Genomic DNA, 72,089 nt, shown 5'->3' with positions numbered 1-72,089 from the left:
CAGAAGTTTGCGTTAGTTACAGATTACTACAGACTGTTCTGTTTTTGACAGATTCTGTTTTTCGTGTGTTGTTTGCTTATTTTAATGAATCTATGGCTAGTAAAAGAGTTTATAAACCATAGAGAAGTTGGAATACAGTAGGTTTAGCACCAATATAAATAAAGAATGAGTTCATTACAGTACCTTGAAGTGGAGTTTTGTTTTCTTTCGCTAACGGTGCTCACAAGATTTTTCTGTTAAGTTTTGTGTTGTGAAGTTTTCAAGTTTTGGGTAAAGATTTGATGGATTATGGAACAAGGAGTGGAAAGAGCCTAAGCTTGGGGATTCCCATGGCACCTCAATGTAAAATACAAGGAAACAAAAAATCCTAAGCTTGGGGATTCCCCGGAAGGCATCCCCTCTTTTGTCTTCATTCATCGGTAAGTTTACTTGGAGCTATATTTTTATTCACCACATGATATGTGTTTTGCTTGGAGCGTCTTGTATGATTTGAGTCTTTGATTTTTAGTTTACCATGACCATCCTTTCTGTACACACCTTTTGAGAGAGACACACATGAATTAGAATTTATTAGAATACTCTATGTGCTTCACTTATATCTTTTGAGCTATATAGTTTTTGCTCAAGTGCTTCACTTATATCTTTTAGAGCACGGTGGTGATTTTATTTTATGTAAATAATTGATCTCTCATGCTTCACTTATATTTTTGAGAGTCCTTAAGAACAACATGGCAATTTGCTTTTAGGCATAATAAAAACTTCCATATAAGTGCATTGAATACTAAGAGAAGTTTGATACTTGATGATTGTTTTGAGATATGGAGATGGTGATATTAGAGTCATGCTAGTTGAGTAGTTGTGAATTTGAGAAATACTTGTGTTGAATTTTGTGATTCCCGTAGCATGCACGTATGGTGAACCGTTATGTGATGAAGTCGGAGTATGATTTTTTTATTGATTTCCTTCCTTATGAGTGGCGGTCTAGGACGAGCGATGGTCTTTTCCTACCAATCTATCCCCCTAGCAGCATGCACGTAGTAATTTGTTTCGATAGCTAATAGATTTTTGCAATAAGTATGTGAGTTCTTTATGACTAATGTTGATTCCAAGGATTATACGCACCCTCACCCTTCCACAATTGCTAGCCTCTCTAGTACCGCGCAACTTTCGCCGGTACCATAAACCCACCATATACCTTCCTCAAAATAGCCACCATAGCTACCTATTATGGCATTTCCATAGCCATTCCGAGATATACTGCCATGCAACTTTCCCCCGTTCCGTCTGTTATGACATGCTTCATCATTGTCATATTTCTTTGCATGATCATGTAGTTGACATCATATTTGTGGCAAAGCCGCCGTTCATAATTTTTTCATACATGTCACTCTTGATTCATTGCATATCCCGATACACCGCCGGAGGCATTCACATAGAGTCATATCTTGTTCTAAGTATTGAGTTGTAATTCTTGAGTTGTAAGTAAAAAGAAGTGTGATGATCATCATTATTAGAGCATTGTCCCAGTGAGGAAAGGATGATGGAGACTATGATTCCCCCACAAGTCGCGATGACACTCCGGACGAAAAAAAATAAAAAAAGAGGCCAAAAAGAAAAAAAGAAGAAGGCCCAAATAAAAAATAAAAAATGAAATGAGAGAAAAAGAGAGGAGGGACAATGTTACTATCCTTTTTCCACACTTGTGCTTCAAAGTAGCATCATGATCTTCATGATAGAGAGTCTCTTATGTTGTCACTTTCATAAACTAGTGGGAATTTTACATTATAGAACTTGGCTTGTATATTCCAATGATGGGCTTCCTCAAATTGCCCTAGGTCTTCGTGAGCAAGCAAGTTGGATGCACACCCACTTAGTTTCTTTTGTTGAGCTTTCATACACTTATAACTCTAGTGCATCCGTTGCATGGCAATCCCTACTCACTCACATTGATATCTATTAATGGGCATCTCCATAACCCATTGATACGTCTAGTTGATGTGAGACTATCTTCTCCTTTTTTTGTCTTCTCCACAACCACCATTCTATTCCATCACAGTGCTATATCCATGGCTCACGCTCATATATTGCGTGAAGATTGAAAAAGTTTGAGAACATCAAAAGTATGAAACAATTGCTTGGCTTGTCATCGGGGTTGTGCATGACTTAATATTTTGTGTGATGAAGATAGAGCATAGCCAGACTATATGATTTAGTAGGGATAACTTTCTTTGGCCATGTTATTTTGAGAAGACATGATTGCTTAGTTAGTATACTTGAAGTATTATTATTGCTATGTCAATATTAAACTTTTATCTTGAATCTTTCGGATCTGAACATTCATGCCACAATAAAGAAAAAATACATTAATAAATATGTTAGGAAGCATTCCACATGAAAAATTCTATTTTTATCATTTACCTACTCAAGGACGAGCAGGAATTAAGCTTGGGGATGTTGATACGTCTCCAACGTATCTATAATTTTTATTGTTCCATGCTATTACATTATCTATTTTGGATGTTAATGGGCTTATTTTTACACTTTTATATTATTTTTGGGACTAACCTATTAACCGGAGGCCCAGCCCAAATTGCTGTTTTTTTGCCTATTTTAGAGTTTCGCCGAAAAGGAATATCAAACGAAGTCCAAATGGAATGAAACCTTCGGGAACATGATTTTTGGAAAAAACGTGATCCAGAGGACTTGGAGTGGATGTCAAGAAATCAACGAGGCGGCCACGAGGCAGGGGGCGCGCCTACCCCCCTGGGCGCGCCCTCCAACCTCGTGGGCCCCTCGTTGCTCCACCGACCTACTTCTTCCTCCTATATATATCCATATACACCGCAAATGTCTAGGAGCACCACAAAAACCTAATTCCACCTCCGCAACCTTTTGTACCCAAGAGATCCCATCTTGGGGCCTTTTCCGGAGCTCCGCCGGAGGGGGCATTGATCACGGAGGGCCTCTACATCAACTCCATGGCCTCTCCGATGATGTGTGAGTAGTTTACTTCGGACCTTCGGGTCCATAGCTAGTAGCTAGATGGCTTCTTCTCTCTCTTTGGATCTCACTACAAAGTTCTCCTCGATTCTCTTGGAGATCTATTCGATGTAATCTTATTTTGCGGTGTGTTTGTCGAGATCCGATGAATTGTGGGTTTATGATCAAGTTTATCTATGAACAATATTTGAATCTTCTCTGAATTCCTTTATGTTTGATTGGTTTATCTTTGCAAGTCTCTTTGAATTATCAGTTTGTCTTGGCCTACTAGATTGATCTTTCTTGCAATGGGAGAAGTGCTTAGCTTTGGGTTCAATCTTGCGGTGATCGATCCCAGTGACAGAAGGGAACCGACACGTATTGTATTGTTGCCATCGAGGATAAAAAGATGGGGTTTACATCATATTGCATGAGTTTATCCCTCTACATCATGTCATCTTGCTTAAGGCGTTACTCTGTTCTTATGAACTTAATACTCTAGATGCATGCTGGATAGCAGTCGATGTGTGGAGTAATAGTAGTAGATGTAGGCAGGAGTCGGTCTACTTGTCACGGACGTGATGCATATATACATGTTCATACCTAGATATTCTCATAATTATTCTCTTTTCTATCAATTGTTCGACAGTAATTTGTTCACCCGCCGTAATACTTATGCTATCTTGAGAGAAGCCACTAGTGAAACCTATGGCCCCCGGGTCTATTTTCCATCATACAAGTTTCCAATCTACTTTATTTTGCTATATTTTACTTTCAATCTATATCATAAAAATACCAAAAATATTTATCTTATTATTATCATCTCTATCAGATCTCACTCTTGCAAGTGGCCGTGAAGGGATTGACAACCCCTTTATCGCGTTGGTTGCGAGGTTCTTATTTGTGTGTGTAGGTACGAGGTGACTCGCGCGTGGTCTCCTACTGGATTGATACCTTGGTTCTCAAAACTGAGGGAAATACTTACGTTGCTTTACTGCACCACCCACCACCACCACCTCTAGTTGACAACTTATCCCGTTTTCTGAGGTTGAATCCGCTGGTGTTCTCTAGTAGCACCGAGCCGATAGTTGCTCATGACTGGCTCCGCATGATTGGAAGGGTGCTGACCACTGTAGGTTGCATAGATGCTGAGAAGGTGTGCTTTGCCACACATCAACTGGATGGACCCGCAGCCTCATTGCAGGAGAATTACACAACCACTTTCCCCATAGCCAATGTCACTTGGGATCAATTCCAGCAAGCATTCCGCACTGCACATGTCTCAACCGGAGCTATGAGCATGAAGAAGCATGAGTTTCGCAACTTACGCCAGGGAAACCGTATTGTGGGGCACTACATGGATGAGTTTAGTAAGTTAGCTCGCTATGCCCCAAATGATGTGGCCACAGATGCCGCGAAGCGGGAGAAGTTTATGGAAGGGCTAAATGATGAGCTGAGTATGCAGTTGATGGTGGCAACATTCACTAACTACCAGGAGTTGGTAGACAGGGTTGTTATGATTGAAGGCAAGCAACAGCAAATAGAGAGCTGCAAAAGGAAGTATGGGAAGGGGAAGTACAACTCTAGAGCTCAGCAGAAGCCTCGTTTTACCCCAAACTCAGGAGGACATACCCATCATAACCATGGAGGCCACACTCACAATGGGGGAAGTTTGCATAACCACAATGGGGCTAAGAATGGAAATGGGAAGGGAGGAAACAACAATCAGAACCATTCCAACCCAGCAACACCCGCTAAGAAGGATCTAAGTCATGTCACCTTTTACAAGTGCAGGAAGACTGACCACTATGCCAATGAGTGTTCTGAGTTGAAGAATGGTAATGGGAATGGAAGTTCTAGGAAGAAGCCCAACCCTTTCACCAGAGGAAAGGTGAACCACGTTAACATGGAGGAAGTTGAAGAGCAGCCGGATGCAGTTATCAGTAGGTTTTTGATTAAGTCATTTACTGCTACTGTTCTTTTTGATACTGGTGCATCACATTCATACATATCGAGGGTATTTGTGGATAAGTTTAAGTTGCCCACCAAAGCCCTTAAGACACCTATGTTAGTAAGCTATCATGGAGCGGAGTATATGGCAAGCAGAGGATGTTTTCAGATGCCATTGACCATAGGTAGGCATGTTTTCCCCTCAGACCTAATCATTTTGGATTCATAAGGATTGGATGCGATACTAGGCATCGATTGGCTACCGATGTATGGAGGAAATATTGATTGTTCTAGTAAGACAATTCTCCTCACCACCCAGAGGGTAAACGGATCAAGTATGTGTCTAGGCATGCGCCAAGGAAGACTCAAGTAAATTCACTCTCGGGAGTTGTTTAGGAAGAAGTGCCTGTTCTGAAGGATTACCCAGATGTATTTCTAGAGGAATTGCCAGGCATGCCACCAGATCGAGATATAGAATTTTTGATAGAGCTGTTGCCAGGCACCGGACCAATATCGAAGAGACCGTATCGGATGCCCGCAAATGATCTGGATGAAATTAAGAAGCAGATTAAGCAGTTATTGGAGAAAGGTTATATTCGACCCAGTTCATCACCATGGGGAGCCCCAGTGCTCTTAGTTGAGAAGGAGGATGGATATTTGAGAATGGTTGTTGATTATCGGGCATTGAACGAAGTGATGATCAAGAACAAGTACCCACTACCGATGATCAAAGATTTTTTTGACCAGCTACAGGGAGCCGAACTATTCTCCAAGATCGATCTTCGATCAGGATACCACCAGTTGAAGATCCAAGAACAGGATATACCTAAGACAGCTTTTACCACAAGGTATGGGCTATATGAGTACATGATCATGTCTTTTGGATTCACTAACACCCCTGCCTATTTTATGAGTATGATGAATAAGGTGTTCATGGAGTTCTTGGATAATTTTGTTGTAGTGTTCATTGATGACAGATTGGTGTACTTGGAGAATGAAGAGGAACACAAGGAACATTTGCTATTAGTTCTCGAGAAACTCAGGGAACATCAGCTATATGCCAAGTTTAGCAAGTGTGAATTTTGGTTGAAGGAAGTTGGATTTCTTGGACATGTTATATCAGGAGAAGGTATAGCAGTCGACCCTACCAAGGTTCAGTTTGTCACTGAGTGGCTGGCACCCACCTCAATTGGAGAGATCCGCAGTTTTCTGGGCGACTCACATGATACTATAGGAGGTTCATTGAGAATTTTTCCAAGATTGCGAAACCCATGACAGAGTTATTGAAGAAGGACACCAAGTTCAAATGGACCGAGGAATTTGAGGCCAGTTTTCAGGAGTTGAGGAAACATTTGGTTACAGCTGCAGTGTTGATTCCTCCGGATATACCCAAGTATTTCCAAGTGTATTGCGACACTTCTCGCTTGGGACTTGGAGGTGTACTTATGCAAGACGGAAGAGTTGTTTCATATGCCTCACGTCAGCTTCGACCTCATGAGTTGAATTATGCCACACATGATTTGGAGTTAGCCGTTGTGATGTATACACGGATCACAAGAGTTTGAAGTATATTTTCACACAGAAGGAGTTGAATCTCAGGCAGAGGAGACGGTTGGAGATCATAAAGGATTGCGATATGAAGCTACATTATCATCCAGGATATTGCCGAGTATGTCAAAGAGTTAAGGCAGAACACCAGAAGCCAGCAGGATTACTTCAGCCTATGCTGATACCCGAATGGAAGTGGGATAAGCTTGGCATGGATTTCATCACCGGATTACCCAGGACCCGATCAGGATATGATTCTAGCTGGGTAGTAGTTGATCGCTTGACCAAAGTGGCTCACTTTATCCCCGTGAAAACCACTTATACGAGCACGAAGTTGGCCAAGATATCTATGACCAGGATCATATGTCTGCATGGAGTTCTGAGGACCATCGTATCAGATAGAGGAACACAGTTTACCTCGAAGTTTTGGAATCAGTTGCACCAGACTTTGGGTACTAGGCTAAAGTTCTGTACAGCTTTTCACCCGCAGCCATATGGATAGACCGAGAGAGTCAACCAGATTCCGGAGGACATGTTTAGAGCTTGTGCGCTAGATTATGGATCTAGTTGGGATGATAATTTGCCTTACGCAGAGTTCTCATAAACAACAGTTATCAGGCCAGTTTGAAGATGGCCCCTTTCGAAGCTTTGTATGGAAGGAGGTGCAAGACACCATTGATGTGGGATGAAGTCAGAAACCGTGAGTTGTTCGGACCAGATTTAATCAAGGAGTCTGAAGAGAAGGTTAAGTTAATTCGCGATAGAGTATACACTGAAGGTAGCTCAGTCCAGGCAGAAGAGTCATGCCGATACTAAACGCAAGGAGGTAGTCTATGAAATTGGAGATAGAGCATATCTTCGTGTGTCACCACTGTGAGGAGTTAAACGATTTGGAGTTAAAGAAAAGTTAGCCCCAAGATTTGTAGGACCATATCGAGTTTTGGAACGTATGAGAGAAATGGCCTACAAGTTGGAGTTACCCGAAGGATTGTCGGGAGTTCATGATGTGTTTCACGTCTCCCAGTTGAAGACGTGCCATGCAGAGATGGCCGATATTCCTCAGAGATACAGTGCCCCTGGAAGCAATTCAGTTGGAGAGTGACCTAACTTACAAGGAGAAGCCCACCAGGATTCTCGAGTTTGCCAGCCGAGTTACACGCAGCAAGGTTATCAAGTTTTGCAAAGTTTAGTGGAGCCACCATACCGAGGAGGAAGCCATCTGGGAGTGAGAGGAAGACCTACGGAAAGACCATCCACACCTATTTTCTAGCCAACCTAAATCTCGAGACGAGATTCATCTTAAGGGAGGTAGGTTTGTAACATCCCAATTTTCAATTTGAATGTTATACATAGGACACCATATGCATATCATATTTTTATTTGCATATGGTTGTGATCCTAGAAATCTTAAGCAACTCAAGGACCCAAGGAGAGAGTTGGAGGTTTCACAAATTTTCCTATTTGAATTTATTTTCAAATTTGAAAATAGGATCAATTTGATTTTATAATTTCTCTCCAATTTTTTCCAATTACAAAAATAAATGAGAGAAGATAAAATGACTTCTTCAAAAAGATAGAAATATTGGAGAAGAAATTTTAAAATCAAATTATTATTTTATTCGTATTTCATTTGCTATTTTATTTGAATTAGAGAAAAACTTGCATTTTTAGGCCAGAAAAATGTTCATCTTGTCCTAAATATTGGGTTTGGACGGTGAAAATTGTTTCTGGTATTTTTAGAATTTTTTATATTTTATTAGGATTTTTGTTTCACGGCGAAACCTATGTTAAAAAAAATTCCGTCAGACCGACTCCGCCTTCCTCCACACGCGCGCGCCACCGTGGCCGAGCCGGAGTCCGGCTCCGACTCCGACTCCACTGGCCTCCTTGCCCCCTTCCCCAAGCCGGCTCGCTTCCCCTCTTTATAAGCGCCGACGCCCCCCTCTCACCTCACCTCACCTCGCCTCCCGTCGCAGCCGCCGCCGCCGCCTGCAGCCGCCCGCGTCGCACCCCATCGCCCGTGCCGCCGCCCCGCACTACCACCCTTCCTCGCCGCCACCTCCCGCCGAACTCGCCGGAGACGCCACCGCCTCTCGCCGGTTTTCGTCGGTTTATTAGGTAAAAACCTAGGTTGCTTTTTTAGGTTTCATCGGTTAGTTTCGGTTTTTTGTTTTTATTTTCGGTTCGACCTAATTAGCGAACATTCACCCAATCCTCTCTGTTAACAAACGAATTCGCTCGTTAGCCCCTGTTAGCGGACGTTCGTCCGATAGTCTTTTCTTTTTAATTTTAATTTTTGGCCAGGGACCTATCTGCGAATACTTTTCTCACAATTTGTCCTTGAACTTCAAACCCGTTACTTTTTGCTCGTTTATCCAAATGCAGTGAAACCAATGCCAAAATATTCGTCTTGTTCCCCTCTTTCCAGATAATCAATCTGAACATGGTTTTGATAATTAAAAATTTGGTTTCAAGCAAATTTGAATTTGAATTTCTTTTGATCATAGTTTGAGTTTCCTAACTCTGATTTGATTGATTCTTTTTGCAAATCAAAGCTCTTCACTTGAACTTTCAGTTTGGATCTTTTCTCTTGAGTTTTAACCTTGCCTCTTTTGCTTGAGTGCTTATGTATGCTATTGTTTGTTCACGATAGTGTTCCTGGAGTGCGAGGCTTGCTACTACGGATCTCTAGGGTTTTCTGATCGTCAGCAAGGCAAGTAACACTTTGATCATATTCCCTTTAATATCCAGTTTTTATGCATTAGTTTCATCCCTCAAACATTGCATGATTAGGACTTGTTTAGCATGTGGGTTTTGGGAAGTAGTTGATGAGGTAGGAACCTATTGCCCTTTTTATATCAAACCCTGGGAGTTACTATGTTATGCTTATACTGCTATGCTATGCTCGTAGACGTAGATTGGGTTTTGAGAGAATTCATGAAAGTTGTGAGAGTTATTGTTTACTAAGGTTTAACTTAAGGTGGCTACTTTAATACACATATGGGTGGATTGGTTTGTGGGCTCCTGGGGAATCCAGTGCTGTCCAAGGAGATCCTGGGGCATCCGTGTGATCATCCTATGGTTTGCCACCCAGGCTCAAAGGGATCATGACATTATTCATGCTAGACACTTCCTTGTGCATCCACATGCCACTATCGGCTCTGGCATAGTTGAGTAAGTTGTGGGAATCCTTTCCATGATGGGCTAGCAGATGTAGGGGATTGTAGGTGTACCGGCATATCTATCGGTTAAGGGGGCCTCTTGGAAAAGACTGTGTCTCGGTCATCTGTTTCTCAAACACCATGAAGTGCGAGAAATCCAATGGAGGAGATCGAGTCTTGTGGGGAAAAATGCGCAAACCTCTGCAGAGTGTACAAACTAATCATGACTAGCCGTGTCCCCGGTTATGGACATCTTGAGTATCTGGTACTTGAATTATTATGTTGATCTCATCACTCTACTTAATTAATTTGTTGGTTTGTTAACTTTTAATTGGAATTGAGATGGGGTTACCATTCTCAATGCTTTCAACAAACTTGTAGTTAAATAAAATATATTCCTTTGTTGTAGGGAAAAACTAGCTTTATGCAAATGATAACCATATATAGAGCCTCCACCAGCCATATAATGCATGTAGTTATAGCTGTAATTTCTCCATTGCTCTATAGTGTTATCTTGCCAGTATATTCCATGTGCTGACCTACACAGGCTACAACATATTATGTTGCAGAGTTTTCAGACGAAGAGTAAGGTGCGCTAGGTCGTTGTCATGCACTCAGTTTTGCCGTGGAGTTGGATGGACTCTACTACCTTCGAAGCTTCATCTGTTATCTTATTTAGATGGCTTTCAGCCATATTATTGTAATAAGTTCTCTTTTGAGACATTCAATGTAATAAGTGTCTGATTGAACTCTGTTATAAAATCTCGAGTACTGTGCGTGTAAGCAATACCGATTCAGGGATGACACTTATGCACAAAGACTTGACCGTCTGAGGTCGGGTCGCTACAAAGACACTTTCGCACTCATAGGTCGATGTTGGTTGATCCAATCACACGTCAAATTTGGAGCTATCACCCCTGTAATAGTACTTGGGTCCAATACCTTCGATAAGGAAAGGACGTGTGCCATCGCTTGAGCCATGTCTGATTGATTTCGTAAAGCACAAATTTTACTGATAACGCCCACACGTGTGGCATATTAGACATCCAACCACACGTCGTGTGTGGCGTAAGCTAGAGGCAGCCCACACGGGCTATGTGTGGGCGAACATTAGAACTGCCCACATGTGTGGGCGCAACTACTTGGTGCCACACGCCCAACAAACTACTACTCATCCTCATCCCACGTGTGTGGCATGAAGCAAATCTGCCCTACGTCCTGGCGCACCCGTGGGATGACACTTTAGTTACCCAGGGGATGGCAATTGTAGTCAGCCGGGATGGCAAATGTAGTTGTAAAAGCATGGCAACTTCTCTGTTTTGGTTAACTATAGTTGCCATGTCTAAGTAACGGTAGATGTCGCGTGTATTTGAACCATAGTTGCCATGTGTGATAAACTACTTGCCCTACGTGGTCAAACAATAGTTGCCATGTGTGATTAACCAGTTGCCACGTGTGGTCCGACCATAGTTGTCATGTATGGTTAATCACAGTTGGCATGTGTGTTTACCTAGTTGCTACGTACGCGAAACTGCAGTTGCCATCTAGCAACGAATCGTAATTGTCATGTGTGTTTATTTAGTTGCCACGTACGCGCAACTCCAGTTGCCATCTAACAACGTACGAGCGTCGTGTGGGCGAAGAGCAGTTCGCCCACACATGCGTGGACTAGGTGGTGATGTGTGGGAAGAAACTAGTTCGCCCACACGGTGCAGCTGGCAACCGTGTGTTGCGGGTCGTGTGGACGAACTCTCCAACACCCACACACACGATGATGCCCATGTGGCACTGAAATTCTAACAGATTCCTTTAGGACTCGTGCAAAACAGAATCAACGTGTATCAACGCGTGTGGGCGAAGTGCAAGCAAGCCACATGTGTGGGTGTTAACATTACTGTATTTTTTTTAAAAAAAGGTTCACCCTGGTCTCTGTATCAGAATGATGCATGCAATCATATTATTAAGCAAAAGGTCTGCGATTCAGTACAAGTACACAAAGGGAGCAAAAATAAAGTGAAGATAAAAATTGCCACAAACGGCAAAAACAGGCCAAGATGAAAGTTATCAATATATATTGCTCTATCTGACATAAATAACAAAGGAAACCGCCAAATGTTTATGGTGATAAACTTGTGGCATATTGTGAGTTGTGACTCACGGTAGAACTAAAAAATAATGGATCATGAGTTCAATACACGTTACTAGCATTTTTCTGGAAAATTATTTTAATCAACATCCCCCCCCCCCCCCCCCCCCTTGCATTCTATATTAGAAGCAATTATTTTGTTGCTTTTTGCACCCTTTCTTCTTCAAACTCTATTGGCTAATTTATTTTGATCAGCACTTCTAATTTATATATGTATTACACAACAACATAGTTTTTGTTCTATGTTTGTCGAGTGTAGGATCATTTGCATTATAAGGAGCACTTTCACCGGCGACCATACACAACAATATTTGGAGAACAGCAACAAAAAAACATGAGGAACAATTCCATGTGCATATGGCTAATTTTCTTGACTAGGCATTTTTTGCACCGCACAAAAATGATTAGACAGGTGTTCTTTATAGATTTGCAAAGTATTTTGTGTTCTTTCGACAAAGCTAATACCATGGTGCCAAAACCTGCTCTTGAGTTATTTCCCATTCAAAATATATATGGTGCCAGAACCTGCTCTTTAGTTATTTTCTATTTTAATATGTTTTGAGTACTCATCTACAAAATCTTGGCCCTCCATATGGCCGTTCATCAAGATGCGGTTTCGACGAGCATCACACTAAAATTAATGAGGAGGTCTTCGAAAGACATTTGATCTCCCAGATCATCCGATGGGGCATGATTAGATCATGCGACGTGAGACAATGGCATGTTCGTCTTTGTATCTATCTTGAACAAACCGCGTAGTTGGACGGCTTTCATGATCGGTGTTGTCTCAGCATGCAGGGGATTGCTCGTGTGAAAGAGAGGACATGCGGCAACAGAAGCTTGTTAGAGTTAGGGTTTCTTGCTTTGTGTATGCAATGGTGACATGCACTTTGGATTCAAGGGTTCAACAACGAAGACGACTGTGGCTCCAGAATGATGGTCCTTAGGTGTACGTGCATAAAGACTTTCCAGCTGCCATGAACAAGGCCATGCCGACTCCTGTAGGGAAGCGGTGGCAACGACGTATCGACGACTTGTTCTGGCGATGATAGTGGTAGGACCTCGGTATAATTTTTGTTATGTCCGGTGTGCTTTGTACTGAACTTCTATAATTGATCCGGGCTGTTTCGTAGGAAATAGTTGTGTACAAATGATTGCTAAATTAGTAAGAGTACACTAAGTACAAGAAGCTAGTGCATGTGCATGCACTATGCGCCATGTTTAGAAGAAACACTGGCCAAGTAGGCAGAACGGGAAGGGGATCTCCACGGCGGTCCCACTGTCAGTTATGCCCATGCCGCTGCCGCTGTCCCTGCCGCCGCCCTCGAACTCCGGCACCTGCTGCACCCCGGATCTCGCGGAGGGCTCCTCGAAGGCTGGGAGTTTCAGTGGCATCGGCTCCGCCCACTGCCCGACTCTGGCTCCGTCCATGGTCGCGTCGCCGAGAGCCAAGAGCGGTGAAGGCGCCGGGTGAAGCGGGGGTGCAATGGGAAAGGAAGCAAAATCACGGGAAGGCAACTGCATGCGCTGGAGCTTCTTCTCGGCTGCCTGTTGGAGAAGGTGGAGGGAGGTGGCGTTGGGATCCTCGTCGAGCCTGGCGAGGAAGGGCATGAGCCGGTCACTCCGCCGCTCCGTCGCCTGCAGTCGCCGGGCCATCTGCGCCAGCTGCTCCCCGATAGCTGTCTGCTCCTGCCGCAGCCTCCGAACCTCCTCGAGCAGCGCCTCCCTCCCCTCGTCGTCCTCTTCCTCCTCCACTTCCTCTCCTATATTGGCCATCACGTGCTGCTCGCCGCCGCCGACTAGAGACGAGCAAGAGGTCTCGCCGCGCTTCTTCTTGCGGCGCACGATGAGCGGCAGAAGGTGCGTCTGGCCGCGCAGGAATGACTCGTGCGCGAACTCCCATCGGTCCGGGTGCACCTTCCGGAAGCCCTGCACAGCAATCTCATCATAGCCAATTAAGCAGACATTTCGCAAGAGTACGGTGCACGTGCAAGCCTAGATCGAGTACCATTAACAGACTACGGATCACTAGTATTACTAGGACAAGAAAGGCCGAAGGAAGCCTCAGTAGGTACTCACGTAAGAGTTGAGCTGGCGGACGAAGCTGGAGAAGTTGCCGTGCTTGAAGAAGCATGGGAGGAGGAGCTCCGAGAAGCCGGCGACGTCGGTGACGACGAAGCTGTTGCTGTCCCTCCCCCACCTGACGAGCGCCTCCGTCCTAGGGTCGCTCACCATCTGGTACGTCTTGGCCACGAACGGCGCCGTGTCGAGCTCGCCGATCAGCCCCAGCGCGAGCTCCGTGTGAAGGCCGTCCATCCTACTATATCCTATGTACTACCGGGCGGCGGACCTCAGACACTGGGAGCTCCCGATTAGCTGCGTACTTGCTCTCCACCACGACCGGGCGGCGGACCTCAGGCACTGGGAGTTCCCTCTACTCTAGCTATGTCACTACCGGACGTCAAAATCCCTCAAAAGGGCAGGCAAGCAGCTGTGATTGCTCGCAGAGAGGGGGCCGGTAGCCATCCAACTTTATGCAGCGTGCTTGACAGGAGGACGCTAAACGCCTAAACCAATACTGTAACCCATGAGTGATGACCTTACCCCACTCGTGGTTATTAATGTATATAGTATAATTGACGTATGTGAGCATGGAAAACAGATCCTTCGCACACGCTACTGGTAGCATGTCGATCGATCCCCAGCCTTCTTGGCGTCGCCATCGCGTTCCGGTGATATATCAGTGAAACCGTGCCGCCTTTTGGACCAGAGCGTGCTCCAACAGTGCAAGAAATGACAACCCAAAATCAAAACCCAGCTAACCCAACTCCAGCTGCCTCGATCGTCTGGACGTGGTCTCTCTCAAGCACATACCAGGTTGTCCACTTGCGTGCTCTCGTTCCTCTCCTCGCACTGTGTTTGTAATGCGATCGATCGCCTAGCTCGATCAACTGTACAAACACTATGCTTCTCTTGTAGCAGCACGTAGCATCAGATGATGACAACGCGACAAATATGGACCGTGGTTGTAGTAACAAAATACTATGGGCGGTAACAAAATAGTACTATGGGCGGTGGGGCCGCTCCTCATGTCCTTAAGCTTTACGGGAGTAGGACAGACGCTACGATGCAGCTGCGCTCTCTTCGAAAATATCTTGTCTGCTCCAATGCTTTTGGGATGGATGGGAACAACTGGGGCCAGTCCTGCTGCCTCCTCGCGTTTGGCTGGTTCCCAGACTTGGCTAGCTCCTTGACCCTGTTTCCAAAACGGGGATGTATCTGTCACCTTCTGTCCATGTTCATGTGGTCTTATTATCAAGCACTAGCACAATAATTGATGTAGTAATTACTTAGAGCGTATCCAACCAGTTCCTCCAACCACAAATGGGAGTTGATTATGTCCGTCCAGGCCAACGCCACGCGCTAGTTTCCCTCCATGGGACTCCGTGCAGCGTCCGGTCTTGTTTTGAGCCCCTATTTGTTCGTACATGCATTTATGTTTTTATTTATGTTTTTTATTTTCTTTTTTATTATATCTCCGGTCACTTGCAAATGATTGGTGGACACGAAGAGAGAGAAAACAAAAGAAAGAGAAAAATGTGGTTCGGGATGGGCCGCGTCCTACGTGGCGGACTAACCAATCGCGTCTGCGAGCCCTCATATCTTTCTCATATTTGTTCTTAATATGAGGGTTTACAAACAGCCCGAACGTATATAGATGATGTGAGGTGTTCGATTGGGTCATCTTTTTTTCCTTCTCTCTCATGTCCTGTTAGTGACCAGGTGCGTCCATGAACGAGGATTTGAGGGGACCTGCCGTAGACGCTCTAAATCCATGCAACATTGATTAACATAGCAGAATTTGATAGCACATAGTTCAAACATAGGACAAATAGCACATAGTGCATGCATATGACATTCTACATGCAACATATAGTAGGACAAAGGACATAAAGAAAATAGCATCTTCACCGGTTTTTGCCCTAGCCCTTAGCATCTCCCTGGCCGTAGTACAACTCAAAAATGGCATAGGGACCGTCGTCGGGACCGTAAGAGTTGGAGGAGTCGTCGGCCATGGAGGTGTCATAGGGGTGCTACAGGCCGGCGAGGGCGCGGGTAGTCCTGGCTTGCTCCTCGGCCTTCTTCTCAGCTTCGATATACGAAGCCTCAACGCCCTCCTTGAGCGGAGTCACCGCCGGGCCGCGGCGATGGCGTCGAAGGAGGGGATGGCGCCAGGCTGCTAGATCCGCGTCAGGGTGCTGGATATGTCACTGGGTCGCGTGTCTTGACCTTGGACCACTGGTGTGCGATCCGCTCGGCGAGCTCATGGGCGTCCTTCGCAACAGGGAACTCCACTCGATGTCGTCCTCCGATCTGGGTCCAGATCCGGGCATGGTGGCGAGAACAACCGGAGGGGACCTAGCCAAAGAGGAGAGGAGATGAGACGAGAGTGAGAGTGAGCTAGGATTAGGGTTTAGCCACGCCAGGGGAGTGGATTTTGTGGGATCTTGGGCGGGTCAGAACAGACCGAGTCAATGCAGTGGACATGCCCGGATCGTCCCATATCGGCTTCATATTTGGGATGGGTTTGCGATAGTCCGGACTGTCCAGACATTTGGGGGGCGGTTTGAGAAGGCCCGTTGGGCCAGTCTTTCCGGATATATGGGGCCAATTTGGGGACGTCCCATAGAGATGCTTTTAGCTTTTGTCTTTTGCTAAAAAAAATCTTCCGCCTAAAAAAAAGCTTGCTAGGTTGCTCAGATAGAATTGGTGGTGGCAGGGTGAGTTAATATGTGAGGTACTCCTGCTCTTGATTTCCTAATTCAGATCGATCTAGGCTGATGGTCAACCAGCGATATGTCACTGGTTTCTACTACATGTCATGAAGAAAGTCATACTATCATCTACCTAGGCATGTAGGGGTCGGCCAAATATACTGTCAAAGAAATGTAGGGATCGGCCGACGAAACATCTCCTGAATACATAGGCAATTTTTTGATTAAATTAATCTAAGAATAAATCATGAGCATGACGTAAACAGCATTAAGCACATACTGATACTTGATCATATTATCGCGTACTAGACAAAGAGTAGAAACATCTATACAAATCACTAGTACGGCTAAAACAATGATAAACATGAGTGGGATAGCGAGTTATACCCTCCGATCGGCTAGGCCGAGGCTGCGGCGGCGGCGACAACAGCGATGTCCTCGGTGGCCTTCTTCTCGGCTTCAAGCTTCTCAGTGGCGGCTCGGTCGGCTTTGTTGGCGGTGGACATGATGACGATGAAGACGACGCAGACATACACAAACGGTGGCGAGCAGTCGCATAGGTGACGCTTCCCAAAAATCTAATCGTCCCACTCCCGTACAGGATCTGGAGAGGTGGGGTTTCAGAGGCCTGCTCTTCCATCAACAGTGTATGCGGTGGACGGGATGGGATCACCGGCGACAGCAATGGCGAAAGGGACGAGAGTGAACGTGGAGGCAGATGTGATCTGTTTTGTCGTGGCTAGGGTTGGCCGGTGCCTTCTAGGCATAACCGCGTGGAGAGACGTGGGTTTGACCCGCGTTCGAATCAGTAACAGCCCATGATCTGACATCTCAGATCGTAGCTCATCTGCTAGGGACTCTTTGTTCCTGGCCGGCAAAAATAAGCGCATAGGTGTGAGCTTGGCTCGGCTCATTTCCGCAACCCGAGGCGTGTCATGACGAGGCGTGGTGTGGTGAGGCGGGTGGCAGAGGAGGAGCACGTGGGATCCACTTCTCTTCTCAAGCTCCAATAACATGTGGAAGAAAATCCCTTATAAGGAGGTCCACTCCTCTCCAACTATCAATGTGGGACTAAACTTCCCACCACACTCATTGCCACAAAACCTACATGGGCCCTTGTAGATTTTCTGAAATTGTTAGATGGGCCCTAGGCCCACCCTCATATTTCAACAACCCCCCACCAGATCTCATGAGCCCATTTTGTCCTCTGTTCCAAACACTGTTTTGATATACCAGTACTCCAGTGGAGACCTATTAAGATTGAACTCCACCTAGAGCAAGTAGCTACACTCCTTCACAACTGAACAATGGACTATGCCTTGAATTGTCAGTTTGGCGTAAAGAAATTTTACCACAAGTCTTACTAGTACTAGACTACCGAAGGCTGACCCCTCGGGTGGAGCATATTAGTATTACTCCTGGCATGTTCATGAGCTTGCTAGAGATCACCCCAATCTCATGACTATGACCAGCTGTCGGGCTCATATAGGTGTGTTCCTCCAAAGATCGCTTTGTAGGATAGCATCTTGATTATATAAGTTTTGGAACACATTAAGACAGTAGTAAACCTACCATACAGTTTCCGAGAGTATTGCATCTCCAAAGGAGTGTCTTAGTAAAGTTACTCTCCTCGGTTTATCACTGCCTTGTTTTCCCAGGTCCTACTTCACGGGATCTCAGATCACATAGGTTGGGTTACCACCATGGCAACTTATGTGGATCTCATACTCATCTCCCTCAATGCATTATCTATTACAACACACGATAGCCCTTTAGTAAAGGGATCTGCCAGATTCTTAGCCGTTTGGATATAATGCAACGCTATCACTCCGGAGTTTCTTAAACGTCTAACAGTTTATAACCTCATTCTTATATGTTTGTTGGACTTCATGTCGTCCTTTAAACTATTTAGTTTGGCAATAATTTTCTGATTGTCACAGTTCATAAGGATAGCCAGAACTGGCTTCTCAACCACTGGCAAGTCCATCAAAAGACCTCGAAGCCATTCTGCTTTGACACTAGATGTGTCTAATGTTGTTAGTTCTGCTTCCATTGTCAATCTCGGTAGGATCGTTTGCTTGCAAGACTTTCAGCAAACAGCGTCACCTCGAAGAGTAAACATATACCAAATTTTGGCCTTCATCTCATCAGCATTAGAGATCCAATTCGCATCACTATACCATTCAAGTAATCGATGGGTGTCCGGTATAGTGAAGTCTGTAATCTATATTACCTTTCAGATAGCGCATAATTCTTTCAACAGCATGCCAATGTACATCACCCGGATCGGAAACAAACTAGCTCAATTTGCTCACAGCAAATGCGATGTCAGGCCTCGTTGCTCGCTAGATACATCAGTGAACCAATAATTTGAGAGTATCTCAATTGATCTTTAGCTGTGCCTTCGAACTTTTGAATCAACACACTAGGATCATATGGTGTTTGAGAAATTTTACATTATGAATATCCTAAATGACTCAAAATCTTCTTAACATAATGGGATTGCAGAAGTGTAATCCCACGCTCATCATCTCTTAGTAGCTTCATGTTCAAGATAATATCAGCCACTCCAAGGTCCTTCATCTCAAAGTTGTGAGATAGAAACGACTTGACCTCCTCAATGACTTTGAGATTGGTTCCAAATATCAGTATGTCATCAATATACAAGCATAATATAACTCCTTTGCCTCCACCATAGAAAAATTATACACATTTGTCAGCTTCATTAACAACGAAGCCAACAAATGTCAAGGTTGTATTGAACTTCTCATGATATTGCTTAGGTGCTTGTCTGAGGCCATATAAAGATTTCAACAACGTGCACACCTTTCCTTCCTGACCATGTGTTACAAAGCCATCTAGCTGTTGCATGTAGATTTCCTCGTCTAGCTCTCCGTTCAGGAAAGTCATCTTAACATCCATCTGGTGGAGGAGAAGTGAAGGAAATATGCCCTAGAGTCAATAATAAAGTTGTTATTTATATTTCCTTGTATCATGATAAATGTTTATTATTCATGCTAGAATTGTATTAACCGAAAACTTAGTACATGTGTGAATACATAGACAAACAGAGTGTCCCTAGTATGCCTCTACTTGACTAGCTCGTTAATCAAAGATGGTTAAGTTTCCTAGCCATGGACATGTGTTGTCATTTGATGAATGGGATCACATCATTAGAGAATGATGTGATGGACAAGACCCATCCGTTAGCTTAGCATTATGATCGCTTAGTTTTATTGCTATTGCTTTCTTCATGACTTATACATGCTCCTATGACTATGAAATTATGCAACTCCCGAATATCGGAGGAACACCATGTGTGCTATCAAACGTCACAACGTAACTGGTTGACTATAAAGATGCTCTATAGGTTTCTTCGATAGTGTTTGTTGAGTTGGCATAGATCGAGATTAGGATTTGTCACTCCGATTGTCGGAGAGGTATCTCTGGGCCCTCTCGATAATGCACATCACTATAAGCCTTGCAAGAAATGTGACTAATGAGTTAGTTGCGGGATGATGCAACGGAACGAGTAAAGAGACTTTCTGGTAGCGAGATTGAACTAGGTATGATGATATCGATGATAGAATCTCGGGCAAGTAACATACCGATGACAAAGGGAACAACGTATGTTGTTATGCGGTTTGACCGATAAAGATCTTCGTAGATTATGTAGGAACCAATATGTGAAGTTATATGCCCTAGAGGCAATAATAAAGTTGTTATCTATATTTCCTTATATCATGATAAATGTTTATTATTCATGCTAGAATTTTATTAACCGGAAACTTAGTACATGTGTGAATACATAGACAAACATAATGTCCCTAGTATGCCTCTACTTGACTAGCTCATTAATCAAAGATGGTTAAGTTTCCTAGCCATGGACATGTGTTGTCATTTGATGAATGGGATCAGGTCATTAGAGAATGATGTGATGGACTAGACCCATCCGTTAGCTTTGCACTATGATCGTTTAGTTTATTACTATTGCTTTCTTCATGACTTATACATGTTCCTATGACTATGAGATTATGCAATTCCCGAATACCGAAGGAACACCTTGTGTGCTATCAAACGTCACAACGTAACTGGGTGATTATAAAGATGCTCTACAGGTGTCTCCGATGGTGTTTGTTGAGTTGGCATAGATCGAGATTAGGATTTGTCACGTCATGTATCGGAGAGGTATCTCTGGGCCCTCTCGGTAATGCACATCACTATAAGCCTTGCAAGCAATGTGAATAATGAGTTAGTTGCAGGATGATACATTACAGAGCGAGTAAAGAGACTTGCCGGTAACGAGATTGAACTAGGTATGGTGATACCGACGATCGAATCTCGGGCAAGTAACATACCGATGACAAAGGGAACAACGTATGTTGTTACGCGGTTTGACCGATAAAGATCTTCGTAGAATATATGGGAGCTAATATGAGCATCTAGGTTCCGCTATTGGTTATTGATCAGAGATGAGTCTCGGTCATGTCTACATAGTTTTCGAACCCGTAGGGTCTGCACGCTTAACGTTCGATGACGATCGATATTATGAGTTTATGTGTTTTGATGTACCGAAGGTAGTTCGGAGTCCCGGATGAGATTGCGGACATGACAAGGAGTCTCGAAATGGTCGAGACATAAAGATTGATATATTGGAAGACTATATTCGGACACCGGAATAATTCCGAGGTGTATCGGGTATTTTCTGGAGTACCGGGGGTTACCGGAACCCCCCGGGGGTATATTGGGCCTCATGGGCCTATTGGTGGAAGAGAGGAGGCAGGCCAAGGCAGGGCGCCCCCCCCCTAGCCGAAACCGAATTGGACTAGGGGGGCCGGCCCCCCTTTCCTTCTCTCCTCCCTCACCTTCCCCCTTCTCCTTGTTGGAATAGGAAAGGGGGGCCGAATCCTACTTGGAGTAGGATTGCCCCCCCATGGCGTGCCTCCTCCCCTTGGCCGGCCTCCTCCTCCCTCCCCCCTTTATATATGTGGGAGGTGGGCACCCCAAAGGCACACAAAAGTTTCTCTTAGCCGTGTGCGGTGCCCCCCCTCCACAGAAACACACCTCAGTCATATCGTTGCAATGCTTAGGCGAAGCCCTCCGCCGGTAACTTCATCATCACCGTCACCACATCGTCGTGCTGACGAAACTCTCCCTCAATCTCACCTGGATCAAGAGTTCGAGGGACGTCACCGAGCTGAACGAGTGCAGACCGCGGAGGTGATGTACGTACGGTACTTCATCGGTTGGATCGCGAAGACGTTCGACTACATCAACCGCGTTACTTAAACGCTTCCGCTTTCGGTCTACGAGGGTACGTAGACACACTCTCCCCTCTTGTTGCTGTAACATCCTAAATTTCAATTTGGAATGTTATACATTAGATCATCAATGCATATCATATTTTATTTTGCATTTTGGTTGATCCTAGAAATTCTACGCAACTCACTGACCCACGGAGGGAGTTGGGGATTTCGTTATTTTCATATTTGAGTTTTCTCAAATTTTGAGAACAGGATCATTTGATTTTCTTTATTTTATCATCAATTATTTCTATTACAAAAATATGAGAGAGGGAATAAAATGACTTTCCCAAAATAAAGAAATATTGAGGATTTAATAATAAAATCAAATAAGTTTTTATTTCGGAGTTTTCCGGTGTTTTATTTGAATTTAGGAAAAATGTGCGTTTTTCAAAATTGCATTTAGGTCCCAAATAAATGTTCACCTTGTACGGCTTGATTTTAGAAGCCCGTGAAAATTTATTTCGGAATTTTTGAAGTCCATTTAGTATTTCTTCTTATTTTTCTTCCGAGCGGAATAATTTAAAAAAACGAACCGACCTACGGGCCGTGTCCGACTAGGACTCCGCCCGAGGGGGCCTTTATAAGCCAGGGGAGGCCCAGCCCCAGCCCCAGCCAAACCCTAGCCGCGCCCCAGCCCCCGCGCCGCCGCCAGCCGCCGCCGCCGTCGCCTCGCCACCCGCGCCACGCGCCGCCGCCGGCCACCGCGCCGCCCTGCGCGCCGTCACCGGATGCCGCCGCCGCCGCCCGCCGGATTTCGCCGCCGAGGTTTGTCGCTGCCTCGACTTCCGTGCCATCGTTAAAAAAAAGATCAGTTTTCGTCGGTTTTTTTGTTTCGGTTTTTTAAATAGATCGGTTTTTCCAGTTTATTTAAATAGCGAGCGTTCGTCCGTTCGTTCGTTCTAGCGAGCGTTCGTCGTTTTTTTTTCTCGGATTAAATCCGCGATTTTTCTGATCGCAATTCCTGATCCGATTTTCGTTTTAGTATAACTTTTCGCTCGTTTATCGAAATCAGGCGATTCAAGCGCCTAGAGTTTCGTCTCGAAACCCTCTATCCGTTTAACCAACTTAAACAAGATTTTGCTACTGTAAAATTTTCCCTAGATCCAGATTACTAGAACGAAGTTGTTTTCTTTCGTCGTTTGACTTTCGTTGCTTCGTTCGATTTGATTCTTTTTGTCAACCGGAGTTCTTAAGTTGAACTTTCTGGTTAGATCTTTTATCTGAGTTTTACCTGTGCATTAGATGAGTACTTATTGTATGCTTGTTTGTTTGTCTGCGATAGAATACCCGGAGTGCGCCGCTTGTTAATTCGAATCGTTAGGTTTCGCGGATCATCAGCAAGGCAAGTAACACTTTGATCATACCTTTTCTACTACCCAGTTTTATTGCATTAGATCAATCCTCACACATTGCATGATTATGATCAAATTAAATTGTGGGATGGGAAGTAGATGAGGTAGTACCTAATACCTATTTATTATCAAACCTTTGGGAGTTACTTCTACGTTTGCTTATTATGACATGCTATGCTAGTAGACGTGGATTGGGTGAGTGATATCCATGACAGATGTGAGATTGTTAATTAATGGTTTATCTAAGGTGGCAACTTAAACACACATCTCGGTGGATTGAGGCACCTGGGTATTCCAGGACTTGCCTGTTTTCTTTTGGACCGCCACCCAGGCTCAAAGGGATCATGAGACTATTCATACTAGAAACTTCCGTGTGCAGCCACAAGCTATTATGGGCTCTAGCATAGTTGACTAAGTCGTGCGAACTCTTACATTGGTAGACTAGCAGATGTAGGGGATGTAGGTGGTACAGTCTACCTGATCGTAAGGTGCTAGCGCTTCTGAAAGACTATGTCTCGGTCATCCGTCTTCTCAAACACCATGTAGTGCGAGAAACCAAACGGAGGCGATCGAGTCTTGTGGGGGAAAGTGCGCAAATCTCTGCAGAGTGTAATAAACTAATCATGATTAGCCGTGTCCCCGGTTATGGACATCTTGAGTATCTAGTACCTGGATTATCATGTGAATCTCAACATATTACTCTAAATTAATTTTGTTGGATTATGTTTAATGATGATGCTTAATTGGGATTGAGAATGCTGTCAACCATTCTCAATGTTTAACAACCACCATGATAGTAATTAAATTTATTCCTTTGTAGTAGGGAAAAATTGGCTTTTCGCAAAACAGTAACCATAGAGCTTTCCACCAGCCGAATATGCATATAGTATAGCTGTTTCATTCCATTACTCTCTATGTGTTACCTTGCCAGCATATTCCATGTGCTGACCCATTTCGGGCTGCAACGTTAATGTTGCAGACTTTTCAGACGATGATTAAGGAGTTTTTAGGTCGTGGTTCTATACTCAGTGATGTCGTTGGAGTTGATGGACTCACTTATCTTCCAAGCCTTCCGCTGTTATCGTTATTAGATGGCCTTAAGTCATATTTATTGTAATAAGTTCTCTTATGGGACACTCGATGTAATAAGTGTGTGATTTCTACTCTGCTATAAATCCTCCGAGTACTGTGTGGTGTCAGCATTACTAATCCAGGGATGACACCGGAGCACAGAGATCGGATTGTTTGAGGTCTGGTCGCTACAGTTGCTATACATCTCCTAGATAGATCTTGCGTGATCGTCGGATTTTTTTTGAAATACCGCGTTCCCCAACAGTGGCATCCGAGCCAGGTCTATGCGTAGATGTTATATGCACGAGTAGAACACAAAGAGTTGTGGCGATAGCATGTCATACTTTGATTCGGCGGTATTGTTGGATGAAGCGGCCCCGACCGACATTACATGACCGCATTCATGAGTCTGGTTCTACCGACGTGCTTCGCACACATGTGGCTAGTGGGTGTCTGTTTCTCCAGCTTTAGTTGAATCGAGTGTGACTACGCACGGTCCTTGTTGAAGGTTAAAACATCACACTTGACAAAAAATCGTTGTGGTTTTGATGCGTAAGTAAGAACGGTTCTTGCTAGAAGCCCGTAGCAGCCACGTAAAACTTGCAGCAACAAAGTAGAGGACGTCTAACTTGTTTTTGCAGGGCATGTTGTGATGTGATAAGGTCAAGACGCGATTATATAAATTGTTGTATAAGATGATCATGTTTCGTAACAGTTATCGGCAACTGGCAGGAGCCATATGGTTGTCGCTTTATTGTATGAAATGCAATCGCCATGTAATTGCTTTACTTTATCACTAAGCGGTAGCGATAGTCGTAGAAGCAATAGTTGGCGAGATGACAACGATGCTACGATGGTGATCAAGGTGTCAAACCGGTGACGATGGTGATCATGACGGTGCTTTGGAGATGGAGATCAAAGGCACAAGATGATGATGGCCATATCATATCACTTATATTGATTGCATGTGGTGTTTATGCTGTATGCATCTTATTTTGCTTAGTATGATGGTAGCATTATAAGATGACCACTCACTAAATTTCAAGGTATAAGTGTTGTCCCTGAGTATGCACTGATGCTACAGTTCGTCGTGTCGAGACACCACGTGATGATCGGGTGTGATAAGCTCTACGTTCACATACAACGAGTGCAAGCCAATTTTGCACAAGCAGAATACTCAGGTTAAACTTGATAAGCCTAGCATATGCAGATATGGATTCAGAACATTGAGACCGAAAGGTCGAGCGTGAATCATATAGTAGATATGATCAACATAGTGATGTTCACTATTGAAAACTACTCCATCTCACGTGATGATCGGACATGGTTTAGTTGATATGGATCACGTGATCACTTAGATGATTAGAGGGATGTCTATCTAAGTGGGAGTCCTTAAGTAGTATGATTAATTGAACTTTAATTTATCATGAACTTAGTACTGATAGTATTTTGCATGTCTATGTTGTTGTAGATAAATAGCCCGTGCTACTGTTCCATTGAATTTTAATGCGTTCCTAGAGAAATCTAAGTTGAAAGATGATGGTAGCAACTACACGGACTGGGTCCGTAAGTGAGGATTATCCTCATTGCTGCACAGAAGAATTACGTCCTAGAAGCACCTCTAGGTGCTAGGCCTGATGTAGATGTTGTTGATGACGTTAAGAGCGTTTGGCAGAGTAAAGCTGATGATTACTCGCTAGTTCGTTGTGCCATGCTTTACAGCTTAGAACCGGGACTTCAACGATGTTTTGAATGTCATGGAGCATGCGCGATGTTCCAGGAGTTGAAGTTAATATTTCAAGCAAATGCACGTAAGCCATGATGATCGACACCAGGCGGGCGCCAGCGCGCGCAGCGTCCTTGTTTCCTGTTTGGTGCAAAGGGGGCAAGTGTAGCCGCGGAGTACCGAGGCATCAGGCAAAGGTTGCCATTTTGGTGCAACAAGACCAAGACCATGGACTGCAAGACAGAGGTCATCGTGGAGCCCAAGACGGCGTCACCACCAGAGCGTTGTGTAGGTGAAGACTACTTTTGTCAGGATGGCTCGTACTAGCTGTCCCCCTTTGAATGTGCCCGCCGTTGTTGGCTCCCTTCCCGCTCAATATTTGGGAAGAGGACCAGGGCCTCTATAAATAGGACTAGCCAACACAGTAGAGAAGAAGGCTGATCAAACCCCGAGATATACACAAGTCCGAAAGCATAGGAACACCTCAACCCTAGGAGGATGTTCTTCCCCTTGTATTGTTCATCATCAGCCGAAGAGGCAATCCACCGCCACCACACTGGAGTAAGGTATTACACCACAACGGTGGCCCGAACCAGTATAAACCCCGTGTCTTTCTGTGTTGTGAGTTCGTCGAGTTTGTCCGCGAGATCTAGCGAGCTAGAGCGCAGATCAGTAGGAAGGAAAGGCTTCGCGCACACCCGAGTGTTCGAACCTTAAGGGTTAGCTGGAGCCCCACATCCGACATTTGGCGCGCCAGGTAGGGGTGCGCCGGTGCTTCTCTCCACCTACCAGCGCCCCGTGCCGCCGCACTACACTCCCATGGCAGGTGCCCCGCCACCAACCTCTGTGGTCAACACCAGCAGCAGGGAGTCTGGGTGCCGAGCCCTGGCCCCCGCTCTGCGGCGAGTGCAGTGGCCGGCTAAGTTCAGGCCGGAGATGCCGCCGCGTTACGATAGCATGGCAGACTCGGTGCTGTTCCTGCTAGCATACGAGGAGGCTGTCCTCGAAGCCGGAGGTGACGACAAGATCATGGCAAACTCCGGTGACGCCTGGGGGGAACTCCGCGACCTCTTCACTGCGCGCTATGCGGTGCCGGCACACCACGCAGTCGCGGCACTGCTGGGTGGCTCCCAAGCACCTCCTTTAGATCGCCACGTCAAGCCTTTCTTCCGTCAGATTGGGGTAGCCTGCAAGCGCCCGGGGGCTCCGTCGGGTTGGGCTGTGTCGGAGGCCGACCTCACCTTTGACTCGGAAGACCACCCCAGCTCCACCGCCAGCTCAGGGATGCTCGCGATGCTCTGCACGCCCACCATTTGCAACGTGGTCGTCACCAAGACCCTCATCGACGGCGGCGCCGGCCTCAACTTGCTCTCCGTGGAATCCTTCAGCCTTCTTCAGGTGCCGCTCGAATGGCTCGGCCTCAGCAAGCCCTTCACAGGAGTGGGTGGTGGAGCTGCTCACCCTCTGGGGCAGATCCGCCTCCCTGTCACCTTTGGCACACGAGACAACTATCGCACCGAGTTGGTGGACTTTGACATCGCCCGCATCGGTCTCCCGTACAATGCCATCCTCGGGTACCCGGCTCTCGCTCAATTGGTGACTCACCTGGCCTACAACTTCATGAAGATGCCAGGGAGCAAGGGCGTCATCACCATCAAGGGGGACACTAAGGAGGCCGTGACGGCGCTCAGGCTTGCCTTCAAGACCGCGGCAGCGGCGCAGCCAGCCGGCGCCGATGCGCCCGAGGCCAAGGAGACCGCGCCCACCAAGAAAAAGTAGTTGTTCACCCAAGACAAGGAGGATACCAAGCAGGTGCCGGTCAACGAGGACGGGTCTTCAGGAGCCACCTTCACCATAGGAACCGGCCTTGACCCAGGACAAGAAGAAGCTTTGGTAAGGTTTTTGCGCGCGAACAAGGACATATTCGCGTGGGAGCCCAATCAAGTGGTAGGGGTCCTGAGAGAGGTAATCCAGCATCATCTAAGGGTGTGCCGCACCAAGCCAGAATTGATGCAGCGCAGGGTCAGGAAGGCACACCGGGGCCATCAGCGGCGGAAGATCAAGCTCGGCAGGGCAACGTCGCGGAAACTCCTGAGGATGGCCAAGTCTCAGGAAACCCTCCACCTCAGGATACGCCACAATATCCACAAGACCCGAGCCTCATCGGTGTGCCAGCCCTCGCCGAGCACCCGGTGTACTTCGTCAGCACCGTACTGCGGGACGCAAGGGCACGCTACCCCATGCCGCAAATGCTCCTGCACGCACTTTTGGTGGCCTCGCGCAAGCTGCGACAGTACTGCTAGGGGCACCCCATCAAGGTCGTCTCGTCTTACCCATTGGAGAGGGTACTCAGGAGCCCAAACTCAACCGGAAGGGTCGCTGAATGCAACATCGAGCTGCAAGCATTCCAGATGGAGTTCAGAACCCCCAGGGCCATCAAGGGAGCCGCGCTCGCCAATTTTGTGGCAGAATGGAAAGATGCCCCGGCTCTTGAGGAAGGAGAAGACTGGTCCACCTCCCCAGGAAGTGAGGCGCCAGACGGCCGGGTCATGTATTTTGATGGCGCCTTTGCGCACCAGGGCGCGGGGGCTGGAGCAGTGCTCATCTCGCCCACTCAGGACAAGCTTTACTACGCCGTGCAACTCTGCTTCCAGCAAGGTGAGAAGGTCTCCAACAATATCGCAGAGTACGAAGGCCTCATAGCTGGCCTAAAGGCTGCAGCGGCTATGGGGGTGAGGCACCTTACTGTCAAGGGCGACTCGCAGCTCCTCGTCAACTTGTCCAACAAAGTGTACGAGCCAAAGGACGAGCACATGGAGGCCTACCTTGCAGAGGTGCGCAAAATGGAAAAGCAGTTCGCAGGCTTGGAGCTGCAGCACGTGCCCTGGGGCACCAACAAGGAAGCCGACGACATTGCCAAGAGAGCATCCAAGCGGCAACCGCAAGAGCCCGGCGTCTTAGAAGAGCGGCTCTATAAGCCGTCAGCTATGCCACCTCTTTCAAGCACGACTCAGCCTCGGGAGGAGCTCCCACAGCCCCCTGCCACGGGAGCCCCAGCTTGCGGCCCAACCTCAGGAGCTCGGCTACTCTTGACGCTCGAGCCCCAGGAGGAGTGCTAGACCAAGGAGTTCATGGAGTACCTGATGCACGGGACACTGCCGGAGAAGGAAGAAGACACAGAGCGCGTGGCCCGCCAGGCCATGGCATACTGCATTCAAGACGACGTGTTGTATAGGAAGCGGCCGAACGATGTCACGCTGCGCTGCATCTCCAGCGATCAAGGGAGGGAGCTGTTGATTGACATACACGGCGGGGACTATGGACATCACTCATCATCACGGACCCTCGTCGGCAAGGCCTTCCGCAGCGGATTCTATTGGCCCACAACACTCAACGATGCAGCCGAGCTGGTGAAGTCCTGCGAAGCTTACCAATTCCACGCCAAGCAAATCCAACAGCCTGCTCAGGGCCTCCAAACCATCCCGCTCACGTGGCCGTTCATGGTCTGGGGGCTAGACATCCTAGGCCCGTTCCCACGAGCGCTAGGGGGCTACCGTTATCTCTACGTCGCCATCGACAAGTTCACCAAGTGGGCGGAAGTGGAAGCCGTCCGAACCATTCCAGCCGGCTCTGCTGTCAAGTTCATCAAGGGCCTCGTGAGCCGCTTTGGGGTCCCCAACCGCATCATCACAGATAACGGCTCGCGGTTTACTAGTAACCTCTTTAAAACATACTGTGCTAACCTTGGAACACAGATCTGCTACGCTTCGGTGGCCCACCCCAGGAGCAATGGTCAGGCTGAGCGCGCCAACGCTGAGGTCCTGAGGGGCGTCAAGACCAGGACCTTTAAGAAGAAGTTGGAGGCCTGCGGCAGGGGCTGGCACGACGAGCTCCAGTCCATGCTGTGGTCCATCCGCACCACCGCTACCAAGCCAACAGGCGAGACTCCGTTCTCCCTCGTCTACGGAGCTGAAGCAGTCCTCCCTCACGAGGTCAAGCATTGCTCCGCGCGGGTTCTGGCGTTCGACAAAACGCAGCAGGACACCATGCGGGGGATGGATCTCGTGCTGGGGGAGGAACGTCGTCACGAAGCTGCATTAAGGGCGGCAAGGTACCAGCAAGCGTTGCGGCGTTACCACTGCCGCAACATTCGCTCCAGGACGCTCGAGATGGGTGACCTAGTCCTGAGGCGGGTCCTCTCCAGGGAAGGGTTGCACAAGCTTTCACCCATGTGGGAGGGCCCGTTCAGGGTCGTCCACATCTCCAGGCCTGGCGCCGCGCGCTTGGAGACGCAAGAGGGACACCTATCCAAAACACCTGGAACATCCAGTACCTCCGGAAGTTCTACCCATGAAGCAAGGCCTAGAGCCTGTGAAGCAAGGCCCAGAGCCTGTGAAGCAAGGCCCAAAGCATGTGAAGCAAGGCCCAGAGCCTGTGAAGAAAGGCCCAGAGACTGTGAAAAAAGGCCCAGAGCCTGTGAAGAAAGGCCAGAGCCTGTGAAGAAGGCCCGGTGCCTGTGAAGAATCGCCGCCCGTGACACTCTCATGTAATAATGAGTTGGGGCTATACACGCCCCGGAGTCTCAGGAGTGCCAGCCTCAGGCCCTGGGGCTCCCTCCCACGCCTAGTGGATAGCACTTAGCTCCGCGCTGGTGAGAAGACTTGAAGACTAGATTAGGTGTCGGACGCGGCTTTTCATTTGCTTTCTGTAGTTGGCTTGCTTCTCCTTATTCAAGTTTGCCTTTGGCGTTCCTTACTGATTTGGTTCCTTCGCCCTTTACCGCGTTTTTCGGCTCTGGTTTTCTCATGATCTCTCTCTCGCATACCTCGCGAGGGGGCTAGGCAGGTGCCCTCGCGAGCATTTTTCTTCTCTCTGCCTTCTCGCGAGTCACCCTCGTTCGAGCCTGGAAGCTACCGCATCTCTCCTAATCCATGCCCCTCGGGTACCGCGATGCAAAGCGCCAAGTCAAGGTTTGGGTGAACGGCAAATCCTCTAGCGCACCCCCTAACAAATTTTTTGCAGTTTCTGAGCAAACGCAGTCATCTCGTGAAGGAAAGGGCGTCCCAAACGCGCCAGGTTAGGTTATCTTTGTGCAAAATAACAACACGGCATGGGAATAACACGCACGTTGCATTAACCAAGAACCACATTTCGATACACGCCCCTCTGCGCCCATACTGGTTTCATTTTCTGATGCGGGAAAAAAAGGAAAAAGCTAAACAAAGCGGCATTTCAGCAATCCGCGGAGGCAGGCCCTTAGCGACGCCCCGAGCCTAGCCAGACCCCTCCTCGCGCTTCACGGAGACGCGGTGACGAAATGACCCGCTGCCTCCTTCGAAGCGGGCACGGCGGCTGGTCGTAGCCACCGCTGCTGGAGCTGTCACTGGAGGAAGAGCCGCCATAGCTGGAAGAGACGCGGTCGCCGCCGAGGGCAGGCTCGCCCTCATCCTCGTCACAACCGTCACCAAGGCCGAGCACCTCCTCACCGTTGTTCGTCTCGAGGCAGCACCTGGCGCGGCGACAATCTTCCCCGAACACCCTCACATAGAGGGTCGACTAACCGTCATACTTCAAGTGGAGTGTGCACCGCCTGCCCAGGCCGGTCTGCCAGCCGCGGGCTAGGGCTATGTTGCCTGTAGCAGAAGTCTCGACCGCGACCCTGGAGGCCTTGCTGCAGCAACCATCCGCCTGCAACCAGAGCCCGCCTAGACCAGGGGCCGGCAGTTCATCGACAAGGAAGCGCGGAAGCTGGAGCCAGTTGCTGGCCGGGTTCTCCGACCAGACAACAAACTCCAGCGACACCTCCGCTGAATGGAAGAGCGGGCGGGGAGGCCGCACCACCAACACGCACCTCCCCTCATCAACTGGACCGCCATGGTTGGGACGGTCCCCTCCACGTGCCGCGGCGCCGCCTCGATGGTGGGCCACGGCAGGGGTCGCAGCGTGCTTGCGCGGACGGCCGCGACCGCGCTTGGGTGCCGGAGAACCGGGGCCCTCGCGAGGGGCCTTCCCCTTCTCGGCGGCAGAGAACTTCCTTTGTGGCGCCATCGGTGGCACTGCAAGCAATGAAGCAAATAAGAAGCGAGCAAGCGAGGAAGAGATGGGCAACGGGGGCTCCGCCCCCTCCCCATTTATAACAAGAGAAGGCCAACCGGCGTCACCCACGATCGTAGGTAATGATGATTTCCCTTGCATGTCGCAGGGACTTGTCAAGTCGTGCAGTCATCGAGGCAGCGTGGGGAAGCAGAGACGCCCATGTCCAATCAACCGCCACTCGTCAACCGAAGCTGCAGGCTTTTGGGGCCCGCGGTGCTCCGAACTTGACCCTTGGCTTCGCCGCGAAGCCAAGCCCGAGCGCACCTTGGGCCCGGGGGCTACTGTCGGTGTTCTGGGAACGGGTGTCCCCAGACCCGCCTGCCTGGGGCCCACGGCGTGGCCAAGCAGCAGGCCGTACGGCCCATCTTCACCAACAAAGCATCCAAGACCCTCGCGAGGGTCCAAGCCTCGCGAGGTGGACGACGAGAGACCTCCTCCCGAGCAGTCTAGTCAGGAAGGCTCGCGAGGGGTGGAGATATCAAGGCAGGGCAATCCTCACGAGGCTCTCGTGACGTAAGCCATGACGATCGACACCAGGAGGGCGCCAGCGCGTGCAGCGTCCTTGTTTCCTCTTTGGGGCAAAGGGGGCAAGCGCAGCCGCGGAGTACCGAGGCATCAGGCAAAGGTTGCCATTTCGGTGCAACAAGACCAAGACCATGGACTGCAAGACGGAGGTCATCGTGGAGCCCAAGACGGCGTCACCACCAGAGCGTTGTGGAGGCGAAGACTACTTTTGTCAGGATGGCTCGTACTAGCTGTCCCCCTTTGAATTTGCCCGCCGTTGTTGGCTCCCTTCCCGCTTGATATTTAGGAAGAGGGTTGGGGCCTCTATAAATAGAGCTAGCCACCACAGTAGAGAAGAAGGATGATCAAACCCCGAGATACACACAAGTCCGAAAGCACAAGAACACATCAACCTCAGGAGGTTGTTCTTCCCGTTGTATTGTTCATCATCAGCCCAAGAGGCAATCCACCACCACCACACCGGAGTAGGGTATTACACCACAATGGTGGCCCGAACCAGTATAAATGCCGTGTCTTTCTATGTTGTGAGTTCGTCGAGTTCGTCTGCGAGATCTAGCGAGCTAGAGCGGAGATCGGTAGGAGGGAAAGGCTTCGCGCGCACCCTAGTGTTCGAACCTTAAGGGTTAGCTAGAGCCCCACATCCTAAACCCTCCACCATAATCCACCTCGATCATATCGTAGCGGTGCTTAGGCGAAGCCCTGCGTCGGTAGCATCATCATCACCGTCATCACGCCGTCGTGCTGACGGAACTCTCCCTCGAAGCTCTGCTGGATCGGAGTTTGTGGGACGTCATCGAGCTGAACGTGTGCTGAACTCGGAGGTGTCGTACGTTCGGTACTTGGATCGGTCGGATCGTGAAGACGTACGACTACATCAACCGCGTTGTGCTAACGCTTCCGCTTTCGGTCTACGAGGGTACATGGACACACTCTCCCCTCTCATTGCTACGCATCACCATGATCTTGCGTGTGCGTAGGAAATTTTTTGAAATTACTACATTCTCCAACAAACCAACACAGTGCTCAAGACGTAGCAAGAAGGATTTCTGGCGCCGTTGCCGGGGAGATCTACGCCAATTCAAGACATACCAAGTACCCATCACAACTCTTACCCTTCGCATTACATTATTTTCCATTTGCCTCTCGTTTTCCTCTCCCCCACTTCACCCTTGCCGTTTTATTCGCCCTTCTTCTGTTCGTCTTTCCATTTGCTTTGATGTCTTACTTGGCTCATTTGCTCGTTTGGTTGTAATAGTTGTTTATTTGTTGCTAAACAGAGAACCTAAGATCTATGGATCCTCATCCGCTTGCTAATCTTTTTAAGAGATCCAATTATGATGAACCAATTGCTAGTGAGTTTTGTGCACTAGATTATCTTTATGAAGTTTTGCTTGAAATTAGTGAATATGAAAACTGTGATGAAGTACTTTATGGAGTGATTCATGATGGATCTTTGAATAGAAAACATGATTGCAATGATGATAGTATAAATTTTATTAATGTTAATTGTGCTTATAATATGCAAAACCCTAAGGTTGGGGATGCTAGTTTTGCTATGTCTACTACTTGTTGCAATGATCATGATGGGGGTGATTCTTCTTATGATCTTGAAAATTTATGTAAGCCCCATGATGAATATGAGATTGACTATAATGTTTGCAATAATATTCAAAGTGGGTTTGGAAGAGTGTCAACTTTAGATCCCACATATTTGGAGAATGTTCAATCTTATGAAGTTTTTGATAGAAGTGGGTTTAGAGAGGTCATGACTTTAGTTAATGTTAATCCCTCTATTTTGGAAGAGTATCAACTTTGCATACATGTCGATCGTGTTAGGAATATGTTTTGTGATAGCTATATTGTTGGATTTGCTTATGATCCTACATGTAATTATTATGAGAGAGGAAAATATGGTTGTAGAAATTTTCATGTTACTAAATCACCTGTCGTTATATTGAGATTGCTACTGTTTCTTTCGGCTTCCTTGCATATGCTAGTTTTTGCTTGCCTTGATAATTTGTTTTCCTATAAGATGCATATGCATAGGAAGTATGTTAGACTTAGATGTGTTTGTCACGTGTTTTATGATGCTCTCTTTGTGCTTCAATTCTTGTCTTTCATGTGAGCATCGTTGAAATCTTATGCCTAGCTATAAGGCTTTAAAGAAAAGCGCTTGTTGGGAGACAACCCAGTATTTTCCTAGCTGTTATTCAATGAATAATTTATCTAGCCTCTGTTTTGGTTGTGTTTTTTGTTTTTAATTAGTGTTTGTGCCAAGTAGAACCATTGGGAAGACTTGGGGAAAGTCTTTTTGATCTTGCTGTAAAAAACAGAAACTTTAGCGCTCACGAGAATTGCTGCCATTTTTTATTGGAGAGTGATATTTAGTTAATTATTTTTGAATATGATTAATAGATAAATTCCTCACGTCCAGAAATTCATTTTAGAATTTTTGGGGTTCCAGAAGTTTGCGTTAGTTACAGATTACTACAGACTGTTCTGTTTTTGACAGATTCTGTTTTTCGTGTGTTGTTTGCTTATTTTAATGAATCTATGGCTAGTAAAAGAGTTTATAAACCATAGAGAAGTTGGAATACAGTAGGTTTAGCACCAATATAAATAAAGAATGAGTTCATTACAGTACCTTGAAGTGGAGTTTTGTTTTCTTTCGCTAACGGAGCTCACAAGATTTTTCTGTTAAGTTTTGTGTTGTGAAGTTTTCAAGTTTTGGGTAAAGATTTGATGGATTATGGAACAAGGAGTGGAAAGAGCCTAAGCTTGGGGATTCCCATGGCACCCCAAGGTAAAATACAAGGACACAAAAAATCCTAAGCTTGGGGATTCCCCGGAAGGCATCCCCTCTTTTGTCTTCGTTCATCGGTAAGTTTACTTGGAGCTATATTTTTATTCACCACATGATATGTGTTTTGGTTGGAGCGTCTTGTATGATTTGAGTCTTTGATTTTTAGTTTACCATGACCATACTTTCTGTACACACCTTTTGAGAGAGACACACATGAATTAGAATTTATTAGAATACTCTATGTGCTTCACTTATATCTTTTGAGCTATATAGTTTTTGCTCTAGTGCTTCACTTATATCTTTTAGAGCACGGTGGTGATTTTATTTTATGTAAATAATTTATCTCTCATGCTTCACTTATATTTTTGAGAGTCCTTAAGAACAACATGGCAATTTGCTTTTAGGCATAATAAAAACTTCCATATAAGTGCATTGAATACTAAGAGAAGTTTGATACTTGATGATTGTTTTGAGATATGGAGATGGTGATATTAGAGTCATGCTAGTTGAGTAGTTGTGAATTTGAGAAATACTTGTGTTGAATTTTGTGATTCCCGTAGAATGCACGTATGGTGAACCGTTATGTGATGAAGTCGGAGTATGATTTTTTTATTGATTGCCTTCCTTATGAGTGGCGGTCTAGGACGAGCGATGGTCTTTTCCTACCAATCTATCCCCCTAGCAGCATGCACGTAGTAATTTGTTTCGATAGCTAATAGATTTTTGCAATAAGTATGTGAGTTCTTTATGACTAATGTTGAGTCCATGGATTATACGCACCCTCACCCTTCCACAATTGCTAGCCTCTCTAGTACCGCGCAACTTTCGCCGGTACCATAAACCCACCATATACCTTCCTCAAAACAGCCACCATACCTACCTATTATGGCATTGCCATAGCCATTCCGAGATATACTGCCATGCAACTTTCCCCCGTTCCGTCTGTTATGACATGCTTCATCATTGTCATATTTCTTTGCATGATCATGTAGTTGACATCGTATTTGTGGCAAAGCCGCCGTTCATAATTTTTTCATACATGTCACTCTTGATTCGTTGCATATCCCGGTACACCGCCAGAGGCATTCACATAGAGTCATATCTTGTTCTAAGTATTGAGTTGTAATTCTTGAGTTGTAAGTAAAAAGAAGTGTGATGATCATCATTACTAGAGCATTGTCCCAGTGAGGAAAGGATGATGGAGACTATGGTTCCCCCACAAGTCGCGATGACACTCCGGACGAAAAAAAATAAATAAAAGGCCAAAAAGAAAAAAAGAAGAAGGCCCAAATAAAAAAATAAAAAATGAAATGAGAGAAAAAGAGAGAAGGGACATTGTTACTATCCATTTTCTACACTTGTGCTTCAAAGTAGCATCATGATCTTCATGATAGAGAGTCTCTTACGTTGTCACTTTCATAAACTAGTGGGAATTTTACATTATAGAACTTGGCTTGTATATTCCAATGATGGGCTTCCTCAAATTGCCCTAGGTCTTCGTGAGAAAGCAAGTTGGATGCACACCCACTTAGTTTCTTTTGTTGAGCTTTCATACACTTATAGCTCTAGTGCATCCGTTGCATGGCAATCCCTACTCACTCACATTGATATCTATTAATGGGCATCTCCATAACCCATTGATACGTCTAGTTGATGTGAGACTATCTTCTCCTTTTTTGTCTTCTCCACAACCACCATTCTATTCCATCACAGTGCTATATCCATGGCTCACGCTCGTATATTGCGTGAAGATTGAAAAAGTTTGAGAACATCAAAAGTATGAAACAATTTCTTGGCTTGTCATCGGGGTTGTGCATGACTTAATATTTTGTGTGATGAAGATAGAGCATAGCCAGACTATATGATTTAGTAGGGATAACTTTCTTTAGCCATGTTATTTTGAGAAGACATGATTGCTTAGTTAGTATGCTTGAAGTATTATTATTGCTATGTCAATATTAAAATTTTATCTTGAATCTTTCGGATCTGAACATTCATGCCACAATAAAGAAAAAATACATTGATAAATATGTCAGGAAGCATTCCACATCAAAAAGTTTGTTTTTATCATTTACCTACTCGAGGACGAGCAGGAATTAAGCTTGGGGATGTTGATACGTCTCCAACGTATCTATAATTTTTTATTGTTCCATGCTATTATATTATCTATTTTGGATGTTAATGGGCTTATTTTTACACTTTTATATTATTTTTGGGACTAACCTATTAACCGGAGGCCCAGCCCAAATTGCTGTTTTTTTGCCTATTTTAGAGTTTCGCCGAAAAGGAATATCAAACGAAGTCCAAATGGAATGAAACCTTCGGGAACATGATTTTTGGAAAAAACGTGATCCAGAGGACTTGGAGTGGATTTCAAGAAATCAACGAGGCGGCCACGAGGCAGGGGGCGCGCCTACCCCCCTGGGCGCGCCCTCCAACCTCGTGGGCCCCTCGTTGCTCCACCGACCTACTTCCTCCTATATATATCCATATACACCGCAAATGTATAGGAGCACCACAAAAACCTAATTCCACCTCCGCAACCTTCTGTACCCAAGAGATCCCATCTTGGGGCCTTTTCCGGAGCTCCGCCGGAGGGGGCATTGATCACGGAGGGCCTCTACATCAACTCCATGGCCTCTCCGATGATGTGTGAGTAGTTTACTTTGGACCTTCGGGTCCATAGCTAGTAGCTAGATGGCTTATTCTCTCTCTTTGGATCTCAATACAAAGTTCTCCTCGATTCTCTTGGAGATCTATTCGATGTAATCTTATTTTGCGGTGTGTTTGTCGAGATCCGATGAATTGTGGGTTTATGATCAAGTTTATCTATGAACAATATTTGAATCTTCTCTGAATTCTTTTATGTTTGATTGGTTTATCTTTGCAAGTCTCTTCGAATTATCAGTTTGGCTTGGCCTACTAGATTGATCTTTCTTGCAATGGGAGAAGTGCTTAGCTTTGGGTTCAATCTTGCGGTGATCGATCCCAGTGACAGAAGGGAACCGACACGTATTGTATTGTTGCCATCGAGGATAAAAAGATGGGGTTTACATCATATTACATGAGTTTATCCCTCTACATCATGTCATCTTGCTTAAGGCGTTACTCTGTTCTTATGAGCTTAATACTCTAGATGCATGCTGGATAGCAGTCGATGTGTGGAGTAATAGTAGTAGATGTAGGTAGGAGTCGGTCTACTTGTCACGGACGTGATGCATATATACATGTTCATACCTAGATATTCTCATAATTATTCTCTTTTCTATCAATTGTTCGACAGTAATTTGTTCACCCACTGTAATACTTATGCTATCTTGAGAGAAGCCACTAGTGAAACCTATGCCCCCCGGGTCTATTTTCCATCATACAAGTTTCCAATCTACTTTATTTTGCTATCTTTTACTTTCAATCTATATCATAAAAATACCAAAAATATTTATCTTATTATTATCATCTCTATCAGATCTCACTCTTGCAAGTGGCCGTGAAGGGATTGACAACCCCTTTATCGCGTTGGTTGCGAGGTTCTTATTTGTGTGTGTAGGTACGAGGTGACTCGCGCGTGGTCTCCTACTGGATAGATACCTTGGTTCTCAAAACTGAGGGAAATACTTACGTTGCTTTACTGCACCACCCACCACCACCACCTCTAGTTGACAACTTATCCCGTTTTCTGAGGTTGAATCCGCCGGTGTTCTCTAGTAGCACCGAGCCGATAGTTGCTCATGACTGGATCCACATGATTGGAAGGGTGCTGACCACTGTAGGTTGCATAGATGCTGAGAAGGTGTGCTTTGCCGCACATCAACTGGATGGACCCGCAGCCTCATTGCAGGAGAATTACACAACCACTTTCCCCATAGCCAATGTCACTTGGGATCAATTCCAGCAAGCATTCCGCACTGCACATGTCTCAACCGGAGCTATGAGCATGAAGAAGCATGAGTTTCGCAGCTTACGCCAGGGAAACCGTATTGTGGGGCACTACATGGATGAGTTTAGTAAGTTAGCTCGCTATGCCCCAAATGATGTGGCCACAGATGCCGCGAAGCAGGAGAAGTTTATGGAAGGGCTAAATGATGAGCTGAGTATGCAGTTGATGGTGGCAACATTCACTAACTACCAGGAGTTGGTAGACAGGGTTGTTATGATTGAAGGCAAGCAACAGCAAATAGAGAGCTGCAAAAGGAAGTATGGGAAGGGGAAGTACAACTCTAGAGCTCAGCAGAAGCCTCGTTTTCAGATGCCATTGACCATAGGTAGGCATGTTTTCCCCTCAGACCTAATCATTTTGGAGTCATAAGGATTGGATGTGATACTAGGCATCGATTGGCTACCGATGTATGGAGGAAATATTGATTGTTCTAGTAAGACAATTCTCCTCACCACCCAGAGGGTAAACGGATCAAGTATGTGTCTAGGCATGCGCCAAGGAAGACTCAAGTAAATTCACTCTCGGGAGTTGTTCAGGAAGAAGTGCCCGTTCTGAAGGATTACCCAGATGTATTTCTAGAGGAATTGCCAGGCATGCCACCAGATCGAGATATAGAATTTTTGATAGAGTTGTTGCCAGGCACCGGACCAATATCGAAGAGACCGTATCGGATGCCCGCAAATGATCTGGATGAAATTAAGAAGCAGATTAAGCAGTTATTGGAGAAAGGTTATATTCGACCCAGTTCATCACCGTGGGGAGCCCCAGTGCTCTTAGTTGAGAAGGAGGATGGATATTTGAGAATGGTTGTTGATTATCGGGCATTGAACGAAGTGATGATCAAGAACAAGTACCCACTACCGATGATCAAAGATTTTTTTGACCAGCTACAGGGAGCCAAAGTATTCTCCAAGATCGATCTTCGATCAGGATACCACCAGTTGAAGATCCAAGAACAGGATATACCGAAGACAGCTTTTACCACAAGGTATGGGCTATATGAGTACACGATCATGTCTTTTGGATTCACTAACGCCCCTGCCTATTTTATGAGTATGATGAATAAGGTGTTCATGGAGTTCTTGGATAATTTTGTTGTAGTGTTCATTGATGACAGATTGGTGTACTTGGAGAATGAAGAGGAACCCAAGGAACATTTTCTATTAGTTCTCGAGAAACTCAGGGAACATCAGCTATATGCCAAGTTCAGCAAGTGTGAATTTTGGTTGAAGGAAGTTGGATTTCTTGGACATGTTATATCAGGAGAAGGTATAGCAGTCGACCCTACCAAGGTTCAGTTTGTCACTGAGTGGCTGGCACCCACCTCAGTTGGAGAGATCCGCAGTTTTCTGGGCGACTCACATGATACTATAGGAGGTTCATTGAGAATTTTTCCAAGATTGCGAAACCCATGATAGAGTTATTGAAGAAGGACACCAAGTTCAAATGGACCGAAGAATGTGAGGCCAGTTTTCAGGAGTTGAGGAAACATTTGGTTACAGCTGCAGTGTTGATTCTTCCGGATATACCCAAGTATTTCCAAGTGTATTGCGACACTTCTCGCTTGGGACTTGGAGGTGTACTTATGCAAGACGGAAGATTTGTTTCATATGCCTCAAGTCAGCTTCGACCTCATGAGTTGAATTATGCCACACATGATTTGGAGTTAGCAGCCGTAATGCATGCACTCAAAACCTGAAGACATTTTCTTATTGGAAACCGTTGTGATGTATACACGGATCACAAGAGTTTGAAGTATATTTTCACACAGAAGGAGTTGAATCTCAGGCAGAGGAGACGGTTGGAGCTCATAAAGGATTGCGATATGAAGCTACATTATCATCCAGGAAAGGCCAATGTCGTAGCACACGCTTTGAGCCGCAAGAGTTATGTCAATACCCACGTAAGTGGAGGATCACCGCAGGAGTTAGTCGACGATCTCAAGGAACTTCATTTGGAGATAGTTCCAAGAGGATTTGTTGCAGCAATGGAGGTTCAGTATACGTTATTGGGAAAGATTCGAGAAGCTCAGAAGGATGATAAGGAAATTGCTGAGATAAAGGAGAAGATGAGCAAAGGAAAGGCCAAAAGTTTTTGTGACGATGAGCACAAAACTTTATGGTTTGGGGATAGTATTTATGTGCCCAATGACCCAGAGATCAGGAAGTTAATACTTCAGGAAGCTCGTGACTCACCATACTCGATTCACCCCGAAAACACCAAGATTTATTTGGATTTGAAGGAATGTTTCTGATGGAAAGGAATGAAGAAGGATATTGCCGAGTATGTAGCCGTATGTGATGTATGTCAAAGAGTTAAGGCAGAACACCAGAAGCCAGCAGGATTACTTCAGCCTATGCTGATACCCGAATGGAAGTGGGATAAGCTTGGCATGGATTTCATCACCGGATTACCCAGGACCCGATCAGGATATGATTCTAGCTGGGTAGTAGTTGATCGCTTGACCAAAGTGGCTCACTTTATCCCCGTGAAAACCACTTATACGAGCACGAAGTTGGCCAAGATATCTATGACCAGGATCATATGTCTGCATGGAGTTCTGAGGACCATCGTATCAGATAGAGGAACACAGTTTACCTCGAAGTTTTGGAATCAGTTGCACCAGACTTTGGGTACTAGGCTAAAGTTCTGTACAGCTTTTCACCCGCAGACATATGGATAGACCGAGAGAGTCAACCAGATTCCGGAGGACATGTTTAGAGCTTGTGCGCTAGATTATGGATCTAGTTGGGATGATAATTTGCCTTACGCAAAGTTCTCATAAACAACAGTTATCAGGCCAGTTTGAAGATGGCCCCTTTCGAAGCTTTGTATGGAAGGAGGTGCAAGACACCATTGATGTGGGATGAAGTCAGAGACCGTCAGTTGTTCGGACCATATTCAATCAAGGAGTCTGAAGAGAAGGTTAAGTTAATTCGCGATAGAGTATAGACTGAAGGTAGCTCAGTCCAGGAAGAAGAGTCATGCCGATACTAAACGCAAGGAGGTAGTCTATGAAATTGGAGATAGAGCATATCTTCGTGTGTCACCACTGTGAGGAGTTAAACTATTTGGAGTTAAAGAAAAGTTAGCCCCAAGATTTGTAGGACCATATCGAGTTTTGGAACGTATGAGAGAAATGGCCTACAAGTTGGAGTTACCCGAAGGATTGTCGGGAGTTCATGATGTGTTTCACGTCTCCCAGTTGAAGAAGTGCCATGCAGAGATGGCCGATATTCCTCAGAGATACAGTGCCCCTGGAAGCAATTCAGTTGGAGAGTGACCTAACTTACAAGGAGAAGCCCACCAGGATTCTCGAGTTTGCCAGCTAAGTTACACGCAGCAAGGTTATCAAGTTTTGCAAAGTTTAGTGGAGCCACCATACCGAGGAGGAAGCCATCTGGGAGTGAGAGGAAGACCTACGGAAAGACCATCCACACCTATTTTCTAGCCAACCTGAATCTCGAGACGAGATTCATCTTAAGGGGGGTAGGTTTGTAACATCCCAATTTTCAATTTGAATGTTATACATAGGACACCATATGCATATCATATTTTTATTTGCATTTGGTTGTGATCCTAGAAATCTTAAGCAACTCAAGGACCCAAGGAGAGAGTTGGAGGTTTCACAAATTTTCCTATTTGAATTTATTTTCAAATTTGAAAATAGGATAAATTTGATTTTATAATTTCTCTCCAATTTTTTCCAATTACAAAAATAAATGAGACAAGATAAAATGACTTCTTCAAAAAGATAGAAATATTGGAGAAGAAATTTTAAAATCAAATTATTATTTTGTTCGTATTTCATTTGCTATTTTATTTGAATTAGAGAAAAACTTGCATTTTTGAAAATTGCATTTTTAGGCCAGAAAAATGTTCATCTTGTCCTAAATATTAGGTTTGGACGGTGAAAATTGTTTCTGGTATTTTTAGAATTTTTTATATTTTATTAGGATTTTTGTTCGCGGCGAAACCTATGTCAAAAAAAAATTCCATCAGACCGACTCCGCCTTCCTCCACACGCACGCGCCACCGTGGCCGAGCCAGAGTCCGGCTCCGACTCCACTGGCCTCCTTGCTCCCTTCCCCAAGCCAGCTCGCTTCCCCTCTTTATAAGCGCCGACGCCCCCCTCTCACCTCACCTCACCTCGCCTCCCGCCGCCGCCGCCGCCTGCAGCCGCCCGCGTCGCACCCCGTCGCCCGTGCCGCCGCCCAGCACTACCACCCTCCTCGCCGCCACCTCCCGCCAAACTCGCCGGAGACGCCACCGCCTCTCGCCGGTTTTCGTCGGTTTATTAGGTAAAAACCTAGGTTGCTTTTTTAGGGTTTCATCGGTTAGTTTCGGTTTTTTGTTTTTATTTTCGGTTCGACCTAATTAGTGAACGTTCACCCAATCCTCTCTGTTAACGAACGAATTCGCTCGTTAGCCCCTGTTAGCGGACGTTCGTCCGATAGTCTTTTCTTTTTAATTTTAATTTTTGGCCAGGGACCTATCTGCGAATACTTTTCTCACAATTTGTCCCTGAACTTCAAACCCGTTACTTTTTGCTCGTTTATCCAAATGCAGTGAAACCAATGCCAAAATATTCGTCTTGTTCCCCTCTTTCCAGATAATCAATCTGAACATGGTTTTGATAATTAAAAATTTGGTTTCAAGAAAATTTGAATTTGAATTTCTTTTGATCATAGTTTGAGTTTCGTAACTCTGATTTGATTGATTCTTTTTGCAAATCAAAGCTCTTCACTTGAACTTTCAGTTTGGATCTTTTCTCTTGAGTTTTAACCTTGCCTCTTTTTCTTGAGTGCTTATGTATGCTATTGTTTGTTCACGATAGTGTTTCCGGAGTGCGAGGCTTGCTACTACGAATCTCTAGGGTTTTCTGATCGTCGGCAAGGCAAGTAACACTTTGATCATATTCCCTTTAATATCCAGTTTTTATGCATTAGTTTCAACCCTCAAACATTGCATGATTAGGACTTGTTTAGCATGTGGGTTTTGGGAAGTAGTTGATGAGGTAGGAACCTATTGCCCTTTTTATATCAAACCCTGGGAGTTACTATGTTATGCTTATACTGCTATGCTATGCTCGTAGACGTAGATTGGGTTTTGAGAGAATTCATGAAAGTTGTGAGAGTTATTGTTTACTAAGGTTTAACTTAAGGTGGCTACTTTAATACACATATGGGTGGATTGGTTTGTGGGCTCCTGGGGAATCCAGTGCTGTCCAAGGAGATCCTGGGGCATCCGTGTGATCATCCTATGGTTTGCCACCCAGGCTCAAAGGGATCATGACATTATTCATGCTAGACACTTCCTTGTGCATCCACATGCCACTATCGGCTCTGGCATAGTTGAGTAAGTTGTGGGAATCCTTTCCATGATGGGCTAGCAGATGTAGGGGATTGTAGGTGTACCGGCATATCTATCGGTTAAGGGGGCCTCTTGGAAAAGACTGTGTCTCGGTCATCTGTTTCTCAAACACCATGAAGTGCGAGAAATCCAATGGAGGAGATCGAGTCTTGTGGGGAAAAATGCGCAAACCTCTGCAGAGTGTACAAACTAATCATGATTAGCCGTGTCCCCGGTTATGGACATCTTGAGTATCTGGTACTTGAATTATTATGTTGATCTCATCACTCTACTTAATTAATTTGTTGGGTTGTTAACTTTTAATTGGAATTGAGATGGGGTTACCATTCTCAATGCTTTCAACAAACTTGTAGTTAAATAAAATATATTCCTTTGTTGTAGGGAAAAACTAGCTTTATGCAAATGATAACCATATATAGAGCCTCCACCAGCCATATATGCATGTAGTTATAGCTGTAATTTCTCCATTGCTCTACAGTGTTATCTTGCCAGTATATTCCATGTGCTGACCTACACAGGCTACAACATATTATGTTGCAGAGTTTTCAGACGAAGAGTAAGGTGCGCTAGGTCGTTGTCATGCACTCAGTTTTGCCGTGGAGTTGGATGGACTCTACTACCTTCGAAGCTTCCTCTGTTATCTTATTTAGATGGCCTTCAGCCATATTATTGTAATAAGTTCTCTTTTGAGACATTCAATGTAATAAGTGTCTGATTGAACTCTGTTATAAAATCTTGAGTACTGTGCGTGTCAGCAATACCGATCCAGGGATGACACTTATGCACAAAGACTTGACCGTCTGAGGTCAGGTCACTACAAAGACACTTTCGCACTCATAGGTCGATGTTGGTTGATCCAATCACACGTCAAATTTGGAGCTATCACCCCTGTAATAGTACTTGGGTCCAATACCTTCGATAAGGAAAGGACGTGTGCCATCGCTTGAGCCATGTCTGATTGATTTCGTAAAGCACAAATTTTACTGATAACGCCCACACGTGTGGCATATTAGACATCCAACCACACGTCGTGTGTGGCGTAAGCTAGAGGCAGCCCACACGGGCTATGTGTGGGTGAGCATTAGAACTGCCCACATGTGTGGGCGCAGTTACTTCGTGCCACACGCCCAACAAACTACTACTCATCCTCATCCCGCGTGTGTGGCATGAAGCAAATCTGCCCTACGTCCTGGCGCACCCGTGGGATGACACTTTAGTTACCCAGGGGATGGCAATTGTAGTCAGCCGGGATGGCAAATGTAGTTGTAAAAGCATGGCAACTTCTCTGTTTTGGTTAACTATAGTTGCCATGTCTAAGTAACGGTAGATGTCGCGTGTATTCGAACCATAGTTGCCATGTGTGATAAACTACTTGCCCTACGTGGTCAAACAATAGTTGCCATGTGTGATTAACTAGTTGCCACGTGTGGTCCGACCATAGTTGTCATGTATGGTTAATCACAGTTGGCATGTGTGTTTACCTAGCTGCTACGTACGCGAAACTGCAGTTGCCATCTAGCAACCAATCGTAATTGTCATGTGTGTTTATTTAGTTGCCACGTACGCGCAACTCCAGTTGCCATCTAACAACGTACGAGCGTCGTGTGGGCGAAGAGTAGTTCGCCCACACACGCGTGGACTAGGTGGTGATGTGTGGGAAGAAACTGGTTCGCCCACACGGTGCAGCTGGCAACCGTGTGTTGCGGGTCGTGTGGACGAACTCTCCAACACCCACACACACGATGATGCCCACGTGGCACTGAAATTCTAACAGATTCCTTTAGGACTCGTGCAAAACAGAATCAACGTGTATCAGCACGTGTGGGCGAAGTGCAAACAAGCCACATGTGTGGGTGTTAACATTACGGTATTTTTTTAAAAAGAAGGTTCACCCTGGTCTCTGTATCAGAATGATGCATGCAATCATATTATGAAGCAAAAGGTCTGCGATTCAGTACAAGTACACAAAGGGAGCGAAAATAAAGTGAAGATAAAAATTGCCACAAACGGCAAAAACAGGCCAAGATGAAAGTTATCAATATATATTGCTCTATCTGACATAAATAACAAAGGAAACCGCCAAATGTTTATGGTGATAAACTTGTGGCATATTGTGAGTTGTGACTCACGGTAGAACTAAAAAATAATGGATCATGAGTTCAATACACGTTACTAGCATTTTTCTGGAAAATTATTTTAATCAACATCCCCCCCCCCCCCCCCTTGCATTCTATATTAGAAGCAATTATTTTGTTGCTTTTTGCACCCTTTCTTCTTCAAACTCTATTGGCTAATTTATTTTGATCAGCACTTCTAATTTATATATGTATTACACAACAACATAGTTTTTGTTCTATGTTTGTCGAGTGTAGGATCATTTGCATTATAAGGAGCACTTTCACCGGCGACCATACACAACAATATTTGGAGAACAGCAACAAAAAAACATGAGGAACAATTCCATGTGCATATGGCTAATTTTCTTGACTAGGCATTTTTTGCACCGCACAAAAATGATTAGACAGGTGTTCTTTATAGATTTGCAAAGTATTTTGTGTTCTTTCGACAAAGCTAATACCATGGTGCCAAAACTTGCTCTTGAGTTATTTCCCATTCAAAATATATATGGTGCCAGAACCTGCTCTTTAGTTATTTTCTATTTTAATATGTTTTGAGTACTCATCTACAAAATCTTGGCCCCCCATATGGCCGTTCATCAAGATGCGGTTTCGACGAGCATCACACTAAAATTAATGAGGAGGTCCTCAAAAGACATTTGATCTCCCAGATCATCGGATGGGGCATGATTAGATCATGCGACGTGAGACAATGGCATGTTCGTCTTTGTATCTATCTTGAACAAACCGCGTAGTTGGACGGCTTTCATGATCGGTGTTGTCTCAGCATGCAGGGGATTGCTCGTGTGAAAGAGAGGACATGCGGCAAGGGAAGCTTGTGAGAGTTAGGGTTTCTTGCTTTGTGTATGCAATGGTGACATGCACTTTGGATTCAAGGGTTCAACAACGAAGACGACTGTGGCTCCAGAATGATGGTCCTTAGGTGTACGTGCATAAAGACTTTCCAGCTGCCATGAACAAGGCCATGCCGACTCTGTAGGAAAGCGGTGGCAACGACGTATCGACGACTTGTTCTGGCAATGATAGTGGTAGGACCTCGGTATAATTTTTGTTATGTCCGGTGTGCTTTGTACTGAACTTCTATAATTGATCCGGGCTGTTTCGTAGGAAATAGTTGTGTACAAATGATTGCTAAATTAGTAAGAGTACACTAAGTACAAGAAGCTAGTGCATGTGCATGCACTATGCGCCATGTTTAGAAGAAACACTGGCCAAGTAGGCAGAACGGGAAGGGGATCTCCACGGCGGTCCCACTGTCAGTTATGCCCATGCCGCTGCCGCTGTCCCTGCCGCCGCCCTCGAACTCCGGCACCTGCTGCACCCCGGAGCTCGCGGAGGGCTCCTCGAAGGCTGGGAGTTTCAGTGGCATCGGCTCCGCCCACTGGCCGACTCTGGCTCCGTCCATGGCCGCGTCGCCGAGAGCCAAGAGCGGTGAAGGCGCCGGGTGAAGCGGGGGTGCAATGGGAAAGGAAGCAAAATCACGGGAAGGCAACTGCATGCGCTGGAGCTTCTTCTCGGCTGCCTGTTGGAGAAGGTGGAGGGAGGTGGCGTTGGGATCCTCGTCGAGCCTGGCGAGGAAGGGCATGAGCCGGTCACTCCGCCGCTCCGTCGCCTGCAGTCGCCGGGCCATCTGCGCCAGCTGCTCCCCGATAGCTGTCTGCTCCTGCCGCAGCCTCCGAACCTCCTCGAGCAGCGCCTCCCTCCCCTCGTCGTCCTCTTCCTCCTCCACTTCCTCTCCTATATTGGCCATCACGTGCTGCTCGCCGCCGCCGACTAGAGACGAGCAAGAGGTCTCGCCGCGCTTCTTCTTGCGGCGCACGATGAGCGGCAGAAGGTGCGTCTGGCCGCGCAGGAATGACTCGTGCGCGAACTCCCATCGGTCCGGGTGCACCTTCCGGAAGCCCTGCACAGCAATCTCATCATAGCCAATTAAGCAGACATTTCGCAAGAGTACGGTGCACGTGCAAGCCTAGATCGAGTACCATTAACAGACTACGGATCACTAGTATTACTAGGACAAGAAAGGCCGAAGGAAGCCTCAGTAGGTACTCACGTAAGAGTTGAGCTGGCGGACGAAGCTGGAGAAGTTGCCGTGCTTGAAGAAGCATGGGAGGAGGAGCTCCGAGAAGCCGGCGACGTCGGTGACGACGAAGCTGTTGCTGTCCCTCCCCCACCTGACGAGCGCCTCCGTCCTAGGGTCGCTCACCATCTGGTACGTCTTGGCCACGAACGGCGCCGTGTCGAGCTCGCCGATCAGCCCCAGCGCGAGCTCCGTGTGAAGGCCGTCCATCCTACTATATCCTATGTACTACCGGGCGGCGGACCTCAGACACTGGGAGCTCCCGATTAGCTGCGTACTTGCTCTCCACCACGACCGGGCGGCGGACCTCAGGCACTGGGAGTTCCCTCTACTCTAGCTATGTCACTACCGGACGTCAAAATCCCTCAAAAGGGCAGGCAAGCAGCTGTGATTGCTCGCAGAGAGGGGGCCGGTAGCCATCCAACTTTATGCAGCGTGCTTGACAGGAGGACGCTAAACGCCTAAACCAATACTGTAACCCATGAGTGATGACCTTACCCCACTCGTGGTTATTAATGTATATAGTATAATTGACGTATGTGAGCATGGAAAACAGATCCTTCGCACACGCTACTGGTAGCATGTCGATCGATCCCCAGCCTTCTTGGCGTCGCCATCGCGTTCCGGTGATATATCAGTGAAACCGTGCCGCCTTTTGGACCAGAGCGTGCTCCAACAGTGCAAGAAATGACAACCCAAAATCAAAACCCAGCTAACCCAACTCCAGCTGCCTCGATCGTCTGGACGTGGTCTCTCTCAAGCACATACCAGGTTGTCCACTTGCGTGCTCTCGTTCCTCTCCTCGCACTGTGTTTGTAATGCGATCGATCGCCTAGCTCGATCAACTGTACAAACACTATGCTTCTCTTGTAGCAGCACGTAGCATCAGATGATGACAACGCGACAAATATGGACCGTGGTTGTAGTAACAAAATACTATGGGCGGTAACAAAATAGTACTATGGGCGGTGGGGCCGCTCCTCATGTCCTTAAGCTTTACGGGAGTAGGACAGACGCTACGATGCAGCTGCGCTCTCTTCGAAAATATCTTGTCTGCTCCAATGCTTTTGGGATGGATGGGAACAACTGGGGCCAGTCCTGCTGCCTCCTCGCGTTTGGCTGGTTCCCAGACTTGGCTAGCTCCTTGACCCTGTTTCCAAAACGGGGATGTATCTGTCACCTTCTGTCCATGTTCATGTGGTCTTATTATCAAGCACTAGCACAATAATTGATGTAGTAATTACTTAGAGCGTATCCAACCAGTTCCTCCAACCACAAATGGGAGTTGATTATGTCCGTCCAGGCCAACGCCACGCGCTAGTTTCCCTCCATGGGACTCCGTGCAGCGTCCGGTCTTGTTTCGAGCCCCTATTTGTTCGTACATGCATTTATGTTTTTATTTATGTTTTTTATTTTCTTTTTTATTATATCTCCGGTCACTTGCAAATGATTAGTGGACACGAAGAGAGAGAAAACAAAAGAAAAAGAAAAATGTGGTCCGGGATGGGCCGCGTCCTACGTGGCGGACTAACCAATCGCGTCTGCGAGCCCTCATATCTTTCTCATATTTGTTCTTAATATGAGGGTTTACAAACAGCCCGAACGTATATAGATGATGTGAGGTGTCCGATTGGGTCATCTTTTTTTCCTTCTCTCTCATGTCCTGTTAGTGACCAGGTGCGTCCATGAACGAGGATTTGAGGGGACCTGCCGTAGACGCTCTAAATCCATGCAACATTGATTAACATAGCAGAATTTGATAGCACATAGTTCAAACATAGGACAAATAGCACATAGTGCATGCATATGACATTCTACATGCAACATATAGTAGGACAAAGGACATAAAGAAAATAGCATCTTCACCGGTTTTTGCCCTAGCCCTTAGCATCTCCCTGGCCGTAGTACAACTCAAAAATGGCATAGGGACCGTCGTCGGGACCGTAAGAGTTGGAGGAGTCGTCGGCCATGGAGGTGTCATAGGGGTGCTACAGGCCGGCGAGGGCGCGGGTAGTCCTGGCTTGCTCCTCGGCCTTCTTCTCAGCTTCGATATACGAAGCCTCAACGCCCTCCTTGAGCGGAGTCACCGCCGGGCCGCGGCGATGGCGTCGAAGGAGGGGATGGCGCCAGGCTGCTAGATCCGCGTCAGGGTGCTGGATATGTCACTGGGTCGCGTGTCTTGACCTTGGACCACTGGTGTGCGATCCGCTCGGCGAGCTCATGGGCGTCCTTCGCAACAGGGAACTCCACTCGATGTCGTCCTCCGATCTGGGTCCAGATCCGGGCATGGTGGCGAGAACAACCGGAGGGGACCTAGCCAAAGAGGAGAGGAGATGAGACGAGAGTGAGAGTGAGCTAGGATTAGGGTTTAGCCACGCCAGGGGAGTGGATTTTGTGGGATCTTGGGCGGGTCAGAACAGACCGAGTCAATGCAGTGGACATGCCCGGATCGTCCCATATCGGCTTCATATTTGGGATGGGTTTGCGATAGTCCGGACTGTCCAGACATTTGGGGGCGGTTTGAGAAGGCCCGTTGGGCCAGTCTTTCCGGATATATGGGGCCAATTTGGGGACGTCCCATAGAGATGCTTTTAGCTTTTGTCTTTTGCTAAAAAAATCTTCCGCCTAAAAAAAAGCTTGCTAGGTTGCTCAGATAGAATTGGTGGTGGCAGGGTGAGTTAATATGTGAGGTACTCCTGCTCTTGATTTCCTAATTCAGATCGATCTAGGCTGATGGTCAACCAGCGATATGTCACTGGTTTCTACTACATGTCATGAAGAAAGTCATACTATCATCCACCTAGGCATGTAGGGGTCGGCCAAATATACTGTCAAAGAAATGTAGGGATCGGCCGACGAAACATCTCCTGAATACATAGGCAATTTTTTGATTAAATTAATCTAAGAATAAATCATGAGCATGACGTAAACAGCATTAAGCACATACTGATACTTGATCATATTATCGCGTACTAGACAAAGAGTAGAAACATCTATACAAATCACTAGTACGGCTAAAACAATGATAAACATGAGTGGGATAGCGAGTTATACCCTCCGATCGGCTAGGCCGAGGCTGCGGCGGCGGCGACAACAGCGATGTCCTCGGTGGCCTTCTTCTCGGCTTCAAGCTTCTCAGTGGCGGCTCGGTCGGCTTTGTTGGCGGTGGACATGATGACGATGAAGACCACACAGACATAGACAAACGGTGGCGAGCAGTCGCATAGGTGACGCTTCCCAAAAATCTAATCGTCCCACTCCCGTACAGGATCTGGAGAGGTGGGGTTTCAGAGGCCTGCTCTCCCATCAACAGTGTATGCAGTGGACGGGATGGGATCACCGGCGACAGCAATGGCGAAAGGGACGAGAGTGAACGTGGAGGCAGATGCGATCTGTTTTGTCGTGGCTAGGGTTGGCCGGTGCCTTCTAGGCATAACCGCGTGGAGAGACGTGGGTTTGACCCGCGTTCGAATCAGTAACAGCCCATGATCTGACATCTCAGATCGTAGCTCATCTGCTACGGACTCTTTGTTCCTGGCCGGCAAAAATAAGCGCATAGGTGTGAGCTTGGCTCGGCTCATTTCCGCAACCCGAGGCGTGTCATGACGAGGCGTGGTGTGGTGAGGCGGGTGGCAGAGGAGGAGCACGTGGGATCCACTTCTCTTCTCAAGCTCCAATAACATGTGGAAGAAAATCCCTTATAAGGAGGTCCACTCATCTCCAACTATCAATGTGGGACTAAACTTCCCACCACACTCATTGCCACAAAACCTACATGGGCCCTTGTAGATTTTCTGAAATTGTTAGATGGGCCCTAGGCCCACCCTCATATTTCAACAACCCCCCACCAGATCTCATGAGCCCATTTTGTCCTCTGTTCCAAACACTGTTTTGATATACCAGTACTCCAGTGGAGACCTATTAAGATTGAACTCCACCTAGAGCAAGTAGCTACACTCCTTCACAACTGAACAATGGACTATGCCTTGAATTGTCAGTTTGGCGTAAAGAAATTTTACCACAAGTCTTACTAGTACTAGACTACCGAAGGCTGACCCCTCGGGTGGAGCATATTAGTATTACTCCTGGCATGTTCATGAGCTTGCTAGAGATCACCCCAATCTCATGACTGTGACCAGCTGTCGGGCACATATAGGTGTGTTCCTCCAAAGATCGCTTTGTAGGATAGCATCTTGATTATATAAGTTTTGGAACACATTAAGACAGTAATAAACCTACCATACAGTTTCCGAGAGTATTGCATCTCCAAAGGAGTGTCTTAGTAAAGTTACTCTCCTCGGTTCATCACTGCCTTGTTTTCCCAGGTCCTACTTCACGAGATCTCAGATCACATAGGTTGGGTTACCACCATGGCAACTTATGTGGATCTCATACTCATCTCCCTCAATGCATTATCTATTACAACACATGATAGCCCTTTAGTAAAGGGATCTGCCAGATTCTTAGCCGTTTGGATATAATGCAACGCTATCACTCCGGAGTTTCTTAAACGTCTAACAGTTTATAACCTCATTCTTATATGTTTGTTGGACTTCATGTCGTCCTTTAAACTATTTAGTTTGGCAATAATTTTCTGATTGTCACAGTTCATAAGGATAGCCGGAACTGGCTTCTCAACCACTGGCAAGTCCATCAAAAGATCTCGAAGCCATTCTGCTTTGATACTAGATGTGTCTAATGTTGTTAGTTCTGCTTCCATTGTCAATCTCGGTAGGATCGTTTGCTTGCAAGACTTTCAGCAAATAGCATCACCTCGAGGAGTAAACATATACCAAATTTTGGCCTTCATATCATCAGCATTAGATATCCAATTCGCATCACTATACCATTCAAGTAATCGATGGGTGTCCGGTATAGTGAAGTCTGTAATCTATATTACATTTCAGATAGCGCATAATTCTTTCAACAGCATGCCAATGTACATCACCCGGATCGGAAACAAACTAGCTCAATTTGCTCACAGCAAACGCGATGTCAGGCCTCGTTGCTCGCTAGATACATCAGTGAACCAATAATTTGAGAGTATCTCAATTGATCTTTAGCTGTGCCTTCGAACTTTTGAATCAGCACACTAGGATCATATGGTGTTTGAGAAATTTTACATTATGAATATCCTAAATGACTCAAAATCTTCTTAACATAATGGGATTGCAGAAGTGTAATCCCACGCTCATCATCTCTTAGTAGCTTCATGTTCAAGATAACATCAGCCACTCCAAGGTCCTTCATCTCAAAGTTGTGAGATAGAAACGACTTGGCCTCCTCAATGACTTTGAGATTGGTTCCAAATATCAGTATGTCATCAATATACAAGCATAATATAACTCCTTTGCCTCCACCATAGAGAAATTATACACATTTGTCAGCTTCATTAACAATGAAGCCAACAAATGTCAAGGTTGTATTGAACTTCTCATGATATTGCTTAGGTGCTTGTCTGAGGCCATATAAAGATTTCAACAACGTGCACACCTTTCCTTCCTGACCATCTATACAAAGCCATCTGGCTATTGCATGTAGATTTCCTCGTCTAGCTCTCCGTTCAGGAAAGTCGTCTTAACATCCATCTGGTGGAGGAGAAGTGAAGGAAATATGCCCTAGAGGCAATAATAAAGTTTTTATTTATATTTCCTTGTATCATGATAAATGTTTATTATTCATGCTAGAATTGTATTAACCAAAGACTTAGTACATGTGTGAATACATAGACAAACAGAGTGTCCCTAGTATGCCTCTACTTGACTAGCTCGTTAATCAAAGATGGTTAAGTTTCCTAGCCATGGACATGTGTTGTCATTTGATGAATGGGATCACATCATTAGAGAATGATGTGATGGACAAGACCCATCCGTTAGCTTAGAATTATGATCGCTTAGTTTTATTGCTATTGCTTTCTTCATGACTTATACATGCTCCTATGACTATGAAATTATGCAACTCCCGAATATCGGAGGAACACCATGTGTGCTATCAAACGTCACAACATAACTGGTTGACTATAAAGATGCTCTATAGGTGTCTTCGATAGTGTTTGTTGAGTTGGCATAGATCGAGATTAGGATTTGTCACTCCGATTGTCAGAGAGGTATCTCTGGGCCCTCTCGATAATGCACATCACTATAAGCCTTGCAAGAAATGTGACTAATGAGTTAGTTGCGGGATGATGCAACGGAACGAGTAAAGAGACTTTCCGGTAGCGAGATTGAACCAGGTATGATGATATCGACGATAGAATCTCGGGCAAGTAACATACCGATGACAAAGGGAACAACGTATGTTGTTATGCGGTTTGACCGATAAAGATCTTCGTAGATTATGTAGGAACCAATATGTGAAGTTATATGCCCTAGAGGCAATAATAAAGTTGTTATCTATATTTCCTTATATCATGATAAAAGTTTATTATTGATGCTAGAATTTTATTAACCGGAAACTTAGTACATGTGTGAATACATAGACAAACATAATGTCCCTAGTATGCCTCTACTTGACTAGCTCATTAATCAAAGATGGTTAAGTTTCCTAGCCATGGACATGTGTTGTCATTTGATGAACGGGATCAGGTCATTAGAGAATGATGTGATGGACTAGAACCATCCGTTAGCTTAGCACTATGATCTTTAGTTTATTACTATTGCTTTCTTCATGACTTATACATGTTCCTATGACTATGAGATTATGCAACTCCCGAATACCGGAGGAACACCTTGTGTGCTATCAAACGTCACAACGTAACTAGGTGATTATAAAGATGCTCTACAGGTGTCTCCGATGGTGTTTGTTGAGTTGGCATAGATCGAGATTAGGATTTGTCACGTCGTGTATCGGAGAGGTATCTCTGGGCCCTCTCGGTAATGCACATCACTATAAGCCTTGCAAGCAATGTGAATAATGACTTAGTTGCAGGATGATACATTACGGAGCGAGTAAAGAGACTTGCCGGTAACGAGATTGAACTAGGTATGGTGATATCGATGATCGAATCTCGGGCAAGTAACATACCGATGACAAAGGGAACAACATATGTTGTTACGCGGTTTGACCGATAAAGATCTTCGTAGAATATATGGGAGCTAATATGAGCATCTAGGTTCCGCTATTGGTTATTGATCAGAGATGAGTCTCGGTCATGTCTACATAGTTTTCGAACCCGTAGGGTCCGCACGCTTAACGTTCGATGATGATCGGTATTATGAGTTTAGGTGTTTTGATGTACCGAAGCTAGTTCGGAGTCCCGGATGATATTGCGGACATGACAAGGAGTCTCAAAATGGTCGAGACATAAAGATTGATATATTGGAAGACTATATTCGGACAACGGAATAATTCTGAGGTGTATCGGGTATTTTCTGGAGTACCGGGGGTTACCGGAACCCCCCGGGGGTATATTGGGCCTCATGGGCCTATTGGTGGAAGAGAGGAGGCAGGCCAAGGCAGGCCGCCCCCCCTAGCCGAAACCGAATTGGACTAGGGGGGCCGGCCCCCCTTTCCTTCTCTCCTCCCTCACCTTCCCCCTTCTCCTTGTTGGAATAGGAAAGGGGGGCCGAATCCTACTTGGAGTAGGATTGCCCCCCCATGGCGCGCCTCCTCCCCTTGGCCGGCCACCTCCTCCCTCCCCCCTTTATATACGTGGGAGGGGGGCACCCCAAAGGCACACAAAAGTTTCTCTTAGCCGTGTGTGGTGCCCCCCTCCACAGAAACACACCTCAGTCATATCGTTGCAATGCTTAGGCGAAGCCCTGCGCCGGTAACTTCATCATCACCGTCACCACACCGTCGTGCTGACGAAACTCTCCCTCAATCTCAGCTGGATCAAGAGTTCGAGGGACGTCACCGAGCTGAACGTGTGCAGACCGCGGAGGTGACGTACGTACGGTACTTCATCGGTTGGATCGCGAAGACGTTCGACTACATCAACCGCGTTACTTAAACGCTTCCGCTTTCGGTCTACGAGAGTACGTAGACACACTCTCCCCTCTTGTTGCTGTAACATCCCAAATTTCAATTTGGAATGTTATACATTAGATCATCAATGCATATCATATTTTATTTTGCATTTTGGTTGATCCTAGAAATTCTACGCAACTCAATGACCCACGGAGAGAGTTGGGGATTTCGTTATTTTCATATTTGAGTTTTCTCAAATTTTGAGAATAGGATCATTTAATTTTATTTATTTTATCATCAATTATTTCTCTTACAAAAATATGAGAGAGGGAATAAAATGACTTTTCCAAAATAAAGAAATGTTGAGGATTTAATAATAAAATCAAATAAGTTTTTATTTCGGAGTTTTCCGGTGTTTTATTTGAATTTAGGAAAAATGTGCGTTTTTCAAAATTGCATTTAGGTCCCAAATAAATGTTCATCTTGTGCGGCTTGATTTTAGAAGCCCGCGAAAATTTATTTCGGAATTTTTGGAGTCCATTTAGTATTTCTTTTTATTTTTCTTCCGAGCGGAATAATTTAAAAAAAACGAACCGACCTACGGGCCGTGTCCGACTAGGACTCCGCCCGAGGGGGCCTTTATAAGCCGGGGGAGGCCCAGCCCCAGCCTCAGCCAAACCCTAGCCGCGCCCCAGCCCCCGCGCCGCCGCCAGCCGCCGCCGCCGTCGCCTCGCCACTCGAGCCGCGCGGCGCCGCCCGCCGCCGTGCCGCCGCCGCCCGCCACCGCGGCGCCCTGCGCCGCCGTCGCCGGACGTTGCCGCCGCCGCCCGCCGGATTTCGCCGCCGAGGTTCGCCGCTGCCTCGACTTCCGTGCCATCGTTAAAAAAAGATCGGTTTTCGTCGGTTTTTTTTGTTTAGGTTTTTTTAAATAGATCGGTTTTTCCAGTTTATTTAAATAGCGAGCGTTCGTCCGTTCGTTCGTTCTAGCGAGCGTTCATCGTTTTTCTTTTTCTCGGATTAAATCCGTGATTTTTCTGATCACAATTCCTGATCCGATTTTCGTTTTAGTATAACGTTTCGCTCGTTTATCGGAATCAGACAATTCAAGCGCCTAGAGTTTCGTCTCGAAACCCACTATCTGTTTAACCAACTTAAATAAGATTTTGCTACTGTAAAATTTTTCCTAGATCCAGATTACTAGAACGAAGTTGTTTTCTTTCGCCGTTTGACTTTCGTTGCTTCGTTCGATTTGATTCTTTTTGCCAACCGGAGTTCTTAAGTTGAACCTTCTGGTTAGATCTTTTATCTGAGTTTTACCTGTGCAGTAGATGAGTACTTATTGTATGCTTGTTTGTTTGTCTGCGATAGAATACCCGGAGTGCGCCGCTTGTTACTTCGAATCGTTAGGTTTCGCGGATCATCGGCAAGGCAAGTAACACTTTGATCATACCTTTTCTACTACCCAGTTTTATTGCATTAGATCAATCCTCACACATTGCATGATTAGGATCAAATTAAATTGTGGGATGGGAAGTAGATGAGGTAGTACCTAATACCTGTTTATTATCAAACCTTTGGGAGTTACTTCTACGTTTTTTTATTATGCCATGCTATGCTAGTAGACGTGGATTGGGTGAGTGATATCCATGACAGATGTGAGATTGTTAATTAATGGTTTATCTAAGGTGGCAACTTAAACGCACATCTGGGTGGATTGATGCACCTGGGTATTCCAGGACTTGGCTGTTTTCTTTTGGACCGCCACCCAGGCTCAAAGGGATCATGAGACTATTCATACTAGAAACTTCTGTGTGCAGCCACAAGCTATTATGGGCTCTAGCATAGTTGACTAAGTCGTGCGAACTCTTACAGTGGTAGACTAGCAGATGTAGGGGATGTAGGTGGTACAGTCTACCCGATCGTAAGGTGCTAGCGCTTCTGAAAGACTATGTCTCGGTCATCCGTCTTCTCAAACACCATGTAGTGCGAGAAACCAAATGGAGGCGATCGAGTCTTGTGGGGAAAAGTGCGCAAACCTCTGCAGAGTGTAATAAACTAATCATGATTAGCCGTGTCCCCTGTTATGGACATCTTGAGTATCTAGTACCTGGATTATCATGTGAATCTCAACATGTTACTCTAAATTAATTTTGTTGGATTATGTTTAATGATGATGCTTAATTGGGATTGAGAATGCTGTCAACCATTCTCAATGTTTAACAACCACCATGATAGTAATTAAATTTATTCCTTAGTAGTAGGGAAAAATTGGCTTTTCGCAAAACAATAACCATAGAGCTTTCTACCAGCCGAATATGCATATAGTATAGCTGTTTCATTCCATTACTCTCTATGTGTTACCTTGCCAGCATATTCCGTGTGCTGACCCATTTCGGGCTGCAACGTTAATGTTGCAGACTTTTCAGACGATGATTAAGGAGTTTTTAGGTCGTGGTTCTATACTCAGTGATGTCGTTGGAGTTCATGGACTCACTTATCTTCCAAGCCTTCCGCTGTTATCGTTATTAGATGGCCTTAAGTCATATTTATTGTAATAAGTTCTCTTATGAGACACTCGATGTAATAAGTGTGTGATTGCTACTCTGCTATAAATCCTCCGAGTACTGTGTGGTGTCAGCATTACTGATCCAGGGATGACACCGGAGCACAGAGATCAGACTGTTTGAGGTCTGGTTGCTACAGTTGCTATACATCCCCTACATAGATCTTGCGTGATCGTCGGATTTTTTTTTGAAATACCGCGTTCCCCAACAGTGGCATCCGAGCCAGGTCTATGTGTAGATGTTATATGCACGAGTAGAACACAAAGAGTTGTGGCGATAGCATGTCATACTTTGATTCGGCGGTATTGTTGGATGAAGCGGCGCCGACCGACATTACATGACCGCATTCATGAGTCTGGTTCTACCGACGTGCTTCGCACACATGTGGCTAGTGGGTGTCTGTTTCTCCAGCTTTAGTTGAATCGAGTGTGACTACGCACGGTCCTTGTTGAAGGTTAAAACATCACACTTGACAAAAAATCGTCGTGGTTTTGATGCGTAGGTAAGAACGGTTCTTGCTAGAAGCCCGTAGAAGCCACGTAAAACTTGCAACAACAAAGTAGAGGGCGTCTAACTTGTTTTTGCAGGGCATGTTGTGATGTGATAAGGTCAAGACGCGATTATATAAATTGTTGTATAAGATGATCATGTTTCATAACAGTTATCGGGAACTGGCAGGAGCCATGTGGTTGTCGCTTTATTGTATGAAATGCAATCGCCATGTAATTGCTTTACTTTATCACTAAGCGATAGCGATAGTCGTAGAAGCAATAGTTGGCGAGATGACAATGATGCTACGATGGTGATCAAGGTGTCAAACCGGTGACGATGGTGATCATGATGGTGCTTTGGAGATGGAGATCAAAGGCACAAGATGATGATGGCCATATCATATCACTTATATTGATTGCATGTGGTGTTTATGTTGTATGCATCTTATTTTGCTTAGTATGATGGTAGCATTATAAGATGACCACTCACTAAATTTCAAGGTATAAGTGTTGTCCCTGAGTATGCACTGATGCTACAGTTCGTCGTGTCGAGACACCACGTGATGATCGGGTGTGATAAGCTCTACGTTCACATACAACGGGTGCAAGCCAATTTTGCACAAGCAGAATACTCAGGTTAAACTTGATAAGCCTAGCATATGCAGATATGGCTTCAGAACATTGAGACCGAAAGGTCGAGCGTGAATCATATAGTAGATATGATCAACATAGTGATGTTCACTATTGAAAACTACTCCATCTCACGTGATGATCGGACATGGTTTAGTTGATATGGATCACGTGATCACTTAGATGATTAGAGGGATGTCTATCTAAGTGGGAGTCCTTAAGTAGTATGATTAATTGAACTTTAATTTATCATGAACTTAGTACCTGATAGTATTTTGCATGTCTATGTTGTTGTAGATAAATAGCCCGTGCTACTGTTCCATTGAATTTTAATGCGTTCCTAGAGAAATCTAAGTTGAAAGATGATGGTAGCAACTACACGGACTGGGTCCGTAACTTGAGGATTATCCTCATTGCTGCACAGAAGAATTACGTCCTAGAAGCACCTCTAGGTGCTAGGCCTGATGTAGATGCTGTTGATGACGTTAAGAGCGTTTGGCAGAGTAAAGCTGATGATTACTCGCTAGTTCATTGTGCCATGCTTTACAGCTTACAACCGGGACTTCAACGATGTTTTGAATGTCATGGAGCAGGTGCGATGTTCCAGGAGTTGAAGTTAATATTTCAAGCAAATGCCCGGATTGAGAGATATGAAGTCTCCAATAAGTTCTATGATACGTCTCCAACGTATCTATAATTTTTGATTGCTCCATGCTATATTATCTACTGTTTTGGGCAATATTGGGCTTTATTATCCACTTTTGTATTATTTTTGGGACCAAACTATTAACCGGAGGCCCAGCCCAGATTTGTTGTTTTATGCCTATTTCAGTGTTTTGATGAAAAGGAATATCAGACGGAGTCGAAACGGAACGTAATCAACTAGAGAAGTTATTTTTGGAAGGAAACACACCTGATGGACTTGGACCCCACGTCAAGGAAGGAACGAGATGCTCACGAGGGTGGGGGGCGCCCCCCCCCTAGGGCGCGCCCCCTGCCTCGTGGGGCCCCCGTGGCTCCCCTGACGTACCTCCTGCACCCATATATACTTACGTGACCTAAAACTTCCAGAACAACATTAGATCGGGAGTTCCGCCGCCAGAAGCCTCCGTAGCCACCAAAAGTCAATCGGGGCCCTATTCCGGCACCCTGCCGGAGGGGGGAACCCTCACCGGTGGCCATCTTCATCATCCCAGCGCTCTCCATGACGAGGAGGGAGTAGTTCTCCCTCGGGGCTGAGGGTATGTACCAATAGCTATGTGTTTGATCTCTCTCTCTCTCGTGTTCTTGAGGTGATATGATCTTGATGTATCGCGTGCTTTGCTATTATATTTGGATCCTATGATGTTTCTTCCCCCCTCTACTCTCTTGTAATGAATTGAGTTTCCCCTTTGGAGTTATCTTATCAGATTGAGTCTTTAAAGATTTGAGAACACTTGATGTATGTCTTGCTGTGGATATCTGTGGTGGCAATGGGATACCACGTGCCACTTGATGTATGTTTTGGTGACCAACTTGCGGGTTCCGCCCATGAACCTATGCATAGGGGTTGGCACACGTTTTCGTCGTGATTCTTTGGTAGAAACTTTGGGGCACTCTTTGAGGTCCTTTGTGTTGGTTGAATAGATGAATCTGAGATTGTGTGATGCATATCATATAATCATACCCACGGATACTTGAGGTGACATTGGAGTATCTAGGTGACATTAGGGTTTTGGTTGATTTGTGTCTTACTAGGGCTGTTTGTGACACTTATAGGAATAGCCCAACGGATTGATTGGAAAGAATAACTTTCAGGTGGTTTCGTACCCTACCATAATCTCTTCATTCGTTCTCCGCTATTAGTGACTTTGGAGTGACTCTTTGTTGCATGTTGAGGGATAGTTATGTGATCCAATTATGTTAGTATTGTTGAGGGAACTTACACTAGCGAAAGTATGAACCCTAGGCCTTATTTCCTATCATTGCAATACCATATACGCTCACTTTTATCATTTGCTACCTTGCTGTTTTTATAATTTCAGATTACAAATACCTTTATCTACTATCCATATACCACTTGTATCACCATCTCTTCGCCGAACTAGTGCACCTATACAATTTACCATTGTATTGGGTGTGTTGGAGACACAAGAGACTCTTTGTTATTTGGTTGCAGGGTTGCTTGAGAGAGACCATCTTCATCGTACGCCTCCTATGGATTGATAAACCTTAGGTCATCCACTTGAGGGAAATTTGCTACTGTCCTACAAACCTCTGCACTTGGAGGCCCAACAACGTCTACAAGAAGAAGGTTGTGTAGTAGACATCAAGCTCTTTTCTGGCGCCGTTGCCGGGGAGGTTAGCACTTGAAGGTATATCTTTAGATCTTGCAATCGAGTCTTTTAGTTTCTTGTTTTATCACTAGTTTAGTTTATAAAAGAAAACTACAAAAAATGGAATTGAGTTTGTCTCATACGCTTCACCTTTTTAATATCTTTCGTGAGTATGATGGAAAGGATAATTGTGCTCAAGTGCTAGATGAAGAAATCTATAAAATGTTTGGCACTAAATATTTGAATGATGAGTATGATTGCAATGTTGTTAGTATGAATTCCTTGAATATCCATGATGCTAATGATATGCAAAGCCACAAGCTTGGGGAAGCTATGTTTGATGAAGATGATATTTTTTGTCCCCCAAGTTTTGATGAGCAAATTTATTATGATGAAAGCATGCCTCCTATTTATGATGATTATATTGATGAAAGTAGATTTGGAGAGGTCATGACTTTATTTTGTGATGAACCCACTATTCCGGAAGAGGTTCCAATTGATTATGAGAACAAAGTTGCTATCTATGATGATTATTGTGATGACTTGTATGCTATAAAGAATAATGATATCCATGAAACTTTTCATCATGATTTTAGTTTTCAATTGGATTATGCCTCACATGATAATTATTTTGTTGAGCTTGCTCCCACTACTATTCATGAGAAGAATTTTGCTTGTGTGGAGAGTAGTAAATTTTCTATGCTTGTAGATCATGAAAAGAATGCTTTAGGTGCTGGTTATATTGTTGAATTCATTCATGATGCTACTGAAAATTATTATTAGGGAGGAACATATGCCTGTAGGAATTGCAATAATATCAAGTTTCCTCTCTATGTGCTTAAAGTTTTGAAGTTATGCTTGTTTTACCTTCCTATGCAAGTTGATTCTTGTTCCCATAAGTTTTTTGCTCACAAAATATCTATGCATAGGAAGTGGGCTAGGCTTAAATATTCTAGTCATATTCTTCATGATGCTCTCCCTATATTTCAGTTCTTATCTTTTATGTGAGCATCATTGTCATCATCATGCCTAGCTAGGGGCGTTAAACGATAGCGCTTGTTGGGAGGCAACCCAATTTTATTTTAGTTCCTTACTTTTTGTTCCTGTTTAGTAATAAAAATTCATCTAGCCTCTGTTTATATGTGGTTGTATGCTTTTAAATTAGTGTTTGTGCCAGGTAGAACCTTTGGGAAGACTTGGGAGAAGTCTTGTTGATCATGCTGTAAAAAACAGAAACTTTAGCGCTCACGAGAATTGCTGTCATTTTTATTTGGAGAGTGATATTTAGTTAATTATTTTTTCAGATGATTAATAGATAAATTACTCAGGTCCATAAATTTATTTGAGAATTTTATGAGTTCCAGAAGTATACGTTTGATCGAGATTACTACAGACTGTTCTGTTTTTGACAGATTCTGTTTTTCGTGTGTTGTTTGCTTATTTTGATGAATCTATGGCTAGTAAAATAGTTTATAAACCATAGAGAAGTTGGAATAAAGTAGGTTTAACACCAATATAAATAAAGAATGAGTGAATTATAGTACCTTGAAGTGGTGATTTATTTTCTTATACTAACGGAGCTTACGAGTTTTCTGTTAAGTTTTGTGTTGTGAAGTTTTCAAGTTTTGGGTAAGGATTCGATGGACTATGGAATAAGGAGTGGAAAGAGCCTAATCTTGGGTATGCCTAAGGAACCCCAAGGTAATATTCAAGGACAACCAAGAGCCTAAGCTTGGGGATGCCCCGGAAGGCATCCCCTCTTTCGTCTTCATTCATCGGTAACTTTACTTGGAGCTATATTTTTATTCGCCACATGATATGTGTTTTTCTTGGAGCGTCAATTTATTTTGTTAGGATTTGATTGAAGTTATTTAGAACAATATTTTGCATCTTTTATTTCAATAAAAGTGGCATTGATAGCCCTTACTATGCCTATGTTACAAGTATACATGTTGCTGTTTGAAAACAGAAAGTTTACCACTGTTGCAATAATTCCCTAGAAAAGTCAGAATGTGATAAAATGTTGAAACATTTTGAATATTAAGCTCTGATAAATTTACTACAGTGGGAATTTTCTTTCATAATTTTTGGATCTAGGGAAGTATGGATGTTGCAGCATTCTTTACAGACTATCCTGTTTAGGCAGATCGCTGTTATGTTTGCATTGTTTGCATATGTTTGCTTCTTTAATGATTCAATTTGAGGATAGGACTATTAAATATGCAGAGACATTTAGTATTCAATGTTTAATAATAATTTTAGTGATTTTCTACAGTAGAGTATGATAAGGTTTTGCAATGGTTTATACTAACTTATCTCAGGAGTCCTTGTTGAGTTTTGTGTGGATGAAGCTTTTGAGATTTAGGGAGACCGTGATATGAGAGGAATTAAGGAGGCAAAAAAGCTCAAGCTTGGGGATTCCCAAGGCACCCCAAGATAATATTTCAAGAATTCTCAAGTGTCTAAGCTTGGGGAAGCCCCGGGTGGCATCCCACCTTTCTTCTTCAACAACTATCGGTTAGTATCAGTTGATCCTAAGTTTTTGCTTCTTCACATGATGTTTGCCATTCTTAGAATGTCATTTTATTTTGCTTTGCTTGCTGTTTGAATAGAATACCAAGATCTGAAATTATTAAATGTTAGAGAGTCTTCACATAGTTGCACAATTATTCGACTACTCATTGATCTTCACTTATATCTTTCGGAGTAGTTTGTCATTTGCTCTAGTGCTTCACTTATATCTTTTAGAGCATGGTCGTAGTTTTATTTTGAAGAAATAGATGAACTCTTATGCTTCACTTATATCATTTTGAGAGTCTTAAATAGCATGGTAATTTTCTTAAAATCTTAATATGCTAGGTATTCAAGAATAATAAAATTCTCTTATGAGTGTGTTGAATACTATGAGAAGTTTGATACTTGATGATTGTTTTGAGATATGGAGATGGTGATATTAGAGTCATGCTAGTTGAGTAGTTGTGAAATTGAGAGATACTTGTGTTGAAGTTTGTGATTCTCGTAGCATGCACGTATGGTGAACTGTTATGTAATGAAGTCGGAGCATGAGGTGTTTATTGATTGTCCTCCTTATGAGTGGCGGTCGGGGACGAGCGATGGTCTTTTCCTACCAATCTATCCCCCTAGGAGCATGCGCGTAATACTTTGCTTTGATAACTTCTAGATTTTTGCAATAAGTATATGAGTTCTTTATGACTAAGGTTGAGTCCATGGATTATACACACTCTCACCCTTCCACCATTGCTAGCCTCTCTAGTACCGTGCAACTTTCGCCGGTACCATAAACCCACCATATACCTTCCTCAAAACAGCCACCATACCTACCTATTATGGCATTTCCATAGCCATTCGAAGATATATTGCCATGCAACTTTCCACCGTTCCGTTTATTATGACACGCTTCATCATTGTCATATTGCTTAGCATGATCATGTAGTTGACATAGTATTTGTGGCAAAGCCACCGTTCATAATTTCTTCATACATGTCACTCATGCATCATTGCACATCCCGGTACACCACCGGAGGCATTCATATCGAGTCATATCTTGTTCTAAGTATCGAGTTGTATCATCAAGTTGTAAATAAATAGAAGTGTGATGATCATCATTCAATAGAGTATTGTCCCAAAAAAGAAAAAAAGAAAGGCCAAATAAAAAAAGAAAGGCCAAATAAAAAATAAAATAAAAGGGATAATGCTACTATCCTTTTTCACACTTGTGCTTCAAAGTAGCACCATGTTCTTCATATAGAGAGTCTCATATGTTGTCACTTCCATATACTAGTGGGAATCTTTCATTATAGAACTTGGCTTGTATATTCCAATGATGGGCTTCCTCAAAATGCCCTAGGTCTTCGTGAGCAAGCGAGTTGGATGCACACCCACTAGTTTCTTTTGTTGAGCTTTCATACATTTATAGCTCTAGTGCATCCGTTGCATGGCAATCCCTACTCACTCACATTGATATCTATTAATGGGCATCTCCATAGCCCGTTGATACGCCTAGTTGATGTGATACTATCCTCCCCCTTTTTGTCTTCTCCACAACCACCATTCTATTCCACCTATAGTGCTATGTCCATGGCTCATGCTCATGTATTGCATGAAGATTGAAAAAGTTTGAGAACATCAAAAGTATGAAACAATTGCTTGGCTTGTCATCGGGGTTGTGCATGATTTAAATATTTTGTGTGGTGAAGATGGAGCATAGCCAGACTATATGATTTTGTAGGGATAACTTTCTTTGGCCATGTAATTTTGAGAAGACATGATTGCTTTGTTAGTATGCTTGAAGTATTATTGTTTCTATGTCAATATTAAACTTTTGCCTTGAATCTTATGGATCTGAATATTCGTGCCACAATTAAGAAGAATTACATTGAAATTATGCCAACTAGCATTCCACATCAAAAATTATCTTTTTTATCATTTACCTACTCAAGGACGAGCAGGAATTAAGCTTGGGGATGCTTGATACGTCTCCAACGTATCTATAATTTTTGATTGCTCCATGCTATATTATCTACTGTTTTGGGCAATATTGGGCTTTATTATCCACTTTTATATTATTTTTGTGAATGACCTATTAACCGGAGGCCCAGCCCAGATTTGCTATTTTATGCCTATTTCAGTGTTTTGAAGAAAAAGAATATCAGACGGAGTCGAAACGGAACAAAATCAACTGGAGAAGTTATTTTTGGAAGGAAACGCACCTGATGGACTTGGACCCCACGTCCAGGAAGGAACGAGGTGCTCACGAGGGTGGGGGGCGCCCCCCCCCCTAGGGCGCGCCCCCTGCCTCGTGGGGCCCCCGTGGCTCCCCTGACGTACCTCCTGCACCCATATATACTTACGTGACCTAAAACTTCCAGAACGCACATTAGATCGGGAGTTCCGCCACCAGAAGCCTCTGTAGCCACCAAAAGTCAATCGGGACCCTATTCCGGCACCATGCCAGAGGGGGGAACCCTCACCGGTGGCCATCTTCATCATCCCGGCGCTCTCCATGACGAGGAGGGAGTAGTTCTCCCTCGGGGCTGAGGGTATGTACCAGTAGCTATGTGTTTGATCTCTCTCTCTCGTGTTCTTGAGATGATACGATCTGTATGTATCGCGAGCTTTGCTATTATATTTGGATCCTATGATGTTTCATCCCCCCTCTACTCTCTTGTAATGAATTGAGTTTCCCCTTTGGAGTTATCTTATCGGATTGAGTCTTTAAAGATTTGAGAACACTTGATGTATGTCTTGCCGTGGATATCTGTGGTGACAATGGGATACCATGTGCCACTTGATGTATTTTTTGGTGACCAACTTGCGGGTTCCGCCCATGAACCTATGCATAGGGGTTGGCACATGTTTTCGTCGTGATTCTCTGGTAGAAACTTTGGGGCACTCTTTGAGGTCCTTTGTGTTGGTTGAATAGATGAATCTGAGATTGTGTGATGCATATCGTATAATCATACCCACGGATACTTGAGGTGACATTGGAGTATCTAGGTGACATTAGGGTTTTGGTTGATTTGTGTCTTAAGGTGTTATTCTAGTACGAACTCTGGGGCTGTTTGTGACACTTATAGGAATAGCCCAATGGATTGATTGGAAAGAATAACTTTGAGGTGGTTTCGTACCCTACCATAATCTCTTCGTTCGTTCTCCGCTATTAGTGACTTTGGAGTGACACTTTGTTGCATGTTGAGGGATAGCTATGGGATCCAATTATGTTAGTATTATTGAGGGAACTTACACTAGAGAAAGTATGAACCCTAGGCCTTATTTCCTATCATTGCAATACCGTTTACGCTCACTTTTATCATTTGCTACCTTGCTGTTTTTATAATTTCAGATTATAAATACCTTTATCTACTATCCATATACCACTTGTATCACCATCTCTTCGCCGAACTAGTGCACCTATACAATTTACCATTGTATTGGGTGTGTTGGGGACACAAGAGACTCTTTGTTATTTGGTTGCAGGGTTGCTTGAGAGAGACCATCTTCATCCTACGCCTCCTACGAATTGATAAACCTTAGGTCATCTACTTGAGGGAAATTTGCTATTGTCCTACAAACCTCTGCACTTGGAGGCCCAACAACGTATACAAGAAGAAGATTGTGTAGTAGACATCATTCTACAGCTAAAAGATGGAGGAGAATAGTTCTGTCAGTGAACGTATACTCAGAATGTCTAGGTACCACAACCACTTGACTCAACTAAGAGTTAATCTTCCTAACGATAGTGTCATTGACAGAGTTCTTCAATCACTGCCACCAAGCTACAAAAGCTTCGTGATGAACTATAATATGCAAGGGATGGATAAGACAATTCCCGAGCTCTTCGCAATGCTAAAAGCTGCGGAGGTAGAAATCAAGAAGGAGCATCAAGTGTTGATGGTTAACAAGACCACTAGTTTCAAGAAAAAGGGCAAAGGGAAGAAGGGGAACTTCAAGAAGAACGGCAAGCAAGTTGCTGCTCATGTGAAGAAGCCCAAGTCTGGACCTAAGCCTGAGACTGAGTGCTTCTATTGCAAAGGGACTGGTCACTGGAAGCGGAACTGCCCCAAGTATTTGGCAGATAAGAAGGATGGCAAAGTGAAAGCTATATTTGATATACATGTTATTGATGTGTAATTTACTAATGCTCGCAATAGCATCTGGGTATTCGATACTGGTTCTATTACTCATATTTGTAACTCGAGACAGGGGCTACAGATTAAGCGAAGATTGGCTAAGGACGAGGTGACGATGCGCGTGGGAAATGGTTCCAAAGTCGATGTGATCGCGGTCGGCACGCTACCTCTACATCTACCTTCGGGATTAGTATTAGACCTGAATAATTGTTATTTAGTGCCAGCGTTAAGCACGAACATTATATCTGGATCTTGTTTGATGCAAGACGATTATTCATTTAAATCAGAGAATAATGGTTGTTCTATTTATATGACTAATATCTTTTATGGTCATGCACCCTTGATGAATGGTCTATTTTTATTTAATCTCGATAGTAGTGATACACACACATATATATATATATAGTATTGAAGCCAAAAGATATAAGTTTAATAATGATAGTGCAACTTATTTGTGGCACTGCCGTTTAGGTCATATTGGTGTAAAGCGCATGAAGAAACTCCATGCTGATGGGCTTTTGAAATCACTTGATGCTTGTGAACCATGCCTCATGGGCAAGATGACTAAGACGTCGTTCCCTGGAACAATGCAACGAGCAACAGACTTATTGGAAATAATACATATTGATGTATGTGGTCCGATGAGTGTTGATGCTCGTGGTGGGTATCGTTATTTTCTGACCTTCCCAGATGATTTGAACAGATATGGGTATATCTACTTGATGAAACATAAGTTTGAAACATTTGAAAAGTTTAAGAAATTTTAGAGTGAAGTGGAAAATCATCGTAAAAGGAAAATTAAGTTTCTACGATCAGATCGTGGGGGTGAATATTTGAGTTATGAGTTTGGTCTTCATTTGAAACAATGCGGAATAGTTTCGCAACTCACGCCACCTGGAACACCACAGCGTAATGGTGTGTCCAAACGTCATAACCGCAGTTTATTAGATATGGTGCGATCTATGATGTCTCTTACTGATTTACCGCTATTGTTTTGGGGTTATGCTTTAGAGACGGTTGCATTCACGTTAAATAGGGCACCATCGAATTCCATTGAGACAACATCGTATGAACTGTGGTTTGGCTAGAAACCCAAGTTGTCATTTCTTAATGTTTGGGGCTGCGATGCTAAGAGAACATCGTATGTGAAAAAGCTTCAACCTGATAAGATCGAACCCAAATCGGAAAAATGTGTCTTCATAGGATACCCAAAGGATACTGTTGGTACACCTTCTATCACAGATCCGAATGCAAGATATTTGTTGCTAAGAATGGATCCTTTCTAGAGAAGCAGTTTCTCTCGAAAGAAGTGAGTGGGAGGAAAGTAAAACTTGATGAGGTAACTATACCTTCTCCCTTATTGGAAAGTAGTTCATCACAGAAAATAGTTCTCCCTTGAGCACTTGTGTTGGTTTTCCCTTGAAGAGGAAAGGGTGATGCAGCAAAGTAGCGTAAGTATTTCCCTCAGTTTTTGAGAACCAAGGTATCAATCCAGTAGGAGGCCACACGCAAGTCCCTCGTACCTACACAAACAAATAAGAACGTCGCAACCAATGTGTTAAACGGGTTGTCAATCCCTTCACGGTCAGTTACGAGAGTGAGATCTGATAGAGATGATAAAATAATATTTTTGGTATTTTTATGATAAAGATTAAAAGTAAAGATTGCAAAATAAAAGGTAACAGAAATAGCTTGTTGACGGAAGATTAATATGATGAAGAATAGAACCAGGGGCCATAGGTTTCACTAGTGGCTTCTCTCAAGATAGCATAAGTATTACGGTGGGTGAACAAATTACTATCGAGCAATTGATATAAAAGTGAATAATTATGAGAATATCTAGGCATGATCATGTATATAGGCATCACGTCCGTGACAAGTAGACCGACTCCTGCCTGCATCTACTACTATTACTCCACACATCGACCACTATCCAGCATGCATCTAGAGTATTAAGTTCATAAGAACAGAGTAACACATTAGGTAAGATGACATGATGTAGAGGGATAAACTCAAGCAATATGATATAAACCCCATCTTTTTATCCTTGATGGCAAAAATACAATACGTGTCGTTTCCCTTTCTGTCACTAGGATCTCAGATCACATAGGTTGGGTTACCACCATGGCAACTTATGTGGATCTCATACTCATCTCCCTCCATGCATTATCTATTACAACACACGATAGCCCTTTAGTAAAGGGATCTGCCAGATTCTTAGCCGTTTGGATATAATGCAACGCTATCACTCCGGAGTTTCTTAAACGTCTAACAGTTTATAACCTCATTCTTATATGTTTGTTGGACTTCATGTCGTCCTTTAAACTATTTAGTTTGGCAATAATTTTCTGATTGTCACAGTTCATAAGGATAGCCGGAACTGGCTTCTCAACCACTGGCAAGTCCATCAAAAGATCTCGAAGCCATTCTGCTTTGATACTAGATGTGTCTAATGTTGTTAGTTCTGCTTCCATTGTCAATCTCGGTAGGATCGTTTGCTTGCAAGACTTTCAGCAAATAGCGTCACCTCGAAGAGTAAACATATACCAAATTTTGGCCTTCATA

The 72,089-nt window shown here is 44.8% G+C and overlaps 2 protein-coding genes across 2 annotated transcripts; both read right to left on the bottom strand.

Moving 5' to 3' along the window:
* Positions 1-13,005: 13,005 nt before the first annotated feature.
* LOC147980846 (heat stress transcription factor C-1a-like) lies at positions 13,006-14,188 on the bottom strand. The gene is made up of 2 exons (XM_087516976.1): positions 13,864-14,188; positions 13,006-13,713 (listed from the first exon to the last, which is right to left on the bottom strand). Exons 1-2 carry the CDS (start codon positions 14,098-14,100, stop codon positions 13,006-13,008), a joined length of 945 nt encoding a protein of 314 aa, XP_087373102.1. The 5' UTR covers positions 14,101-14,188.
* Positions 14,189-48,081: 33,893 nt separating this feature from the next.
* LOC125548906 (heat stress transcription factor C-1a-like) lies at positions 48,082-49,249 on the bottom strand. The gene is made up of 2 exons (XM_048712429.2): positions 48,940-49,249; positions 48,082-48,789 (listed from the first exon to the last, which is right to left on the bottom strand). Exons 1-2 carry the CDS (start codon positions 49,174-49,176, stop codon positions 48,082-48,084), a joined length of 945 nt encoding a protein of 314 aa, XP_048568386.2. The 5' UTR covers positions 49,177-49,249.
* Positions 49,250-72,089: the final 22,840 nt, after the last annotated feature.

Source organism: Triticum urartu, chromosome 3A (genome assembly GCF_056163025.1).
Source record: "Triticum urartu cultivar PI428250 chromosome 3A, HENAU_Tu73, whole genome shotgun sequence".
NCBI lineage: Eukaryota > Viridiplantae > Streptophyta > Magnoliopsida > Poales > Poaceae > Triticum > Triticum urartu.
The sequence above is the reverse complement of the archived record's forward strand: the minus strand, read 5'-3'. Positions and strand labels throughout refer to the sequence as shown.

Coding starts and splice junctions, on each gene's coding strand:
- LOC147980846 (XM_087516976.1), bottom strand. CDS start 14,100: ATGGACGGCCTTCACACGGAGCTCGCGCTGGGGCTGATCGGCGAGCTC. Junction 13,714..13,863: donor TCCGCCAGCTCAACTCTTAC/GTGAGTACCTAC, acceptor ATTGCTGTGCAG/GGCTTCCGGAAGGTGCACCC.
- LOC125548906 (XM_048712429.2), bottom strand. CDS start 49,176: ATGGACGGCCTTCACACGGAGCTCGCGCTGGGGCTGATCGGCGAGCTC. Junction 48,790..48,939: donor TCCGCCAGCTCAACTCTTAC/GTGAGTACCTAC, acceptor ATTGCTGTGCAG/GGCTTCCGGAAGGTGCACCC.